The sequence below is a fragment of the Sinohyriopsis cumingii genome, chromosome 16, assembly GCF_028554795.1.
Source record: "Sinohyriopsis cumingii isolate HCF-2022 chromosome 16, ASM2855479v2, whole genome shotgun sequence".
NCBI classification, from domain to species: domain Eukaryota; kingdom Metazoa; phylum Mollusca; class Bivalvia; order Unionida; family Unionidae; genus Sinohyriopsis; species Sinohyriopsis cumingii.
This window is the reverse complement of record NC_142976.1, coordinates 36,643,427-36,715,515: the sequence shown is the minus strand read 5'-3', so window position 1 is coordinate 36,715,515 and position 72,089 is coordinate 36,643,427. Positions and strand designations below refer to the sequence as shown.

The 72,089-nt window shown below is 35.6% G+C and overlaps 1 protein-coding gene across 1 annotated transcript; it reads right to left on the bottom strand.

Moving 5' to 3' along the window:
- Positions 1–11,692: 11,692 nt before the first annotated feature.
- On the bottom strand, positions 11,693–52,435 carry LOC149780213 (LIM/homeobox protein Lhx9-like). Its single transcript, XM_089936353.1, has 5 exons — positions 51,735–52,435; positions 43,666–43,871; positions 39,326–39,678; positions 23,472–23,686; positions 11,693–12,573 (listed from the first exon to the last, which is right to left on the bottom strand). Exons 1-5 carry the CDS (start codon positions 51,813–51,815, stop codon positions 12,280–12,282), a joined length of 1,149 nt encoding a protein of 382 aa, XP_089792479.1. The 5' UTR covers positions 51,816–52,435; the 3' UTR covers positions 11,693–12,279.
- Between the last annotated feature and the right edge of the window lie 19,654 nt (positions 52,436–72,089).

Here is a 72,089-nt window from a genome sequence, read left to right as displayed (position 1 = left end):
TGAGAGAAGTTACTGTTTCCAAATCAGCACTAATAACATCAACTGGATACTTTCTTTTACAAAATTACCGGGTGGGGGGTGGGGGGGGGGCGAGTGGCCGAGTGGTCTAAAGCACTCATCGTTACGGATCACTGCCATCTCATCTCTGGGTTCGAGTCTCGGATTCGCCAACGTAGGTATGTGAGAAAGCTTTTCAGTAGCTTCTTGTGGGTCGGTGGTTCTTTCCTGAGTTTTTCCGGGTTCATTTAACATGGACACTAGTTTTTAGGTCGATAAATTTGTTTTTAGCATGGACACCAGTTGTTATGTCGATAAATTTAACGTATACACTAGTTCTATTATGTCAATACATTTAACATGGGCACTAGTTGTTTGGTCGATACATTCGTTTTTAACAGAGGCATTGTTTGTTAGGTTGATATATTCGTTTTTAACGTGTACACTAGTTGCTATGTCGAAACATTAATTTTTACCATAGACTATGTTTATATGCCTAATCATTAATTTTTAACATACACACTAGTTGTTAGGTCGACACATTCGTTTTTAATATAGACAATAGTTGCTATGTCTAAACATTAATTTTTAACATAGACACTACTTGCTATGTCTAAACATTTATTTGTACCATAGACTATGTTTATATGCCTAAACATTCATTTTTAACATAGACACTAGCTGATATGTCGTTATATTAATTTTTAACATAGACACTAGTTGCTATGTTGTTACATTCATTTTTAACATAGACACTAGTTGTTATGTCTTTACATTTATTTAAACGACATTTTCGTCCAAAAATAATGCTTTATTTTTCGACACGTTGATCATAAATCTAACTGAAGGGTGACATTTATTTAAACAGTCCATTTAATCGTGAAGATCTTCATTGGAACGATTTCAAATCATAATGTCATCCAGAACTCTTTGCCATGCATTTGGTTTCCAATGGCATTTAATCAAGAAGTCGTTTTCTAACTTTCTCATAAATAACTACGCTTAAGTAGGAGCCACCAGTCTACCCGCGACAGTATCTACATTCTGAATATAGTTTATATCACCAATTTGAAATGGTTACTTTCAAGCACCAGTTTTATGAAATCAGACATGTTTTCAATGGATAATCAAGGCGTATTTCTATCTTTATTAAGGAAGTACTTGCAAGCTTAAATGCTTTCTGTCTGTGAAATATTTACGTAAAGAGATGTTACATCAAGTGTAACGAGGAAAGATTTGTTGCAAGCTTAAATGCTTTCTGTCTGTGGAATATTTACGTAAAGAGATGTTGCATCAAGTGTAACGAGGAAAGATTTGTTGCAAGCTTAAATGCTTTCTGTCTGTGGAATATTTACGTAAAGAGATGTTGCATCAAGTGTTACATCAAGTGTAACGAGGAAACATTTGTTGCAAGCTTAAATGCTTTCTGTCTGTGGAATATTTACGTAAAGAAATGTTGCATCAAGTGTAACGAGGAAAGATTTGTTGCAAGCTTAAATGCTTTCTGTCTGTGGAATATTTACGTAAAGAGATGTTGCATCAAGTGTTCAACCTAGTATGGACCAATGGACTAATGGCCAAATTAAACCAATTTGGAATAACTGGACGCTTGTTCAACTGGATTGGCGATTTCCTCACAGGCAGGAAAATTACCACAAGAATAGGCAACACCCATTCGGAAGAATTTTCACTTGAAAATGGAACACCGCAAGGCAGTGTAATAAGTCCGTTACTATTTAACCTAATGGTAAACGACCTTGACCTCAATGTAGCCTCCATAAAAATAAACTTGTCACAATTTGCAGATGATAGTGGCATATGGAGGAATGGAAATCCTGCCAATAACACAGTAGTTAAAGAAATCCAGCAGAGCCTAGACAACATAGGGAGATGGGCGGACAAATGGGGTTTCAAAATATCTCATGAAAAAACTGTGGCAATCATATTCACCCCCAAACGAAATAACAACCTAGTCTATCCAAACTTCTATATACAAAATTAATTAATCAAATACGTAACAGTAGTAAAATTCCTAGGAATGTTCTTTGACAACCACCTCACATGGAAACAGCACATTGAACAACTCACCCAGAATTGTAACAAAGATCTCAATTTACTCAGGAACATCACAGGGACTGACTGGGGATCCAACCAGGAAACCCTCCTCACGATATATAAAAGCCTAATTAGATCAAAACTGGATTACGGTTGCCAAGCATATAACTCGGCTAAGCAGCCTGTACTACAAAAACTTGACACTATCCAGAGAAAAGCCTTGCTATTATCCACAGGAACACTCCCCTCAACATCATTAGAAGAACTACAAACACTAACAGGAGAACTACCCTTAAAATTACGTAGGCAAGAACTGCTCCTCCGATACTCCATTCGATTAGATACCCACCCAGACAACCATCCCACCAAAATAGCTATAAATAAGTGTAAAGTTGTCTTCAAACCCAAAATCATACCTATCACACCAAGTGGCAAAGTAATCCTTGAACTAAGAGAAAAGATACCTTTACTAAAAAAAAAACAGGTAACAAACAATACAGACCAGAACAAATCACCATGGTTACAAAAACCACCAAGGATTAACATTGAAGCTACCAAATTAGGTAATAAAGAAGGACAAGAAAACTTACTAAAACCTGCACTGGTAAACGAAATCAAACAAAAATACCCGGACTATGTTAAAATATATACCGATGGATCAAAAACAAACAACCCACCAAGAACAGCATCAGCAATAGTCATCCCTGAATTCAATATACAAACGGGATCCAGATTACCTGACTATTGCTCCATTTACACCACTGAATTCTGGGCTATACTTGAATCACTACAATGGATCAAAGACAACCAAATACCTAAAGCAGTCATTATAAGCGATTCCCTAAGTGTTATCAAATCGATCCAAAATCGCAATACACACTCTAGGGAACAATTCCTCGACAGAGCATGCCAATTAATCGACGATATCACCACAGCACATCAATTAGTCGAGCTCATGTGGATACCGTCGCACATTGGAATATCTGGCAACGAAACAGCAGACAAAGTTGCAAAAACCAAACTAGGAGATCAAAACTCTATCAAGCTTAACTATAGCTCCACAGAAGCAATAAGCTTCGCACAAACATATATAGACCAAACATGGCAAGATTTTTGGAACTCCTCCACAAAAGGTAAAAAGCACCATGAAACTTCAAAAAAAGTAGATAGGAACATACAGCTACCTAAGGGTACCTATTTAGAACAGAAAACCACAAACAGGATAATAACTGGAAAAACTAAACTAGCAAGCAGTTTTGGAAGGTTTATAGGACCCAAACCAGCAACCATTAACTGCTTTAACTGCCACACCACCGAGGATCTACACCACGTATTCAATATATGCCCAAAATATCAACCCGCTCGGAAAATATTTATCAAAAACCAAAAAGAGATTGGATCACCACACACATACCCAGAGTTACTTATGGACTCTAATAAAAATAAACAATCAGCATATAAAAATATAAATCAATTTATAGACTTAGGAACAAAATATAATTACTATCCCCACAAAACCAAAAGACCCAGTAACTAACTAACTAGCTAAATAAATTTCGAAGCCACCACATAAAAAACCATAACATATCATTCAATTTTATAAAAGTATTAATAAATAATTCACTTACGAAGCACCTATAAAAAACTAAGGAAACCGCAAAATCGGATGTCCTAGATGTCCTTAATGAACCGAGTAATCAGCTAGGATTCCTGTCCTAGATGTCCTTAACGAACCGTGTAATCGGCTAGGACTCCGGTCTCTTGCTAAATAAAGTATAAATAACATTCAGTCTCTAAAAACATAAATTAATAAATAACTTAAAGAGGTAATATCTAAAAACGTAGGAAACACACCCTAAACACCTCGACTAGTAATCCCATAATAACCTTGAAAATCTCTCTTCATACATGATATCTACTAAGAACCTCTATATACAGCATAGAACATCCCCCCTCCTTTTAGAACATTTTGAAGAAGACAAAAAAAAGAAAAAGAAAAAACCCACCAGGCAAATGCAACAAGAAACCAGCGATGTAAAGCAAGCAGGACCGTTCCCGAGCTCTCCTTCCCACTAATGACAGCCAGCCATTCAACTGTAGGGACCTTTATGGACCCACAGATTGAGGCCAAACTATCAAGGTTCCTTGAATCCATAAAAGCCTGGGAGAGGTGGCACCATCCCCTTCCCCAGGAACAACTAGCAGGCTGCGGTGCAGTCAGAAAAAAGTGGCACATGCACGATTGTGCGAACGCTACTATAATTAAACTCAACAACAACAAAGTGTTACATCAAGTGTAACGAGGAAAGATTAGTCCGACAACTTCGGACGCGATTTTAATTTAAATAAAGTAAGCACAGAAGCAAATTAAATATTAAATTAAGTAAACACAGATGTATGACAAAATACTCCTGTTTGAATCAACTATACAATCTTTAGCGATATGATAAGCAATATACAATGTTATTACATTACCCCCGCGGTGCCCCGAGTGGCTGAGTGGTCTAAACCGCTAACCGTTACGGATCACTGCCATCTCACCTCTGTCTGCGCGAGTTCGAGTCTCGGATTCGGCTAATGTGGTTATGTGAGAAAGCTTGCCAGTAGCTTATCGTGTGTCGGTGTTTTTTTCAGGGTTTTCTTGGGTTCTTCCTCCACCATTTATACTGGCCGCCATGTATAGCCTTCTTGTGCTGAAAAATGGCGTTACACCCTACAACAACAACAACATTACCCCCTTGAGAGATGGCTTTCATTGCAAGAGAATGTTACGTGTTATATAATATTACTTTATGTTGCATGGTCATTCTTCGTTTCGCATGGTCATTCTTCATGTCGCATGGTCATTTCGCGTGTTGCATGGTCATTCTTCATGTCGCATGGTCATTCTTCGTATAGCATGGTCAATCTTCATGTCGCATGGTCATTCTTCATGTCGCATGGTCATTTCTCGTGTCGCATGGTCATTCTTCGTATAGCATGGTCATTCTTCATGTCGCATGGTCATTCTTCGTACAGCATGGTCAATCTTTATGTTGCATGGTCATTCTTCGTTTCGCATGGTCAATCTTCATGTCGCATGGTCATTCTTCGTATAGCATGGTCATTTCTCGTGTCGCATGGTCATTCTGCATGTCGTTTGGTCATGTTGCATGGTCATTCTTCATGTCGCATGATCATTCTTCGTGTCGTATGATAATTCTTCATAACGCTTGGTCATTATTCATGTCGCATGGTCATTCTTCGTGTCGGTTGGTCATTTTTCATTTCGCATAGTCATGTTGCACGGTCATTCTTCTTGTGGCTTTGCCATTCTTCATGTCGAATATTCATTACGTCGTTTACTTTTACGTTGTACATTTCTAAAGGAAATTAAACAGCAATTTAATTTTGATTTCTCTAAATCACATAATAAGATAATTATATATCATTATTTCCATGGCTGTCAGGTTTTATGAACCAGGAAAGATATGATAATGATCTCCGTTCTTTGTCAGTCAATATGAAGTTTACTGAGTGTTCCTCTTACATTTTCACCTTGTCATCGAGGGATATAAATTGTTTGTTTTATTTTACTCAACTTGTTGGTTTCACCTTCTTTCTATTATGTAGATTAAAATAATATAGTTATAACAATTAGAGATAAGATGGTATAATAAGAGGCTCTAATTAGCAACAGTAATTTAAAGGAAATATAGATTTGATACTTCAACTTTATTAATCTTTTCCAGATCTCTTAATCTTTTCCAGATCTCTACACCTATAGCACGTTTATTTCATATTTATATTTTATTTCATATTTATATTTTATTTCATATTTTTTATATTTTATTTCATATTTATATTTTATTTCAAAGTTAAAGATTGAAAGCGAGTATGAGTGTGATTAGAGATGTAGTAATCATTTACATGCTAACAAATCAGCTTCTAGAAAATCATTACAGAATAACTTAAGGCTTTTTTCAACATAGGAAACATACAAGTTAGAGAAATATTTCTTTAGGATGTCTTCTGTGAAATGTGCATGCTTATTAGATTAGAGTGCTAATGGTTATCTGTAGGAAAGTTTGTATTTTAATTTGTTTAGTGAAAGGTAGCAATTAAATACGTAGCCAAAAGGTTTGCTTGTTTGCTCTACCTGCTCATTAGCCCATGTAGCCAAAACCACCAAAACAACCCAACAGCTACCATAAAATATAAAACTAGCTTTAAAAACAGGATGTTGTTATCCAAACTTCGGCCTGAATCATTTAGAGGTCTCGAAACTTGGACTGGCTAACTCACAATCAGAAACCATTTTGTCAGACATTTTGTCAGACGCTAAAGTCAGCGCCAAATCCTAAGAATGTCTTTATTGGACTCTAACAACTGGAAACTAATACAATATTAATGCACAAATCAGTTCGAGTTTCGCAAAGTTGTTATATACCATCATAAATCATACGTCAGTGCATTGTGGATATACATTCTTTCCTTCCTTAAAAATCACACAGATCTAGAAGTACATACTTCACATTCCAAACATCGTGCAGATCTAGAAGTACATACTGCACATTCCAAAAATCGTACAGATCTAGAAGTACATACTTCACATTCCAAACATCGTACAGATCTAGAAGCACATCGTTCACATTCCAAAAATCGTACAAGTACATACTTCACATTCCAAAAATCGTACAGATCTACAAGTACATACTTCACATTCCAAAAATCGTACAGATCTACTAGTACATACTTCACATTCCAAAAATCGTACAGATCTACAAGTACATACTTCACACTCCAAAACTCGTACTGATCTACAAGATCATACTTCACATTCCAAGAATCGTACTGATCTACCAGTAGATGCTTCACATTCCAAAAATCGTACAGATCTACAAGTACATACTTCACATTCCAAAAATCGTACAGATCTACTTCACATTCCAAAAATCGTACAGATCTACAAGTACATACTTCACATTCTAAAAATGTCAGGCTAAAACATCCCTTATCCGTATGAAATTACAAATTATCGTTAACGTGATTTACGTCTTGCTTTTTTGCAGGATACAGTCTATTTTATTTTTAATTTGACAAGAACCACAAGACAGGTAACGGTACAGTGAAAAACAATTATATCACTGGAGAAATAAATATAACCGTCATGTAAGAACCACAAGATAGGTAACGGTACAGTGAAAAACAATTATATCATTGGAAAATTAAATATAAGCGTAATGTAAGATGACAGTTTAAACACTGTAAACGTGAAAAAGGGAGAAATGTAATTGTATATATATAAAATTCTTTGTATCCTAAGTCCAATATAATTCAATAGTTCTGACGTAAATAATAACCCAAGATCTGTCGTGCGGTGCAGGCAACTGGAAATGTGACATTAATTGGCATAACACATAAAACACAGAAACATTCTATTGCAAAAAAAATATTAAATTACTAATTCCATATAGATAGTTTAAAACTATCTGGCGTTCCGGTCAAACAATGGTATGCATATCATTACAATCTGACCATCAAACAATGGTATGCATAGCATTACAATCGGACTATCAAACAATGGTATGCATAGCATTACAATCGGACTATCAAACAATGGTATGCATAGCATTACAATCGGACTATCAAACAATGGTATGCATAGCATTACAATCGGACTATCAAACAATGGTATGCATAGCATTACAATCGGACTATCAAACAATGGTATGCATAGCATTACAATCGGACCATACAAACAATGGTATGCATAGCATTACAATCGGACCATACAAACAATGGTATGCATAGCATTACAATCGGACTATCAAACAATGGTATGCATATCATTACAATCGGACCATCAAACAATGGTATGCATATCATTACAATCGGACTATCAAACAATGGTATGCATAGCATTACAATCGGACAATCAGCATATGATTTCGCAATCCTGGGATTTTCGAAATTGCGCAGTATTCAGATTTAATAGTGATGTTTAAGATAGATATTTCTCAGTTTGGGCTTTTACCTTGGACACTGGAAAAGCCTTTGTTTGTGACCAGTTTGGAGTTGTATTTTATTTTTTATTCAAATTATTTGGTATCTTAAAGATTAATTCTTTTTCCTGGAAATATTTTAGTGCTAATACAGAATTTTTGGACAAAGACAATTCTTTAAATTTTATTCGGAAATTCAAACACCGGAACATTATTGTCTGTGGAATAACAAAGAACTGTAGACGCTACAGCACCATAAAGGCTACAGCATACGTCATCGCCTTCCATTTTGTAATTTTAGTCGGAACTCGAACTTGAATCCATTTGAATATTTCATTATTAAGACTTCTAAATTTTAATTCGGGGATTATTCTTGGATTATGTTTGGATTTGATTCTTAAAACCGTAAGTTCTTAATTTTTCATTACTTTTTACAGCGTTTTTCCGGGGAAGTAAATTATTTGTCACATTTTTCAAAGCTTGTTGTTTTCACTCGTTCTTTTGTTACTGTTTATGTATGTATGTATGTATGTATGTATGTATGTATGTGTGAGGCCGTTTCAAACTCGTTTCCAAACAAAAACATAAAAGAGGGTTGGGGATATGATATAACAATTTTTTCACACTGACCTTTTGCAAATGATAAATGATGGTATTCTATTAAAGCTGAATCTATCTTCATGCCGTTCTCCGAATGAAAACAATTTGAATTTTATGTTTTAATGGAACTGTCACTATGATTATTTTACTCTGCAACATCAAAAACTGTCTACGGTCGACCCAACCGATTTACATAAACCTTTGGAGAAAAGGAACATTTTATTGTTGCAGATAATATATATGTACTTACGTGATTTAGTGTATGTGTATACATGTATGGCAATACTTTTGTTACGCTCAGATAAGTAAAAATCTATATCGTGTCAAGCATTTGTTTCCTCAGTATTCCATGTATTTGTATCATAAATGTACATGTATTAGTTTTGCTGTGCTTCGTGGTCATGGAATTGATTATTGGATTCTTGTTTTAAATGATATTTTCTGGTGACGACGACGATGATAATGATTATGACGCTGCATTTGTATATGTTGTTCTCTTAAGCGCATGCTTCATTTACTTCCAAAAGCTTTGTTAGTACGTCAGTTAATATTTACCAAACAAATTATATTGTTATACACAGAACTTATCTATTTCTTTCACGTGTGGAATTATCCACCATTTCCAATTCCACCTCCATCTTTTGTTCTCACTCTTCTTTATCTGACCTGTCCTTTCTATTATGCATTTCCCACTTTTGTCATGTGTTCAGTTCTACAGACCTTGCGGCTGGGATTCATAGCGGAGATGAAGTTAGTTAAATGCTTTTATGAACACGCTTCAAATCCATTTCCAATTATAATACTGTATGGCAATAAAATATTTTTAAACCATACTAAAGTAAACTTAAATCTTGAACGAATCGTCGAGTATTTCTGAAATTTTCTATGTCACGTACATTTTAACCGCATTATTATTGCGTTATCATTTCTTTCTCTTGTATTATTTTTCTTTTTTTTTCTTTTTCTTTTTTAATTTGATTCTTGGCATGTTTGATTTTTCTCCTTATATTTTTTTAATTCATTTATCCATTAAATGTAAAGTTTCCAACATTTGCTTATACTAAAATAATGTTTGCATCTAGACACGTTATTTTATATTAAAACTTAGTTTTTGTTACCACGTGCAGTACATAACATAGGTTGACTGTCATATGAAGCTTTTTCTTTCTTTCTTTCCTTCTTTCTTTCTTTCTTTCTTTCTTTCTTCCATCCATTGATTATCTATAGCAGTATGTTAATATTAATTTGTTTCAACTCTTGTATTAATTTTTTTCTTTCAATTTACTCTTGCACGTTGATTGTAAACTCCAATATGTAAGAGCCGGTTAGAAAATTCACACCAGATGCAGGTGCCTCCAAAAGTAGTTTTGGATAAAGTACTACAATTTATAATAGTTGGGATATCGAGAACGGTCTCCTATCAAGTTTACTTCTGCAGTCCATCTATTTCGGGCATTAGGATGTTGTGTCTCATGAAATGTGCAATTTTTCACTTTCCTGGAAATGAGTGCACGCGGTGTTACCCATAATTAGATCGGACAGGGGGAATTCTAACCGCCATTACCATGCGCACTCTGACGTAACAATGCACGCATGCCTGATAGCGCGGTATCCACACACACAATATAACTGTCCATGGTTTCACTTCCGTTGATTGGAGCAATACATCGCAAGCTGCCAGACATATGATCAGCGTCGGTGAAAGCTGTTTGGAAGGAAACCAGAACCTGGTATCGATTTATAGCTAAATGGGGGGGGGGGTCGAGAAAATAATTAATTTTTAACTTCTGTATTTGAAACGTAACATTCGCACTTTATATTTGAAAGACATGAGCGGTCATTGAATTGGACATCTCAAGATAAAAATATCCCATCGGAGGGGAGAGATTATATTTATTTTAATGTATCATTGACATTATTAAACGGGTTGTACGTTTGGAAATAAACCAGTGGTATGTGGTACTTTTATGTAGCCAAATAAGTTAAACCAATCGATAGGGAAGAAACTGTTATTAATACCCTTCATTAGCCACCAAGCGACCAGTACCCTAATTTATCAATTAGGTTTTTAGCCTCGCGGAAACGACCTTCCAGCCATTTAAAAAAAATTATTTTATGTTTGTGTCTGGTGCTAAATACTCAAGAGCTGACCACAAGGATACTCATTTGAATAATTAAATGGAACAACTGCTATGTTGCAGCTCTTCGGAGTTTCCCATTATCCTAGGCCTAGTATGTCCGCCTCCCCAATCATAGTATTACTATCCCTTTGGAGTTTTCCATTTCCCTGATCCTAGTATTTACTAACTCTTTGGAGCTTCCCATCTCATAGTCCTAGTATGTACTAACTCTTTAGAGTTTCCCATTCCTCTGGTTCTAGTATGTACTAACTCTTTGGAGTTCCCATTCCCCTGGTTCTAGTATGTACTATTTAGAATTTCCCATTCCCCTGGTCCTATTATGTACTATTTAGAATTTCCCATTCCCCAGGTCCTAGTATGTACTAACTCTTTGGAGTTTCCCATTCCCCTGGTCCTATTATGTACTATTTAGAATTTTCCATTCCCCTGGTCCTAGTATGTACTATTTAGAATTTCCCATTCCCCTGGTCCTATTATGTACTATTTAGAATTTCCCATTCCCCTGGTCCTAGTATGTACTAACTCTTTGGAGTTCCCATTTCCCTGGTCCTTGTATGTACTAACTCTAAAGCTGGCAATATTAGGCACTTGAGAAGAAACACCTGTATAAAACAGTATTTAAAAAACAGGCAACAAACTTCATTTTGAACATTTTAATATAAATTGACTGAAATTGAATTTGACGATTTCCGTAAATTTCTGTCGGGATATCGAATATTTAGATACGGAAATGGCCATGTTTTAAATATTATGTGCAGTATTATTTATTTTGCTCGCTGACAGCAGACCGGTTTCCAGAAGATAAGCGCGTAATTACTCGGTCTATTTCTTCCTCTTTTTAGAAGCTCTACCTTAGAGAATATTGCATATATTCATTAAAATATGGCACTTGTACAAACTAACGCAAATCAGATATTGTAGATTATTATTTACGTTTATTATCGTACGATCATCGAAAAGACGACAACCATAACATCACAAAAATGACCACAAGCAATGGCTATTACAACAATTGCACATTCATGACACAAAGGTTTACGTATGATTCTGTAATAGAGAGCAACCGGTAAGGTGAACAACCTGTTTCCGATCTATGTCTTGTGTGGATTTTCTATATGGCAATAACTGCGTTTAAACGATGGATTGCGTTGATACATGATTTGCCAGGGCCACTGGATGAACAGCGCTATTGTCTAGTAATGTTCTTCAAGCTATTCGAAGGTTCCATTTTTCACGATGTTTAGTCTGATTCCCTGACCTTGATCGGACAGACTCGCTTTGAATCTCGTCTGCTGGTACTGATGACAGGGTTTTAATTACTCAACAGTTGCTTTTAGATCACTCTGTAAAACGACACAGAAGAAGCAGAGATGTTCCGTATGTCGGCGGTAGTGCGGGAGAGAAATTATCTATATAAAATAATCATATCTGTTTCATGATCAGTTTAATGTATTGGTTGTGAAATCTCCGAGAAACACTCAGGTGGGCCTTTTAACCTTAATTCAGTTGAGGGAATTCAACGTGCTCGAGAAGAGATCAGAAATCCGAGTTCCTGTGCCGGGCTCGTATTCCGCCATACCGTTTTGAATGTCCGATAACGAGGGCGTAGAGCTCATGTTAGAATGTTCCGATGAACTGTTGTTACTGATGTCAACGAATGTTTTGGAATCGTTTGATTTTTCTCCGTCCAGGCGTGTGACACCCTCTGTCTGTGCGTCCGCGCCTGACTCTGATTTTTCCCCATCGTGCTTCATAACCTGGCGTCTGTGCTTTGCCCTTGCGTTCTGAAACCAAACCTGAAATGGAGAAATGTCACAATATTAAGTAATTACCTTTGATCATCGCTACGTCAGCAACCATCCAGTGGTATAACATCATTATACATATATATTTAACCGTCCAGGATTCCTCAAAATGTTTCCTCATTGTGCAACGTTCAGCAGATCTATGACCAATTATTACAGATGCCACTTTTGTTTTTTTATTTTTGCAATATGTATTTTGTGCAGGGCCTCAATAATTGCATCTTAAAAGATAAATAGTACGATTAACCAATACACGTTTTGAAAATCAGAATGCTTTTGGTTTGTTGTCGGTCGCTATTTTCTTCTTTTCTGCCTTCTTGATATTAAAGCGTGATTTTGACTTCGACTTCACTCATATTTTATTGTCAGACAACATGGTATTGGGCATCAATTATTGGAACTCTTTTATTACAGTTTCCTAGTGGTTCTAATAAATTATGGATGCAACAGTATTACGAAAAGGTTATTCGTTGTCTTCAAAACGGAAACATCTCTTAATCGCGTAAATGAAGCATTTTATTTTTCATGCTATGATCCTGCCTAATGAATGACTATACGTAATATACATCGTTGAATCTGCACGAAATTCAAACACTACCTCACCAGGTACATAGAAGCGGCACGCGTTGCCATAAACGTTCAATTGCCTAAAAGGACGTTATAAATATGTTTACTTATTTTCTAAAAGAGTTGTAAGGATCTTTTTGCATTTTGAATATTTGTATGATGCCCTCTTCCCTCAAAAACATATTTTAAGTAAATTATCGTTCAAAATATGCATTTGTGAAGAAATAGCCGTTTGTGCTGAGTTAGACAACCATCAATGAACTAGTGCGTAATAGAAATAGATATGCAGTCCAAGCAGAGATAACTACACCTACGGGTAGGATATCACGTGATGTATATAAAACCTAAGGATATCACGTACTGTATACAAAACATTAGGATATCACGTACTGTATATAAAAACTAAGGATATGACGTACTGCATATAAAATCTTAGGATATCACGTGCTGCATATCGAACCTAAGTATTTTATATTGCCACATAACCCGTGTAAATTCGCGTTAATGTTTCAGTGTAGTACAACAATTTCATGAATTTTTTTGAAAACTGTTTACGTTATGAGAAGTTGAATTTGTATATCAAATATCATGGCAGTCTGATAGATGACATACATTAGGCATGAATGTCTGACAAGATGCTGTGAGTCTGATAGATTGGATATATGAGGTATGAATGTCCAAAAAGATGCTGTCAGTGTGATATATGACAATATGACAGACATTGGGCATGAATGTCCGACAAAAAAACGTCAGTCTGATAGATGACACATATTAGGCATGAATATCCGACAAGATGCTATCAGTCTGATAGATGACAAATATTAGGTATGAATGTCCGACAAGATGATGTCAGTCTGATAGATGACACACATTAGGCATGAATGTCCGACAATATGCTATCAGTCTGACAGATGACAGACATTAGGTATGAATGTCTGACAAGATGCTATCAGTCTGATAGATGACGTATATTAGGTATGAATGTCTGACAAGATGATGTCAGTCTGATATATGACAGACATTAGGCATGAATGTATGACAAGATGCTATCAGTCTGATAGATGACAGATATTAGGTATGAATTTACGACAAGATGATGTCAATCTGATAGATGATATACATTAGGCACGAATGTCCGAAAAGATAATGTCAGTCTGACAGATGACAGACATTAGGCATGATTGTCCGAAAAGATGTCAGTCTGATAGATGACAGATAGTAGGCATGAATGTTCGACAAAATGTTGTCAGTCTGATGGATGACAGATATTAGGCATGAATGTCAGAAAAGATGCTGTCAGTCTGATAGATGACAGACATTAGGCATGAATGTCCGACAAACATATATAAATCACATCATGCTCGACCTTTGTCAGCGATATTATTGGTCTGCCTTCCTTATGTATCGAGGCGCGTTGCGGCTTTGGTGACATAAGACGATACAATATGTCCAATGGCTCACTGACAAATGTAAAAATCCAGCTTGGCGTTTACTTTGCATTTGTCTTTTCTATATATGGGTCAGGGAAGTTGTCATAAGGATCCCAGTGGGTCATCTGTACGTATTTTACTAAATACATTGTTATGTATATTTGATTTAATTTATATCTGATTTAATCTAATTGTTTGTTTGTTAGTTTTTTATATTCCATTACTTGCTATTGTAATGTAATTTAATTTTATTTACTGGAATAGAATTCAGTTCTGACTGGTATTTTTTTTTAAATGTTTGATGTAAACAACTTTACAGAGACATTGTATTTAATGCTAACCTAGATCCTGACCTTGATTCAGAAATCAGTGGGAGTTGTTGTAAAGAAGCTTTTTTATTTTTTTTATTCTTTCTCAGAGTAAGATTCATAAAGTTAAATCGAGGCCATACTTGGAATAAGTGACAACAAAAAAAAAAACCATGTAGCAATTGTTAAAAACTCTGGTTTTTCCAGAGGATTGATCCAAATTCGGGCATCTGTTTTGCGTTGCAGCTAGATTTATGATTAATGTTTTTGAGAAATAATAGTTATTCTTAAAATAACACTTGAGAAGTTAAAGTGGTTTATGTTGTGACCCGTTTTGGGGCTAAATATTTTATTTTTCTTCAAATTACTTTGGATTCCAAGAGATTATTTTCCCTGGGAATAATTGTGCTCTAAATTAATTCTTGGACATGGACAGTTATCGAAATTTACACAGAATTCAAACACTGGAATATTATTTTCTGTGATATAACAAAGAACTGTTGACTTACGGGTACGAAGCTGACCACAACATACGTCATCACCTTCAATTTTGGATTTCATCGGGATTAGAACTCAGTTTCATTAGGACTTTTTATTACTTGGACTTCTATTTTTTAATTCTTGGATTATTTTTGGATTTTATTCGAGAACCGTAAGTAGTTTTTCTCATTTATACCTTGTTTTTCTAAGGAAATAAATTATTTGTTAAATTTTAAAAAGCTTGCTGTCTTCACTTTTTTGTTACGTTTTGTAAAAGCCTAAACACGTAACTAAGAAAACTGGGCGCTCGTCCTCGGGATATATGAATTTTGGCTAAAATATTTCAGAAAACATTGTTTTTTTAAATTTAAATTCCCCTAGTTCTTGAAATTGTTAAAATCCTAAGTATTATTTTACATTTTAGAAATCTTTAGTGAAATCAACAAGCTTTTTTACAATATCACCAAAAGTGGAAATATTTCTTTAAAATCATACCTAGGAACAATGAGACTTTGAAAAAAAAGATGAATTGATTCAACTTGCCAGAAAATATGATCTTTCTGAGGCAAAAGCTTCCTTAACGAAGCAAGAAATAAACAATATCTTGGTCAAGTATTTGGTAGAAACGAATGTTTTGGCTAAAAGTGCTTTGGTTTCGATCAGTAAGTGTGTATTAGACTCTGACATGAAAGGAATTAAAATTAAAATACAAGAGGGAATTAGAGTTAAGGCAGCTGGAACTTCAGAAAGATAAAGAAGAAAAACAATGCAGTTACAGAAAGAAGAAAAACAAATGCAGTTACAGAAAGAAGAGAAACATACGCTGTTACAAGCGGAGAAAGAGGAGAGAGAGACAAATGTAGTTACAAAAAGAACAAATGAAGTAACAGGAGAGAGAAACAAATGCAGTTGCAGTTACAATTAGAGAGAGAGAGAGAGAGTTGTTGTTGTAGTTGTTGTTGTTGTAGTTGTTGTTGTTGTAGGGTTTAACGCCATTTTTCAGCACACGATAGGCTATACATGGCGGCCAGTATTAATGGTGGAGGAAGAACCCGGGAAAACCCCAGTATGAACCACCGACCCCCGAGAAGCTACTGGCAAGCTTTCTCACATACTCACATTGGCTGAATCCGAGACTCGAACCTACGCAGACAGAGGTGAGATGGCAGTGATCCATAACGGAGAGCGCTTTAGACCACTCGGCCACTCGGGGCCCCCCGAGAGAGAGAGAGAGAGAGAGAGAGAGAGAGAGAGAGAGATGCAAATGCAAATAGTAATAGGAATAGAGGGAATATTAATTTAGAATAAGAGAAATAGAACTGGCAAGTGAAATTCACGTTCCCACTTTACATACAAATTCAAGTTTTGATGTTACTAAAAATATCAGGTTAGGGCTTCCTTTTAGAGAAAAAGATGTAGACAAATATTTTTCTTATTTTGAAAAGGTTGCTGAAAATTTGAAATGACCAAGGGAGCATTGGACTCAATTATTACAGTATGCTCTTTTTGGCAAACCCCGAGATATATATGCATCCCTGTAGGCTTATCGGCACAAATTCAGGAACCATGAAAACGAAGATGGACAAACTCATGTCGAATTTGCAAGAGAAAAAGATAAGTTATTTGACAGATGGTGCTTAGCCAAGAAAGTTGATAAAGATTATGAAAGTCTTAGACAACTTGTATTACTTGAAGAGTTCAAGAACTGTGTCCATACTAACATAAAAAAACTTATCTTGATGAGCATAAGGTTGAAACCTTGGAAACTGCTGCTCGTGCTGCTGACGAGTATTCCTTCGCTCATAAAGCTTCTTTTATAAATACGTCTTCCACTCACCAGTCTTCAGGCAGAAAAGTATTTCAGCCTTATACAAGCCCGTATAAATCTCAATCTGGCACAACTTTTAAAAATCAAGCTTCTGATAAGCTTGTTCAAAAATTCGTGTCTCTTCCTACGTGTACCTATTGCAAGAAAAAAGGACACGTTATTTCGGATTGCTACAAACGGAAAAATAAGCTTTAGAATCAAGAGAGACCTATTCCAAATGCTCTTATTTCTAAGAGCTCAATGTCACAGTCATGTATTGTCTGATTTCATTATGGAGAATTATGAACCACTCATGTGGAAGAGTTCTACATCACTCTATGGTGATTTGGTTAATCCCATCCCAATTAAAATTTGAAGGGATACATGAGCTTCTCTGAGTCTGTTATTATCAGGTACGTTGTCTTTTTTTTTTTAGAAGTCTTCTTCTAGTGAGAGTGTTCTTATTCAGGGAGTAGAGTGCGGCTTTGTTAATGTTCCTCTCCATTGTGTAAAGTTGTCATCGGACTTAGTCTCCTAGCTGGAGATAAGGTTGTGGTTAAACCACTTGTAACTGACAAGCCTTGTTTGGATCAGAAAGCCGATTCTATTGAAAAAGAATTCCCTGATTTATACCCAGTTTGTGCAGCTACTAGAGCTATGGCAAAGAAAGCTTTGAGAATGATGTTAATCAGGAAAGTATTCCCTTAGCTGACACGTGCATTGGTCAGGCTTTTGATGCGGTTCCTTTCACTCCTTGTTTGGATCAATCAGAAGGTGTTGATCACAGTGATCTTCTTTTAAGTACTCATTCTCTTTATTCAAGCCAGGGTGATAAACGACAATCACTTGTCGTCGAACAGAAAAGTGATCCTGACATCACCTGTTTGTTTCAAAGGGCCATTAGTGAAATTGAAGCCACTGAAGTACCTGTTATTTCATTAATAATGGAATTCCTACGAGACAATGGAGACCTCCTGAGGTACCTGCTGGTGACGAGTGGTCAGTGAACTGTCAAATTGTAGTTCCAAAATCTTACAGACAGGAAATACTCAGTCTGGCCCATGAAACTCCTTTGGCTGGTCATTTAGGGATTAATAAGACTTATCACACGATCTTGAATCACTTCTAGTGGCCAGAAATAATCAAAAGTGATGTTTGTAAATACTGCAGATCTTGTCATACTTGTCAAATGGTAGGAAAACCCAATCAGAAGATACCTAAGGCTCATCTGCAACCTATTCTTGCATTGACGAACCATTTAGCAGAAAAATGGTAGATTGTGTTGGTCCCTTACCTAAAACTAAGTCAGGTAATCAATACTTGTTGACCATAATGTGAGCGTCAACAAGGTTCCCAGAGGCAATTCCTTTTAGGAATATTAAATCTAAAACAACAGTAAAAGCTTTAATAAAGTTTTTATATATACTCAATTTGGCCTTCCCAAATCTGTCCAGTCTGATCAAGGGTAAAATTTTATGTCTGGAATTTTCCAGCTATTATGCTCGAATCTGGCATTCAGCAATTTAAGTCAAAAGTGAAATTACTGTTCGACAGAACTGCAATGGAGAGAAATTTTGAGTCTGGCAATATAGGTCTGTCTCTCTTGCTCATTCTTCCAAGTTTTCTTCAGTTTAGGTATTACGGCCCTTATAAAGTTAAGAAGAAAATGAATGAGTTAAATTATAATAATAGTACTCCTGGGATCTAAATAAATGAAAGGAGTAGGAGTATATTGAGAGAGATAGCAAGGTTAATCATGCAATTAATTTAGTCCCACTCAGTGAAGATTTAAGTGAAGGAATACCATCGGACTCTACTGATTTTGGAATGACAAATCTTCAGAATTTAGAAATTATGGATAATCTGGACAAGAAACTTTCACTTTGCAACAACAAGAAAGAAATGAACTTAAACAGTTATTATTTGAATATGAGCACTTATTTCCAGATATTCCTTCAAGAACAAACAAAATTTTCCATGACGTTGAAATTGTACATTCCACACCTGTGAAACAACATCCATAGAGGGTAAACCCTCTCAAACAGGAATACTTAAATAAAGAAAGTCAGTACTCGCTGGAAAATGATTTCATAGAGCCCAGCAAAAGTGATTGGAATTCACTATGTTTACTTGTCCCGGAACCAGATAAACTTCCATATGTGCACTGATTATAGGAAGGTGAACATTGTTACTAGAACAGATTGATTTCCGTTACCAAGAATCGATGACTGCATTCATAAAATCGGAAATGCCAAGTATGTCACCAAATTTGACCTTCTGAAAGGATTTTGCCAAATTCCACTGACGCAATGAGCAAATGAAATTTCGGCATTCGTGACTCCAGATGGACTTTATCAATATAAAGTGATGCCGTTTGGGATGAAAGGATCGCCAAGTACGTTTCAACGTCTAATGAATATGATTACCTCTGGTCTAGATAATTGTGATGCTTACATCGATGATGTCATCATCTACAACGACACCTGTAAAGAACATTTAGCAAGAATTCGGAAATTCTTTGACCGACTCGCTGATGCAAGTTTGACAGTTAATTTGTCCAAATGTGAGTTCTGCCGTGTAACATTTCTAGGACATATCGTGGGACATGGACAAGTTAAACATATAGATGCTAAGGTCAAGGCTATCTCTGATTCCCCTGTGCCTCTCAGTAAAAAAGCAACTGATGCGATTTTTAGGTATGGCTGGATACTATCGGAAATTTTGTTCCAGTTTTTCCATTATTGCTGAACCTTTGACAAATTTATTGAGCACAGCAAGAAAAACAAGTTTCTTTGGACTGAAAAATGTCAGGAGGCTTTTGATAAGTGAAAAACCATGTTTGAAAGTGCACCAGTTCTTAAACTCCAAATTTCAGTCAATTATACAAACTATCTGTTAATACAAGTGATGTTGGGGTTGGAGCAATATTAATTCAAGAAGACAGAAAATGGTGTTGATCATCCAGTGTGTTATTCTTTCTAAGAAATAAAATAAGCACCAAAGAAATTATTCAACAGTCGAGAACGAATACTTGGCTTTGATATTGTCATTACAACATTATAAAGTTTACATTTTCAGTCCTTCTTCGATTATTGTCTTTAGTGATCACAACCCCCTTACTTTCATCGGCAAAATGAAAAATAAAAATCATAGACTTCTAATTTGGAGTTTGTTGTCACATCAATATAATATTGACATCAGGCACATTAATGGAAAAGGTAATTTAATAACAGATGCGCTTTCCCGTGTATAGAACTATTATTTATGTACACTTTGTATAATTCGTAAGTGTTCTTCTTATGTTATTTTTAAAAAAAAGCTTGTATATAATGAATGTATTTTAAAAAGAAAGCTTTATTATAAAAAATCTTTCTTCTTCTTTATGGGGTAAATGTTATGTCTATTTGATTTAATTTATATTCGATTTAATTTACATTTGCATTTGATTTAATTTAATTGTTTGTTTGTTAGTTTTATTTTTTTATTCCAGTACTTGCTATTGTAATGTAACTTTATTTATAAGAATAGAGTCCAGTTCTGGCTGATTTTTTAAAAATATTTTTGTGACGTAAACAACTTTATAGACACATTGCATCTAATGCTGACCTAGTTCCTGACCTTGATTCAGAAATCAATGAGAGTTGTAGTAAACAAGTTTCTTTTATTTATTTTTTATTTTTTCTCAGAGTAAGATTCAAAAGTGAAATCGAGGCCATACTTGCAGTACGTGACAAACAATGGATTGTTTTGGGATTTCATTCGTAGAACCGTAAGTTCTTTTTTCATTTTACCCTGCTTTTCTAGAGAAATAATTTTTTTGTTAAATTTTGCAAATCTTGTTGTCTTCACTTTTTTCTTGTTACGTTTTGTAAGAGCATAAACACGTAACAACATACTGTGTATTGCCGTGAGACGCTCAGTGATTCATCTCTGTGTTTTGTATATATAAACAATTTGCTCATGTCCACTCTTTGGTACAATTCTGCTTCTGTTTTTAATTTCATTCCGCTTTCAAGAGGATCGTTAGAGATCATGTGTAGCTTTAGGTTCTTACGCGTTTTGCTACCATATTTTACCCATTACGGATGTGAACATTGTTAATACTTTTACACGATGAATGCCCAAAACATTGAGAAATAAGCATTTACATTTACGTTCATGAAATCTATATCAATAACGTATCATGTAAAATAAAACTGAAAATTATTTTTAGCCTATGGAAACCTCTGGAAACTTCTCTGCATCATAGCGCTTAAATAAACGGAAATAAACCTCATTTAATTCTGTACACATACCGGAAAAAGAATTCCTCAAATATCTTGAAAAAAAAAAACAATTTTATTTTGTGCAGACTATTTTGATACAATTTCATCTTAAAATTGGGGGCATGTTTTCTTTTAATTCCATCATACAATTATTTCGCTTGCACTATGTCGCCACCAAGGATCGGCAGCTCTTAGCTAGCGAAAATGTACAGCATTAAGAAAATACACTTTTGCAAACAACACCGCAGAAAATGAACTAATTAGTCCTGCTGTTTGTGAGACTCACGCGTGCTTAGATTTTATCAGCATTGTTTGAAAATCGTTGCAACAAAAATATTATCTTGAAAAGTATCACTTTCGTTATTTTAATAACAGTTTTTCTGAGAACTCTACAGCTGCATTTATGTATACTTCCATACATTAATCAATCACTCCTTCCAGTATTCAATATTCAAATAATCTGAGTATGCTTATACAGCATGGCATTTCAAATCAATACCCAATCACTCATTCCAACACTCAAAGACTTGTATTTCAAATCAGTACTCCATCACTCATTCCAATACTCAAAAACACGTTGTGTGATTATACAATATTGTATTTAACAAAAATCAGTATTCCATCACTTCTTCCAATGCTCAAAGAACTTTGTATGGTTATGCAATAATGTATTTCAAATCAGTACCCCATCATTCGCTCCAATACTCAGAGAAACTTTGCATGGTTATGCAATAATGTATTTCAAATCAGTACCCCATCATTCGCTCCAGTTCTCAGAGAAACTTTGTATGGTTATGCAATAATGTATTTCATATCAGTACCCCATCACTCGTTCCAATACTCAGAGAAACTTTGTATGGTTATACAATAATATATTTAAAATCAGTACCCCATCATTCGCTCCAATACTCAGAGAAACTTTGTATGGTTATACAATAATATATTTAAAATCGGAACCTGAACTCCTTCCAGTGTTGTAAAAATGTAATTTTCTATTAGTGCTCCATCATTCCTTCCTGTACTCAAATAAACTTTGTATGATTATAGTGTTGCATTTCAAGTCAGTTCCCCATATCTCCCTTAAATGCTGAAAGAGTATGGTATTTTTCCTATCAGTACCCCATTACTCGTTCCAATACTCAAATAAACTTTGTATGGTTATACAGTATGGCATTTCAAATCAGTACACCATAACTCGTTCCAATACTCATAGAAACTTTGTATGGTTCTACAGTATGGTATTTCCATTCATTACCTCATCATCCCGTCCAATACTCAAATATACGTTGCGTGGTTCTACATTATTGAAATTCCATTCAGTACCTCATCACCCCTTCCAATACTTAAAGAAACGTTGTATGGTTCTACAGTATGGTATTTCCATTCAGTACCCCATAACCCAGTGCTGTCCAACCCGCGGCCCGCGGGCTGATTTTAAATGGCCAGCCAGAGCTAGCGCAGCTACATAGTCGTTGCTTTTCAGTTTCCTGCTGGGGCCTCGGCTTCAAGAAAAACCTTTTTCAGTGGCCCATAGCGTCAAAAAGGTTGGACAGCACTGCCGTAACTCCTTCCAATACTTAAAGAAACGTTGTATGGTTTTACAGCATGGCATTTCCATTCAGTACCTCATCACCCCGTGCATTACTCAAAAGAAACGTTCTCTGGTTCTACAGTATTGTATTTCCATACAGTACGTCATCACCCCGTGCAATACTCAAAAGAAACGTTGCATGGTTCTATAACATGGCATTTCCATTCAATACCTCATCACCCCGTGGAATACTCGAAGAAACTTAGTATGGGTTATACAGTATGGTATAAGACTTACGTTTCAGTTCGTTTGAACTTGGACAGTTATAGTCCAACTTTCATGATCATTTGTCTTTTCTGATTAAAAATATGCTAATTAATGTAAGAATCGTTCTTCTAAAATCCGAAAGGTCATGTCAATTGAACTCTCTCTCTCTCTCTCTCTCTCTCTCTCTCATCATTTACATCTCATGTACAGCATCAGAATTTGTGTCCGTCCTACCTGCAAAACTCTCTTAGAAAGCCCCGTTTTCTGTGCAAGTTGCTTGAGATCCTTGGCGTCAGGGTTATGGTTCAGAGTAAAGTAGGACTTCATCGTCCGTAACTGATGGTGCTTGAAGGATGTCCGCACGCGCTTTTGGCGAGCCTGAGAAGCCGTAAGATACCCTTCCTGGGAGAGCATGTTACACTGAGCCATCTGGTCGTCTGTCATAAAACCTGAATAATAAAAAAGTATTATTATTATTATTATTATTATTGGAAAATATATTTCTTACCGATTTCACAACCGATTCTCATTTTCGCCTGCAGATCTTGGTCATACTTGCGACCAGAACAATGAGCGTTTTTATCTAGGTAACAGTTTCCGACATCATACTCATTTGGGATACTATTTTTCCCAATATTTGTAAGTGCTTGGTGCACGTAGAGTTGAAAGCATGATTCAAACACGGTTACCTTCGCGTGTTGTTGATTAATCACGGTCAATTTACATTTACAGCAAGTTACATCAGACAAACGCAAATTATTGAAGTCAGTCGATAGTGAGTGAATATCTATCACAGGTATAGCATCGTTTTGTTTAGTAAAACTGGCAATGTCTCTTCTCAGTGTCTAGGTCAAGCAATCATTCTTCACTATTGGTAAATGGACTCGGGTCACAATTGTCATTTCCGGTTCAGTACCCAAGAATGTTGTCCCTGTCAATATTTAGAGCATGTTTCCTCTCAATTTTGGTGGTGATACAAGAGTTAAATTCACATGTATTATGTATTATTTGAATATGAGCATTATTATATGGTTGTGTGTGTGCATTTCGGTGACAGTACGCAGACAGTAATGAGGCAGTAATGCTAATCCGGAAGTGAAATATATGACACGTTTCTGCACTAATGCTCAAAGGCCAGTAGACCTTATGGAAAATAACGTTCTTCTGTAAAGTAATAATAATAATAATAGTAATAATAATAATAATTAGCAACGGGGAGATTTGTTGAAATCTACACTCGTGTACTCTACGGTAGACCTAAAGGAAAATAAAGTTCTTCTTTGAAATAATAATAATAATAATAATAATAATAATAATAATAATAATAATTATAATAATGTTGGGAAATAAGGGATTTATTGATATATACACTCACGTACTCTACAGTAGACATAATGGAAAAAAGTTTTTCTGTGCAATAATAATAATAATAATAATAATAATAATAAATAATAAAATGGGAAAAGGCGGGATTTATTGAAATCTTTATTCATGTACTCTAATATTATATTGTATAACCTTTATCTTGGAATAATAATCATGGTTGCCAATAAAAATCGCACTTGCTAAGGGAATCAGGAAATTTAAACTAATAATAAGTAGGTAGTAAAAAGGGAACAGTGAGTACACGTTCTTTAATATCTCATACCTATGGGGTTACTGAATATGTATTGAAAACATATCTGTGTTGATGTATTAAAGCTTGTCGGCCTGCCAAGACAATGAACCTATGCGAATATTCTTCAATATAAGTTCAGTAACGCATTAACCGTATATTTAGAACTATGTAGTGATATCCATAATTATTTTGTACATCTGCCATTGAACTATAAACATAAATTATACGTTATAACTCCAGTAAAATCATGTTTCCATTTTCACTCGGATGAATTCTAACAACCCCGCACATCGTAAATTGGAAATGAACGAATCTCACCAATCGCTCCCCGGGAACCCTCTCGCTTCAATTTTGAACACTTGCCAGCACAGTTTCAGTTTTGCAAGGACCCATATATATATATATATATATATATATATATATATATATATATATATATATATATATATATATATATATATATATATATATATATATATATATATATATATATATATATATGTATATATGTATGTATATATATATATATATATATATATATATATATATATATATATATATATATGCCATGTTTTGTTTTCGCCTATTTTTCTGAGGAATTCTCAGAAACTAACGAACAGTATACAAAATGTAAACACTTCTACCATAATTTTGAGCATTGTTATTGATAATGCAAAATTATTATTTTTTATTTCGTCAGATTTTAATGTAAATATTATTTCAGCTGACTGCTCCAAGCAAGGCTGTCCCCGGATGTAAAATGGCCTGTACAGGCAATGCCATTTTGTCTCATCGTCAACATTGACAGAGTTTCGGTGAACCTCTTTCGTTGCTGTTGCTAATAACGTCACATAAGAGCGGAGAAGTAAATGGATATCTCGCACTGGCATGTAAAATTTTCATCACGTCGAAAACACGCGTGGTCTTTCTCGTTTACTCACCGAAGCATGATAATTTCTGTAAGGTGTACTGTGCATATTATTGGTTCACTTGCTTTATAGCAAAGTTGGATACAAAATCACCTCCAAACTACTAAATCAGGAGCACTGTCATTTTCAAGTGGAAGTTCAACCATTACAGTGATTTTCAAGTGGAAGTTCAACCATTCCAATACTTTTCAAGTGGAAGCTTTACCATTTCATTAAATCGTCGTCGCTGGTACTGAATTGGTTACTAAGATCGGCACTGCAATTACAGCTGCTCCCCCCCCCCCCCACAACACATTGAATTGAAACGTTGATCTAAATATTTTTTTTAAAATGTCAATTTTGATTACCCTTCCATGATAGTCTCTGAGCCTCATAGTTAGGTAGGTGCATAAACTTAGCTATAGTACAACATGTCCTTTTTCGTGAAAGTATTGAATAGTTACAGTATGAGATTAATCTGTTTTGGTTTAAAGTAAAAAAAAATATGGTTATAAAGTACAGCATGTGAAGTTGGCCATGACATCAGACAATATCTACTAAAACGCAAGAAAACGATGAAGTCAATCGCACAAAATCAAACCAATAGGAAATTACCAAATATTCGTAATAAAAGGCAGGGAGGAGGATAAAATGAGTGTAATATGTCACTAGCACTAATAGATAGATAGGTAGGTAGATAGATAGATAGATAGATAGATAGGTAGATAGATAGGTGGATAGATAGATAGATAGGTAGATAGATAGATAGGTAGGTAGATAGATAGATAGATAGATAGATAGATAGATAGATAGATAGATAGATAGATATAGATAGATAGATAGTAGATAGATGGATGGATGGATATATGGATGGATAGACCGTCATATTAGACAAAAACATAACAAAAAGTACGTTGAATAATTTATCAGCTGCAAATAAAAGATGCGGCTATTTGAAAAACGTTGTTGATCAAAGACTGGATTGTTTTAGGCTACATGCAATTCATTCTTTTTAGTATTTTGGACAAGAATGCAAACTTTAAATATAGTTCACATACCATTCTTTCCAAATGCCTACACCCTCATTTAAGTTATGGTGTCAATATCAGACATCCAAATGTGTTCAACTGAAGTAGTTGTCAAAAATATTTGGTTTCCTTTTATGCGAAGAGCAAACAGTTCTCTCGCCTCGGCGTCGTCGGTGGTCTTTAATGGTACAATATTGAGAAAGCTCCTTTTATTTGTAGATAATATTTGAGTGATTTCCTCCTTGCGGCTTCGTTGTTCACACCTGTGTAACATTACATGTAAAGGTGAAATTTTAGTCCACAGATGTACCTGAATGCAAACATATACATCCATTTACAGTAAGATCCCACCTGTTAAAACTGTATTGTATTTAATCCCATTTACTTAAGAAACATTTAATTTGTATGGACATTTATGTAATTGAAATTAATTCGTCTGTAAATAGACATGGACAATACTGTAATTACTGGTAACGGATAGTGCAATTGTACACCTGTCCCCTGTTGAAACCAAACGGACTTTTAACAACCATATATCAACAAATTATTTTTTTTTCTGTAATGAAATGACACTTTTTTAGACTGCCTTATTTCACTAAAGTAAATTCGAATAAGCTGTTCTCTTTTTATCAAGTCCAAACTTCCTTCAGATAGCACGGTACCTTAGAAAAACTTCTGAAATTTGCTATAATACCCGCCCAAGTGATTTGTAACGCGTTAAAAATAATAAAATGTTACAGATATAAGACATTTTTGTGTGAAAATTTGAACAGAATTAGCAGTACCTTTTTAGTTATTTCATATAAGATTTACTAAGATTTACTAAATGTTGAGTCATTTGGATGGACCATTTCACGCGATGTGCCCTACGTTACATATCATGATGTAAGGAATCATACCAAACGTCAGCTGATATCTATCCCAATGGTCTATAATTAAGGAGATAAGGCGACATTAACTTAGGTTGAATGACATGCCATCTTGATGTGTAGAAGCATAGTAAATCACAATCTCATGATTCCAGTAAAAAAAATCGGTACGCACCTGTTTGATCATAAAATTTAGATTTACTACTTTGCTTATATTTCATATCTTTCTGCAAGTATCCAACTTACTGCCAAGTTGGGCTTGATATACTTAACAAATTTACTGCCAAGGTGGGCTAGATATACTGGACAAACTTACTGGAAAGTTGGGTTTGATACTGGACAAACTTAACTGCCAAGTTTGGCTTGATATACCAGACAAACATACTGCCAAGTTCGGCTTGATATACCGGACAAACATGCTGCCAAGTTTGGCTTGGTATACACAAACTTAATGCCAATCTAGGATGGATATACCGGACAAACCTAATGCCAAGTTGGGATTGATATACCGGACAAACCTACTACCAAGATGGACTAGATATACTGGACTAACTTACTTCCAAGCTGGGCTTGATATACTGGACAAATTTAATTGTGCTTGATATACTGGATAAATTTAATCGTGCTTGATATACTGGACAAATTTAATTGTACTTGATATACTGGATAAATTTAATTGTACTTGATATACTGGACAAATTTAATTTTACTTGATATACTGGATAAATTTAATTGTACTTGATCTACTGGATAAATTTAATTGTACTTGATATACTGGATAAATTTAATTGCTAAGTTGGGCTTGATACCGGACAAACGGTTACGCTTTGAAACGGCTTCAGATTGAAAAATACGTTTGTCGAGTTTCTCGGCTAAGAGTTAATGAAAATTATATATTATTATATTTGTTTTTCTCGGGGAAAATTATTTTGGGTTACACTGAAAGTTATGTTTGAAATCGTCAAACAGAAAATATTGTTTATGTAAATTGGCTATTTCTTATCAGGAATGCATTGCATATATTTATCATACAAACTCATTAGAATCTATTTCAATTCCAACGGGGTACAAAAAATAGTTGCATGTTTATATTGTATAAAACAAAATTGTGTATCTCATATGAGTCAGTTCGTCTCATTGTAATGTATATAACTGTCTTTAGAGCAATTACGTGAAATTCTAAAACCCAGACACGTGTCGCGTGATTTCCAATATCCGTAGCGTATGAGAAACATGAGAGTGAATATTTAATGTGGTTTAAAACACAAGAAACAGTTCTGTAAAGATCCAAGATACTCTCCTATTGAAGTATACTTGGAGGGGGGGGGCGATTTGCTTTTGTTATTGTTGCTTTTATTGTCTTGAATATACCTCCTTTATATAGGAACCTCGAATGTATGCCAATAACTACCATTGGGACCACCTCGGCAATTTACGAGACTAGGATTGACAGAGAATATGTGAATGCATAGATTGTGGCTTTGTCTCCTTCAGACATATAACTTCATGTGGCAGAAAGTAATTCAGATTTAGTTTTTAATGGCGAATTACACATAATGTGTCGTTATCGACTTGACGGAAAAGGCCACAGATGTTCTGAATGAACTTCTGTCAGTTCTTTCGCTGACAACTGCGTCACACTTCTTGTGCTCATGAGAGAGCAGATAACTTGCATATTAAATATTTGTAAAAGTACGGAATCTCAATACTTTTGGCACATTTGCAACGCGCCCATTATGGTTTCCTGCTCCCTGCTACGCGCTCAGTTACAAGACTGACTAATCGGGATAAACAGATAGTGCCTGTTAGGGGCCATCCATTTAGTATGTACGCAAAAATCTGGCAAAGCTTGACCCCTCCATGTACACGTGCGTACTTTTTTTACACACACACCCACCTGCAAACGTACGCTTGACGCTCCCCCCTCCCGAATTTTATATAACGGCCTATATTTAATCCATGCAGAAACTACAAAGGATTAATAATATTATCGTGTTTAATAAAACAGATAGTCCACTGACGTTGAATGTCTGGCTGCATCAAAGAAATAAGCTGCATAATTTTAAACAGTTTGTCAAGTGCCCGCTAAAATTTAAACGCTGACTGAACCCAGTCGAACAGTTTACGTATTAGACAAATTATTATCGAGGTTTCACACCACCCACCCAACCCGTTTTCTATGTGTACGTACATTATCAGTAGACCTCCCCCATACGCATGCGTATACATTTGGGTTAACCCCCTCCCCCTCCATGCGTACGTACTAAATGGATGGCCACTTACCGGCCTATGAATTGACTTGCCTGTTTAGGTCAGATACCAACCATGGTCTTTCCTACGGTCAACCCAAATGTATAAATAACCGTGGAGGTCCAAATAAATTTCTGTTTGTTTTGCTGAGAACTTTCTTGCGAACGAAATGGATGATTTTGCTTTAAATTACTATGCGGACAAATCTATCTGAGGCGTATATGTATGTTTCAAAATTAAACGAAGTTGTCCAAATAGTTATATACACACTATTGCAGTATTCAAAACTAAACTTTCTAATACTGGGGTAAAGTCGCTGATTATTTCGTAGATCTGTCAGTATACTTAATCACAAAATTGAAACATTTTCTTTTCTTCTTCTTTTTTTAAAGAAAATCCTTTCGGCCGATCACAAAAGCTATGCATAATTAATGGTGTTGCTTCTGCGCGAAAATCTTGCTTATCGTGAGACTACGGCACTACCTAATCGAGTACATAAAAAGGGCACGCGTTGCCGGCTTTGGCACGGACACCTACTTCCACCCTAAAGTAAGTACATTTGTCAATCCATCATCGCATGCCACAGACGATAATCCGTTATCACCCGTGGGTACCTGTACGGAGATTTCCTCGTTTCTCATGAATATTAATAAACCCGCTTAACCTATCTGTGCGAGTACATTTATTTTCTCTATATTTTGACCCATCGTGACCTTTTACACTGTTTGAATGAGACAATCAAATTTTCTTTTCCAAGCACAGTTACTCATCGATTGACAAAACAGGCACTCTCATTTATGTGTGGGAGATTGTTATGTGGTATTATTGATAGTTTTCTTGATATGTATCCGTCAAAAAACGAATAAATATAAATCAGCACAGGCAGCCACGGATGACAAAAGAGCGTGGCGGACTATCGCCCGTGGCTTGCAACGTTGACATTTGTCATTTATGCACAAATGCTGCTGATAGACTTTACTGTATATATATATATATATATATATATATATATATATATATATATATATATATATATATATATATATATATATATATATATTGCATTCTTCAGAAAAAAGAAAAAGGAAAGGAAAAATAGAAAGAAATGAGTGACACCTACCAGTAAGATGCAATTACAGAACTTGTTAAGACGCTCGTTCAGCGTAAATTTATCAAAGTCACGAGAGAGTCTAGCTGAATGAGACTTGGGAACTTAGTAATATTTCATGTGTACCTGGGTAATCTTTCATGTGTAGTGCAGTGTAAAGCTGTCTAATTTGATTTTCTTTTGATGTGATCTTTTGTGCCGTCTAATGTGATATTTGTGCTGTCTAATGTGATATTCTGTGACGTCCAAAGTAACATTTTGTTTTCGTGACATTCTATGTCGTTTAATGTGATAATGTTGCCGATCATAAGGTTGTAATCAAACCAGGTCAGAGTAAATGACTCAAAAGTTATAGAATTCTTTAAATTGGAAGGAAAGTTGACTTCTAACTGCATATATACGATCATTCATTTCAGTTGGAAGAAAAGTCGACTTAAAACTGTATATATAGGATCATTCAGCGTTGCTTCTTGTTTGCATTACATGCCCGTGGAGTGAAATATCGGCTCTTGAGCGAATTGGAGATACATTCGATCACAAAAGGACAACATTGGTAAACGATTGTCAATATTTGACAAATCCCAAAGGTTCATTGCACGCTCGACCAGCTAAGAAAAAGGTGTAGAGCTACCGTCTTTTTTTATTTTGACAGGTCTGTGATTTCGCGTTGTGATAGATGTTTCATTTCGTTAGTTTCTTAAATACGTTTAGTTGGACAGTAAAATATTAGCGTACAAGTTGCATACCTTCGGCTTGCTCGTCAGACCTCGCATAAGAGGTACGAAGATGAAGACGATAGTAGTGCCAGGATGGTCTTTCTGATGATAAGCTGACACTTCATTTTGTCAGATATTGAACTAGATGATAATTGAACTATATAATATATGTAGGTATTATCAAATATCATTTTATGTAACATGTGTAGGTGTTATAAAATATCACTTTATATTATATCAGTTATGTCGGTGTTATCAAGTATCACTATACTATAATATATATATATATATATATATATATATATATATATATATATATATATATATATATATATATATATATATATATATATATATAGAGAGAGAGAGAGAGAGAGAGAGAGAGAGAGAGAGAGAGAGAGAGAGAGAGAGAGGTATTATCAAATATCATTTTATGTAACATATTTAGGTGTTATAAAATATCACTTCATATAATATATCTTGGTGTCATCAAATAACAGTTCATATAATATATGTAGGTGTTAGAAAATATCACTTTATACTTGAACAATGATTGAAACTTCACGCAAAATCTTTAGGAGGTCAACATTTACGTCGTCTTATTATGAGTTGCCTGTGAAACATGGCACACTGTTGTATGTTAAATTTCATCACAAAGATGTGAAACATGGCACACTGTTGTATGTTAAATTTCATCACAAAGATGTGAAACATGGCACACTGTTGTATGTTAAATTTCATCACAAAGATGTGAAACATGGCACACTGTTGTATGTTAAATTTCATTACAAAGATGTGAAACATGGCACACTGTTGTCTGTTAAATTTCACTACAAAGATGTGAAACATGGCACACTGTTGTCTGTTAAATTTCACTACAAAGATGTGAAACATGGCACACTGTTGTATGTTAAATTTCACTACAAAGATGTAAAATATGACCCATTTTGTCTGTTAAATTTCATTACAAAGATGTAAAACATGGAACACTGTTGTATGTTAAATTTCACTACAAAGATGTGAAATATGACCCATTTTGTCTGTTACATTTCATTACAAAGATGTAAAACATGGCACACTGTTGTATGTTAAATTTCATTACAAAGATGTGAAACATGGAACACTGTTGTATGTTAAATTTCACCACAAAGATGCGAAATATGACCCATTTTGTCTGGTAAATTTCACTACAAAGATGTGAAACATGGAACCGTGTTGTATGTTAAATTTCACCTCAAAGATACAAGTACTGAGTACAGCATTAACATTTATAGCTGAACGCCGAATTGTATTTTCAAAATTCATAAATTTAAGGTAAGTATTATTTAATTTTGTAAAATTTTCATAGAATCTGCAGTCATGGAAATTACATGATATTGAACTGGTATAGGTGACATTGAATTGGTATGGTCGATATTGAACTGGTATGTTTGATATAGAATAAGTATGGTTGATATTGAACTGGTACGGATGATATTGAATTGCTATGAGTGACTTTGAACTAGTATGGGTGATACTGAACTAGTATAGGTGATATTGAACATATGGGTGATAGTGAATTGGTATGGGTGATACAAGACCAGTATGGATGATATTGAATTGGTATGGGTGGTATTGAATTGATGTGACTTATACTGAATTGGTATGGGTGATAATGAACTGGTATCGAATTGGTAGCGATGATATAAAACTGGTATGGGTGATATTGAATTGTCGTGGAAGATATTGAATGTGTGTGGGTGGTATTACATTTGTATGGGTAATATTGAATTGTCGTGGACGATATTGAATTTGTATGGGTGATATTGAATTGGTATGGGTGATATGAAGTTGGTATGGGTGACATTGAATTGGTATGAGTGGCATTCAATTCGTATGCGTGAAATTAAATTTGTATGGGTGATACTATATTTGCATGGGTAATATTAAATTTGTATGGGTAATATTCAAGTTTTATGGGTAATATTCAAGTTTTATGTGTGATATTCAATTCGTATGGGCGAGATTCATTTTATGCGTCACATTCAATTGCTATGGTTATATTAACTTTGTATGGTGATATTCAATTCGTATGGGTGATATTAGCAAAAGCTCTTTTTCAGTAGACAGAAAGCATATGAGCGAAATGATTGTTGCTATATATATATATATATATATATATATATATATATATATATATATATATATATATATATATATATATATATATAGGCGTGTGTGTGTGTGTGTGTGTGTGTGTGTGTGTGTTCGTTTGTTAATTTTTTGGGGGGACTGAAAGTTAACGTCTTATTTCCACATTATATATGCGTGTATTTCGCTTCTACAGTCTTTGACATTTAATGTATTTCTTTCGAAAAACTTCTTTCTTGTTTATATTTGTACTCATTAGTAATAAGCGAAGAATAGTAACAACATCAGCAGCATTACTAGTAGTAATGGTTGTGGTGGTAGCAACAGCAACAACACTAACACTAACATTATAAGTAGTTGTGGTGATGGTAGTGGTAGTAGTAGCAACAGCTGTATTGTAATAATAATGGTTTATGTAATAAAAAAAAATGATGGTGTTGAACTACTAATATGTATTAAGAAATTACAAATTTGATTTTCACCACATTTTACTGACAAGAAACTCCAGCCGTGCTTCCTTGGGCTATGAAGCCCCAGTGTCATAGACTGGTTTAACGCTTCAAATATAACAGAGTATGTTTGATTAAATAAGTACAGTGTCACATTCCCCAAAGAAGTGACTCGATAAAATTGTATTATCTTTGATTTCTGAAGAGTAAATTATTTTTGCATGGATTGAGCGGATCGGCTTCACAAATGCCTACCCCCCTCTGGTAACATTTTCTACCCACATCTTCCGAAGTCTGTATTTTGAATAAAACTTCAAAGTTTTCTTCAGTGTTCCCCCGAGCTAGTTGCGGCATTAATGAAGCATACGACAAAAATGCGTCGGCAGTGTTTCTCCTCTTGTTTCAGGACATTGTGTACAAAAATTCCCTACAACGACAAATCTAATTCTTCCACACCACATCATTGCGAGCTTGCAAGAATCAGGCTTGCGTTCGCATTTCTTTCCATTCTTTAACGTGTTCTTTTCTTTTAATCACATTGTCATCATTCTTTCTCCCTTTTTCATTCTTTCATTCTTTTTCGTCTTTCCAGATGAATGGACCACTGTTAAATTAACAGAACCTTCTGATGTGTGTTTTTCTAAACATTTTTATTACTTACTTAAAATAAGAGAGACTAAACTAAACACGCGCTTCGTGACAGCGTTTGGAACTTCCATGTAAACTTTGATTTAAGGCAGAAGCCATGCCGGCTTTACACTTTATTCCACACGATATTACTCTCTTATGAATTTCTGGCAATATCTCTCAAAAACTAAACATGATGTTGTCTTGTGTTAGCTTATTCAATGAAAATCAAAGGTTCCGTGTTGCGCATGTGCATCATAAGTTTCTAGGAATTTGATACAGTTTGCTAAACAATATCCACGCTCATTAATTACCGACAGCGACGTTCTGAACGTTCGAACATTATAATTCCGATTGCTGCCATTCTTGTGTCTCTAATAAAACCTAAATGTATATTAGCAGCTATTCAGATTCGCGAATGACCCTTTTTGTATCCGTGTGCACGAACTCTATGCAAATTTAAGTCGTATCTACAAATATAGAAAGTGACTGTCATTGTTAAGAACACACGTTTGTAAGACATTTAAAAAGCAATTGTTCCATCTACCTATAATTCAACAATTTTAACGAATGTCATAGTTTCACAAAGATTTCAGGAGACCCTTCTTGTTTTCTGATATTCTTGTCATCAATGAAACACATACTTTCTCATTCTTCAAAATTAAATACATTATCGTTTACAAACATGGTGGATGTACTGTTTCATGCTCAGTCTAGTATCGGTGTCATACGTTCGATTTTGTTTGGAATTAAAAGTAAATAATTACAAAATTGTTTGTGTGTGTGTTCTTTTAGAAATAATGTATCAAATTGGCACCGACCTTGACCTCTATCTGTTTGCAGATTTTTTAAAATTATTTTTGCATTTTATTTTTTAGCAACACTGTACAAAGGAAAAACTAAATTGCGTTATTGTTTATTACTTTAGTGTTAACATTGTGGTTGTTCCTTTTGGTGTCAGATGCATTGTTCATAAATTACTTTTTAATGTGCGGTGCATGATTAATCCTAGCATATGAAAAGTATATCAAACCAATAATACAGAAGCATCTTTGTGAAGCGATACATGCAGACAACGTTACTATAGTGATAATACCCAAACAGTTCTACAGCATAAGAAGTGGAGACACAAAAGCCCCTGAAATTTAACGTTTCCCAAAGAAACGTTTTAGGCATATATCCCCGGATGTTCTTTAAAGAAGAGAAAGATGTCTCACCACTAGGTGGTGATAACATTATAAAATGCCCAGCTTACTAAAATGTTCATCTTGAATCTTTAATATACTTTTCAGCATTTAGTACTTATAGGAAACCAAATGGCATTTATACTAAATGTCACACGACTGGATTTAGGGTGTCAATGATAAATGCAAAATACTCCAATGAATCATGTATGTAGCTACGCGATATTACTGGTATGTCGGGCTACCGTGGTATTTTTCACCATTGGTACGCACCACTGTACTTTTTTCACTGTACCAGTATATCGAGTTACCGTGGTATTTTTCACCGTTGGTACGCACCACTGTACTTTTTTCACTGTACCGGTATATCGGGTTACTGTGGTATTTTTCACCGTTGGTGGGGGGCCCCGAGTGGCCGAGTGGTCTAAAGCGCTCTCCGTTACGGATCACTGCCATGTCACCTCTGCCTGCGTGGGTTCGAGTCTCGGATTCAGCCAATGTCGGTATGTGAGAAAGCTTGCCAGTAGCTTTTCGTGGGTCGGTGGTTCTTTCCGGGGTTTTCCGGGGTTCTTCCTCCACCATTAATACTGGTCGCCAGGAATAGCCTATTGTGTGCTGAAAATCGGCGTTAAACACTACAACAACAACAAAATTAACGGTTGGTACGCACCACTGTACGTTTTTCACTGTACCGGTATGTCGGGTTACCGTGGTATTTTTCACCGTTGGTACGCACCACTGTACTTTTTTCACTGTACCGGTATGTCGGGTTACCGTGGTATTTTTCACCGTTGTTACGCACCACGGATGTTTTTTCACTGTACCAATAGTCGATAAGGTCCATCAGTTAGGTATGTACCGTAATTCCCGAGGAATCTTGGTACGTCTTTAATAATATCAACAGCATATTTTCGTTATTCATGACAAAAAATATTTTCCATTTTCGAACAAGATTGATGTACCTGCCACAACTTAATGGTGAATATTACAAATATAATTATATGTATGATCATTTGATCGCAAGCTAAGTATATTCCTTTGTAAGACTGCAAATAATCCTACGATTTTCAGAAGCGCACTCTTTTCCAGTCTAAACTTTATGTAATTACTGAAGTCCATGTATGTATGTATGTATGTATGTATGTATGTATGTATGTATGTATGTTTTCTGTGTGTGTGTGTGTGTGTGTGTGTGTGCATAATACGTTAAAAAATTGTTTTTTAAAAAATATAATGTACCGGTTACATTGTGTTTTACATCATAATGCACACCCGTTTTGTCACAAGTCTGTATGTGCTCAAAGACGTATAGTAGCCACTCTCTATTTATGCATTACTTTGGTCTCCAGTGTCGCCTGCGTGTGGCCTGAGATTTAACACTAAATAAAGGTTCTGTTATGTTCTTTTCTACAGACCGGTCGCGGATTACTGAGCGAGTTGAATGCAAAAGTAAGTGGTCGTGAATGGTAGGTAAAACTGAAGTGGTCAAGACAGTCTAATAGGCTTAAGAGGGACAAAAGGCAGATTTCAGATCCCCTAGGATACCATGTCATGACAAAATGATGTGTTTTGTCCTAAAATAAAGCTGTCCAAAAGAAAGCTTATGTTAGACTTTTTCTTAGATGAATGTCTACATTAACTACACGCGCGTTTCGAAGACGGGTGATGCAGACTCGATGATTGTACAGGACAGACAATTGCTCTGTGTAATGTCTTCGTAAGGACTCGCGGTACTAATTCAGTTCCCCTAGTAAACCAGTGCAAACACCATGATATTAAAAATTCAATAGCTTCGAATTTCTTAATGGTCATGATCAAACATTTGTTTCGGTATAGACATATCCTTGATAACAGCTTCTTTGTAAAGAAAACCATGTGAGCCGCGGCATTTACTGGATCTACATGTCTTTGAAACATGTGTTTTCAAATCCGCACCAAAGAGGTGATAATTTCAGCAATGAGTTCCAAACTCAAGTCTGTAAAAGGACTGAAATTCAATCAATAAAACATTGTCTCTATTTTTTAATTTACAACAAGGATAAACTCTCAAAAGACTCTTTTCGTTAAAATGTACCTTTCATTATTAACCAATCTTGGCCAGCCAAACTTGCATTTGCTCTATTTTATGTTCATCCATTTCTAGGCTGGTTCACAGTCTTCCGTATCATTAGTACCACGCATCATTCAGCCGCATGGCTGTTTGAAGAACTGGTATACGATTCTGTTATGTTTATCAGTTTCAAAATCTATATATAAAAATCAAACCAGTAGGCAAACGTTCATTTTGCATACTTGTCAGAAATGAACAAACATGCCGAAGATTTTAAAACAATACTATTTTAGTTGAGGAAACATGCTGTGGATTCTAAGTAATTTTCAGATATATTCTTAGTAATTTTCAAATTATTTTCTCAGCAAAGTGATTAAAATAAAGGTAGCAAATCCCTAGCACATAACCTCTTTCTTTGTTTCCGACTATATCATAAGATACAGCTAGTCAAGTTTAAAAGGTGTCTTACATGCGACTATGTCGATCTGAAATAATGTTGTGTTCTTCACGGTCGGTTGATGGATGAAATGCCAAAACAAAGTTGATAAATGTATGTGTTATTAACGGTGATTCGTTTCGCAAATCTTCTTATATGAAGATATTTATCACGGCATTAACATGTTCTTGGCATCAAGGAAAATTCAGATCGGCGTAAATATACCATGTGATTATTGCTACGCTAGTTTGGATCTGTGACAACAAATAACGAGCTTCTGATGTTTTCCTCTTGTTCCGTTTCAGTTATACCTGGTTTTGTATACATACATACATACATACATACACACACACACACACATACATACATACATACATACATACATACATACATACATACATACATACATACATATACATACATCCATGCATGCATGCATACATACATACATACATACATACATACATACATACATACATACATACATACATACAGATACATATGGACAGACATACAGAGACAGACACACAGAGACAGACTCACCTACTGATTGATTGGTTGTTCGAGTTTATTAACTCATTGGTTGTTTGATTGACTGATAAAGGGACATAATGTCTAATCGGTCAAAAATCGTCCTGTGAAGAATTATATGGAAAACATGTTAAAGAAGCAGTACCACCTGTCAATGGAGTTTTTGCAAACATTATCATCTTACCTAGGTGTTGTTGAGAACACATATTTCCATCAGACGCAGTAATTTTTCGTTTTCGCGGTCGTCCCTTTTGTGTACGTTTTACACCACTGTAAAAAGGAATGTCTCCTGCTGGAGGACCAATGATCCCGGAGGAAAGATTTTGCATACCATCTCCTTGAAAAAGGAGTTCATAGTCTGGTTTACAATATACTAAATTGTCCTTCATACCAAAATAGTCTCCTGTTGTCAAGGTTTTATTGCAAGCCCAGCACGTGAAACAGGACAAATGAAATACATAGTCTCTGGCGCGCATGACAAGTTCATTTGCTGAAATTCCCAGATTGCACTTTGCACAGGTCTTCACAGAAAAACGTCTGAAAAAATAAAATACACGTAAAAGAATTTAACAAATGTTTTGGAAAGAGTTAAGAATATACTGATTTTATTGGTGCGAGAGTGAAAATCAGTGAGGAGACAGTTCTTCAATATATTCAGTTCAGCTTGTAGCGTTGTAACTAAAATGGCAAAGAAAAAAAAAATTCAACATGGACTGGTCTCATGTGCTGCACTCTTGATGAATATATTTGCCACACTACATGATTTTATCGATGTGCCAAAGGTATGACTTTAATATATATAAAAAAAACAAACAAAGAGGAATGAATGATAAATTCCATGGTCCAAAGTTAGATTCAGAACGAAAGAATGACAACAAAAGCTTTCTTAAATAAAAACCAGTGCTTATAAAGGTGTTTAATCCTTGAAAACGGTAGTGTCAATTTTCAGTTTTTTCGTCGTCTTCAAATTTCAAAGTTTAGGTCTTGGTTGTACTCAGACTAGACAAGTTTTGTCGCAGCTAAATGTACTATATCGCGGAAGGACAGACGAACTGAATAGCAACCAAACTAGGACAACACTTACTGGCTTCTTTCACGACGCTTCGAGAGCAAAGATAACTACTGGAATCTTTAACAAAACAAGCATTAAGGAAAATTAAAAGAATCGATGATACAACTGAAACATTCTTACCATTAAAGTTATGATCATGCAATACATTTATCTGTTATTAAAAAATACAACTATATCTACAAAAAAATTCTTGAAAGAAACTATGCGGATGTCAGTACGATATGGTAAGTTCTTTGTAATTGCTTTCTTCAGCCGTGTGTGTGCATTTTGTTTCGTTTTTAATAAATAAAATTAATTTATGGCGTGGAAAAACAAAAATTTAAACTTCAAAGTTGTAAATCAAAATATCACTTATCACGCTCTTGCAAGATGATTTGAACAGATGCGCAGTGTAATATTATAGGACACACATGTATTACGTCTTACTCAAATTTATCCTTTTCCCCAGAAAAAATACATATCACATATAAATCATTGAAGGTGGAGAATAAACCTTTTCAAGACGATGAATCAAGGTATCTTTATGGTTTAAACAGCTCTCTTTCCATTTATATCTCTCAATATTCTTTAACGTTTCAAATTCCACTGCTCACTTTTTTCCACGTGTATTAGCAATGATGTGTATGTATAACGGATATAATAAAAATTAAGGTTTCTTTGGTATTGTTACGTTTGTTTGTCTTGTTTGTTCTGAATGGCACATCATTATATGCAATGTAAAATCGTACCAAGGCAATTTAAATAAAGTGGTTTTCCCACGGACTCAACACGGCGGTCATTTTTTAAAATTTGTTAGAAGTCTATCACCACACCAGTAATTGAATTATGGCATGTATTTCTATAACCATTGGATACTAAACTGAAATGCCGACTTAAATTCCAAATAAATTAATGTTCGATACTTATAGTCAAATTGAAATTTTAGAACTTCAATGGTTCTTGTAACTTTATTGTTCTTCCTGCATATTTTACTGCAATGAAATAAATTTACCTGGAACACCGTACCAGAATTTGAAATTCTCGGTGTTATTTTGTCTTTCATGTTCAAAAACAAAGTGTGAAGAATTCAGGGCATGTACATTATCTTAAGCGAGATGTATAAAAGCAAACTTGTAATTCAATGTGGCCAATTAGTCAAAAGAAGCACGTAAGTGTAGAACACATCAAAACATAATGATAAGTATCGATATACGAGATTTTTGCATTTCATATCTGAACACAAACACACGCAGATGTCTTCTTTTCTCAGTAAACATTGCATGGATTTAGAGCATGTACTCATATGCTAATATTCACTATAATAAGAGTGACATACATTTTTCTTTGTGGCGTAGGATAATTCATGTATGATATAATGACACCGATAATTATAAGCGCTCGGGGCCCATTTAATGTTCTCTCATATTTATGTGTGATACAGTTTGCCCATTCCATAAAGACATGAGGAATATTGTATATCCCAACCCATTGTCACTGTAGTCATGGGTGGATCCGGATGGGTGTAGTCACTGCGTCTCCCCTACCCCACATCGACATAAATTTTGCGCGAAACAACTTAAAAGGTTTCCTAGATTGAATTTTCTTTACAGTTAGATGGTTAAAATTAAGCCCTGGAAACGCTTAATATACAAGTTTCCTTAGGTTACCACTGGGCGTTTCGTCGCACAGACCCGTGGCCTTTTTGTTCATCGCCCACCCACCCTCCATCGGTACAAAACACTATGTTCTGGATCCCTTCCTGGTAGTCGACACCATTATTTGACGCAATGAACGTATATGTATAAATGTTCCTTGCGACTTGAGTATTTAAGGAACTAATTTGTTGGTCAAGCAAAAATAGTAATCCCTGTTTTCAACAAATTCTTTGTTATACACTTATCTTTCAGTGTTGTTTCTAATTATGTCAAAACGTTTAGAAAACTATGTATTTTTAATCTACTAACATTCTTATGACAAGCCATCTTTTTTCAGCACTATCTTCAAACTGAGAGATGAAAGAAAAACACTCCACGCGTCATAAGCATTGGATTAGTAAAGGAAAAACCCACCCTCGGAATAAAAATGTTTGAGTAGTAAATCGGCCTTGTTTGTGCCCACAAATTCAGACTCTTTGATGAGGTTTCCATATTCCACATTTCTTCTTGTGGTGAGATTTCCCTATCCCACATAACTTCATATGATGAGATTTCCATATCCCACTTTCCAATGAGATTTCTCTATCCCACATCTCTTCATATGATGAGATTTCCCTATCCCACATCACTTCATATGATGATTTTTTTCTAGCTCACATCAATGCATATTACATTATCAATGTAGTCATCCCAAACGTATTCGAAAGATTTTTTCATACCCGGTCATTGCGTTAGACGATTTTCATTAGCCTTTCTAGTGTGTATATATATTTTATACGCTTGCATTTAACTTGCCTGACATTAAAAAGAAAACGGAATATATATATATATATATATATATATATATATATATATATATATATATATATATATATATATATATATATATATATATATATATATATATATATATATATATATATATATATATAATATTGAGATCTAAGATATCCGTATGTTACAAATTTTCATGTTTATCTTGCAAATTATAATTAAAACATGATGTTGTTTCTTAAATATTGTTTTGTTACAATTACCACGACTGTAATCCAGTTTAATAATTATCTGAGACATGTTCATGTTACTTTCGATGAATATTTATGTCTTCTGTGTGTGTGTGTGTGTGTGTGTGTGTGTGTGTTTTGTGTGTGTCTTTAATACATGGAGACAAATCCTCATATAAATTGTCCTACTCATTAGCAAGGGGTTGGGGTGGGATGATACGGCTGATTTAATTAACCTCTGATATTAATAGACCCTTCTCAGTAAGATCATTAACACAAAAATTAATCCAATTTTACCTGGATGGTGGACAACTGGGCAATTGGTCCCATGTTAGTCTGCCATAATTTTTTAATTTCTACAAGACACATCGATACAAATGCAGCACATTACTTAAAAATAAATACAATAAATATACTGACAGAGAGTCTCTTTATTTTCTCTAGTTTTATATGTTAGGTGATAATCTCTTGTGATCTGACAATCTGTTTTATAGCTGTCAATAACAATATAAAAATTAAGACGTAGAATCTCTCAGCAGTCAACTAATATGACCACCTATGACATCATAAGGGATAGGTCTAATGTGAAATTACCAGATCATGTTTTAAAATGTATCTATCTATCTATTTATCTATCTGTCTGTCTATATATATATATATATATATATATATATATATATATATATATATATATATATATATATATATATATATATATATATATATATATATATATATATATATATATATATATATATATATATATGTATGTATGTGTGTGTGTGTGTGTGTAATTTAGTTATACAAATCTTACCTGTAATAGTCCTCTTTGCAGTAGATATTTTCATCACGTGCAAAGCACGTGAGCTCTGTGTCAAGACGAATATTGCAGTCACAACATTTTAAACAGTCTAAATGCCACACCCTATCCGCCGCCATTAAATAATATTTTTCCACTATTCTGATCCCGCATCCGGCGCAGAATCGGGGTTTCTCATCTCGGTTCATAACAGGCATGGTCTTAAGAAAATTAAAATAAAAAGAATTAATATTAAAATAATATGTTCCCTAAAAATGTCTTTACAGTTGTGGGTCATTGTAATTATTTTGGGTCCTTGTTTATATTGTACGAAATTCTGATTATTTATAGTTCATATAAGCTAATAGAACACCAGATCATGTTAGCATGGAATGAACAAAGAAATGACAAATCAAATTGGAAATGGTAGCTGTTTTGTGTCAATATTATACGAATTTCATCCTCTACTAGGACACAGACGCACGGCGTTTTTCTTTTGACTGTGACAATTGAATGACGTCGTCCTGAATTACCTCGCTATCATTCTGGAGTTTATCTTGCACGAATATTGAAACGATTAAGTTATACCAATATAAAAATAAACGAAAAAGAAAAAGAAAATAACTGAAATGAAATTGTTGTCGAGTGAGAGCACAAATGGCCACCTTGAATAGATGGCCAACAAAAAATAGCCGTACAATATTAAAGATTTCTTAAGAAATCGCAGATACTATTTCTTTTTATTTCAATATGATTCATTACCTTTACCAGTCTATTCATATCTGTTATATAGATGTTAATTATGCACGCCTTTAGTCGCTTCTATACGGAATTGATCTGTCAGATGTGTGCTGTTGTTTGGGGGTGGGGTGTTTAGATTTCAACGCTACCGGAAAGATGATGGTGGTGGTGGTAGTAGTTATAGTAGCGAAACGAAGATGAGGATAAGCAGCAAGCAGCAGAACTGGCATCGATAGAATAGATTATATCATTCAAAAAATAATGTTGTAATTGACTTCTATAAATCCAAGACGATAAGAAAATTGCACCGAGCCACCATGACGTCTGCCGGAACGGGTGTTAATCGGTGCTAAAGTGGTTAAGTAATTATATCCAATTTCCCCCAATGATGTTAACATTGGACTGCCGGAGGGATTAAAGGCGCTGGACCCCAGGGAACCAAGATTTGTGTGAACGTCTTGAAGTGTTGTGGAATGTGAGTAAGTCGGATGTTTCAAAAAGATAAACCTACTTGTATACAAAAAGGTGTGTATATGTCGTTGATTAAGTTTTCTTTCTTAGTTATGTGTGGAGCCGCATTGGCTCAGCGGCATGCGTGCCGACCTAGCGACCGAAATAGTGCGGGTTCGAATACTACAGCCGGATCAGCCCAGATCTCCAACTGTACCGTACTGTTATGCAAAGTACTTGACTCCAATTATACTAAATAACTTAATATAGATGTGACCTAGATACCAACACAAAACTAATGATCAGTCATGCATTAGCAATATCTCCAACGACTTATTTGTGTTTGTCAAGGGGACTCAGTTGTAAGTCTCGAAACAATCATTTTGGCACCAGTCACAAATGTGGAGAAACTTACCCCTTGTTAATCAAACTTTGAAAAATTATACGTAAATGCATGTGCATAATTCGATTGATTCAGTTTGTTTACAATCTACTTGATGATGATGATGATGATGATGATGATGATGATGATAATAATAATAATAATAATAATAAACTTTCTTTAACGAGGATAACACATTTGGTCATTTAATTATGTATTCCCTCTGAAACAACATTCTTTAAAACTCACACTTTCATATATACTTCAGTCTCTTCACTCGATCAGTAAATTAATCAATTTTAAAAAGAATTCAGAAATATAAGGGTGATATTATGATATTATCCGATTTTGTAATGACGAGAAAATCGAATGACAATAATAAGAGGGAAAATATTCATTTAGATTTCTTGCTACCAGTAGACCATGTAGGATATACCCATAAACCAGATATCTCTCGCTCTGTGTGTGTGTGTGTGTGTGTGTGTGTGTGTGTTGTATGAATGGTCATCAGAAATGTGCGAATATCAACATTTTCTGAATGCCATATACCTGTATGGAGAAACAATTCCAATTGTTGTTATGCTCTAATTGATTGCAAGATGCTGTTCAAGTGACAAATTTAAACTAATATCGATCACTTGTTCTAATTATTTGACCGCAGCACTTTGTTAAATTTTCAGCTTTGCCCTATTCTACACAAGGTCATGGAAGCCTACCAGAATCAATTTGAAAAATGTTACGAATTGTAAAATTGAAAAGCCCTTTGTAAGAGTTAAAATTTGATCTTACTTAGACACCAATCAATAACATCAAGTAGAAGGTCTGTATTTCTGATAAACAATTGATTAAAAAAGCCTTAACAAACCGTAATCTTGTGCATACCTCAGTTTCCAATTAATATTTCACAACCGTGTGCACACCTCAGTTTCCATTTAATATTTCATAATCGTGTGCATACCTGTTTCCAATTAATTTTCGTACTCGTGTGCATACTTCAGTTTCCAATTAAAATTTCATAATCGTAGTATGCATACATAAGTTTCCAATTAACATTTCATAACCGTGTGCATACCTCAGTTTCCAATTAAAATTTCATAATCGTGTGCATACCATAGTTTCCAATTAATGTTTCATGCCATGCTACGTACTCTCAAATAAATTTTGAATTCACCTAATTCAAATTCTAAGTGTTCTAAACAAATCTGATTATTATTAAACTTGATATATATATGGGGGTGTGCGTGGATGTGTGATAAAATAGATTCTCTGTCTCCACCTGGAAATACAAACATTTACTATACAATGATAATTATTATCCAGATAAAAGGCAGTAACATTTAAAATTTCCCTCATAGAAATTTTACATCTATAGAATATTTAGCGAAATTGCCATATTGTTTAAACAAGTTGATGAAGTTTCTAAATATCTTAAAATATTGTTATTTCATTTGGGCTCTTGAATGTAACTACGTGTGTACCTATCTTTCGATATATTTATTTATTTATCTTTCTATCAATTTATTTATCTGAGTGTGTGCTAATGTTAAAATTACAATGATACCACATTTGGTGCTTGCGGCGAAAAACAGTCAAAGCCACACATGGGTTTGGTTTTGTAAAAGTAGGAAAATATTTGTCAAAAGATTCTTTCGTTTTCCATCCTCAATACTTCTGGACATGTTATAAACATTCATTATTTCGTGTTTTATTCCAGTGGTTTGGGGACAGGCAGTAAAATATAACTGTTATAACCTCTGATGTAACGGATAAGCATGTCATCATTTGGAATATGCGAAATACATTACGCTGTACATTGATTGGTTGATTAAAAGAATAACGTAACACATATTTGAACATTATTATTATTATTATTATTATTATTATTATTGCATTAACCCGATACAACAGTCTCGTGATATTTAAAATACTATCTTCTCAGCGCACACATTTACCGGGACATAATGTTCAATGCATGTTGTAGCTTGCTGTCTTAGATGGCGTTGTTTTTAGCTACGCATCCTTTGTCTTTAACCCGGAGCTAGGTGAAATCTGTATGGTTTTCCGTACACATAACACATTCGTGCAAATCACTAATCTCTAATTCTTTTTGCTCAACTTGTACAATTTTGATCCAAACGCAAAATAGACATGTCGTAACTTTTTTTCACTTTTGTCGATTCCATTGACACTCAAACATGGAAATAGTTTTCATTATCTCCCAGATTTTGCGTTACGTGTTTATTTACTTCTCATTATATATATATATATATATATATATATATATATATATATATATATATATATATATATATATATATATATATATATATATATATATATATATATATATATATATATATATATATATATATATATATTCCCCTGCTTAAATTCAGAAAATTCCCCCCTTAACAAATAATATAGCATGCAATTTTGTTTCTTGGATGACGCTCACCCATCCGGCATGTCAGGAGCCGTGGGGACGGTATTCACGCCATTTGAGAGGTAGTAATTGATTTCGGTATGTATATTTTAATATTATATATTTACGTATAAAAACACTCAATAAATGATATACATTTGGTTTTAATCATGCAAATATTTTGTTTATATGTTGTTTTATTTTAAAGTTACTCATGGATCGAACATGTGATCAAAGGAAAAGCATATTTTTTTTCATACCAACGTTTCTATCTTCATTATTTTATAATTATATCTCTGAACTGATTCAAGCTCTTTCGAAGATAATTCAAGGGGAAAGGCTGGTTTTTATTTTGTATTACAACGAATTTTTTATTTATGTTTAGACACAATCTCCTTCCACGGCAGACAGTGAATAACTGCTTGCATTTTATTGTCGATATTTATCGTATGGTCGGCATATGCTAAACATTGTATGATTCTGGACATGAAATTAGATTATCTTAGTAAATGACGCATGCATCCAGGTTTTTACAACACGAATTCCATCAACATATGGTAATGCTCTCTCTCTCTCTCTCTCTCTCTCTCTCTCTCTCTCTTAGTGGGCATGAACCCGCCTGGAAAATTCCCTATGCATTTAAAATCAGACCACATTATTTTTCACTAGATTTCTATCTTTGAGTAAATCGTATGATAGTTTAATTTTCACTTTTGCCATCCATTTGAAATCTAATACTTAAATGTGGCCTGAACTTAATCGTAAGTCTAGAATCCAGTAATCTGATTGGCTGAAATTTAAGTCAGACTTAAATTGAGCCAGTCAGATCTCTTAATAATAGAATCCAGCAATCTGATTGGCTGAAATTTGTCTAAGTTAAATTCAACCAGTCAAATTTTTTAAAGTCTAAACTTCAAATCGAGGAAATGTTTGAGAAATTGGTCGCTTGTCTAGCTTGGTCTCTTGTGATTTGTGTTAGTACATGAAATAGACAAGTGTACAGATTTCGTACGTACTGTAGACTTTATTAAGATGCATTTTTAAAATTCTTTTACACATAAAATCCTGTAATTTTCTAATTTTTAATGACAATTTATGTCTATAAAAGATTAACATCGTATACATAGTTACATTAAAATTATGTGGTCTTCCGTGTTGTCAAGTGTTAAATGGCAATGAATAATAAATAATAACAATTATAGACTGGATACACACCCCACATCCACTCTCTTGCAATGTAAGTAGATGTAAATACTTATTCATATAGGTCCTAATGTCTAACAGTTCACTTCGTAATATATACGCAATCTTCTCCTTCTCCTTCTTCTACTACTATTACTAATACTACTAGTATGACTTTGGCAACAAAGGCCACTTTATTAAATATAATAATGTACTATTATGTAAAACATTCACATTACTAATCCCTGTACCGAGTTTTCCTCTCTCCATGACAAATCAAGGCAATAACGTTGTTTTCTTCCTAAAGTTCATAGCGGGATCAACACATTTTACACGGATTCAATGAAAATATTTAATTTCCACTCATTTTATATTAGTGGTTAAATATTGACCAAGAAGATGAATGGTTTGCTTGGCATAATCTTCCAATCTGCTAATGCCCGTCTCTCAGCCAGATATTTTCCATCTATATTGCTGGATGAATACAAAGTCTCCAATGTTCTTAATGTATTGGCGTTGAAAATTCTTTGTACAGAGGGATGTGGGTTTTGGGATGGATGTTGTATGCAATCCATATTGCAATGTACACATATGTCATTACATGATCTCATCTTTGTTGTCAAGTGTTAAATGGCAAAAAATAATAAATAAAAACAAATATCAACTGGATACGATCCCCCACTCTTATGCAATGATATGTGATTTTTTTTTGCAATTCTTATGCCGTAATTTTACCCATTGTGGCAATAAAATATTTAAGCAAAGTTGCTCTCAACAGAAAATGTCCATGTCCACTTCCTTGTTAATTTCTTATAGAATATTTATGATTTTTAAAAACTATTTGTCTATTATATTCTAAAAATAGCAGAGAGAGAGAGAGAGAGAGACTCCTTATAGGAAGAATTTATGGAATGTGAATGTTGAAACAATGGAAAAAATAAAATTATATGAAAAGCAGAAGGTGATGAAAACTTAATCTGTCATTTAGTGAGTGTCCTTACCTAGAAAATGTATTGTTGTATTTATTACTATTATTTTTATTATTATATTATTATTATTATTATTATTATTATTATTATTATTATTATTATTAAAACCAATTGGCAATGTCAATGATAAAATATGCAACATTGTTTTCATACAGCTAGTGCATCACCATGGCAATGTGATAGAACGTCAAATTCACAGCTTTACACAAGACCGACGATTTCCTTGTTATCTACTTTGCTTAGACCTTAGAAATCAAGTTAAAACTCTGTCACAGCAATTTAGACCTTAAAACTGTCACCGCAATTAAGACCTTAGAAATCAAGTTAAAACTCTGTCACCGCAATTTAGACCTTTGAAAACAAGTTAAAACTCTGTCACCGCAATTTAGACCTTTGAAAACAAGTTAAAACTCTGTCACCGCAATTTAGACCTTTGAAAACAAGTTAAAACTCTGTCACCGCAATTTAGACCTTAAAACTCAAGTTAAAACTGTCACCGCAATTAAGACCTTAGAAATCAAGTTAAAACTCTGTCACCGCAATTTAGACCTTTGAAAACAAGTTAAAACTCTGTCACCGCAATTTAGACCTTAGAAATCAAGTTAAAACTCTGCCACTGCAATGTAGGCCTCAGAAATCAATTTAAAACTGTTGTCACCGCAATTTATTACATAAAAAGAAATCATTGACATATCTGGGGAAAATGTTAATTGGAAAGACAAAGAATCGATTTCTGTACCTATTTCGTGAGAGTGCAGGACACTTTGTATTCTTTTTGCAAGTTAAAAAAATTGTCCCTTGAAATCATCGATTCAACAAAGAGAAGAAAAAGAAAACTAGAATATACATATATATTAATGCATTTTTACAACAAACCTACTTTCATTACATCGCATACTATCTGGTTTGAGGGAATCTGTTCTAGATGTCCACTTTAAATTCAATAAATCATATGTCCTTTAACATTTTCACACTGAAATTGCCATCAGTAAATGTTTTCTCTTTTGTCCTTTTCATTATCAAATAAACTTACAACATACCTAACTGCGTGACTTACTATATCGCACGGAAGAAAATGGAGGAGGATACCAACTTATAAACATGACTCACTGAGGCATCTGAAACAATTTCATCTTTCAATAAGGATGTAATTTATAATTTATATATTTTTACAAGCAATACATGTTCAGGTTGCTTAAATATATTTTGTATGAATATAAAATATTTTACTACCATTATACTTGTAAACCAGAATAAGTTACTTAACCTATAGTCACACAGATGCGGTCTATATTTTTTTCCGATCGGACTGTCAAAGGATCGGAACTAGATGCATAATTGGTCCATATTTGTGTCGGATCGGACCCAGACTATGTACATAAATTGGTCCAAAGTTGTATCGGATCGGCTTGCCATGGGATCGGGACTAGGTACATAATTGGTCCACAGTTGTGTCGGATCGATCGGACTATCAAGGGACCCGCGGACTAGGTACATATTTGGCGAGGCTTACGAATTGATGTTCTAGCATGCCTTACATTTTTTGTTTAGACACCAGCTCCAGCTTGGCAAAAGGAATGCGATACATAATTACAAAATCGTACAAAAACAGCTTGCATTATTTCTTTATCCTAGGATAGATGTAATACGTTAGTTTTTCACTCGACAACAAATCTAGATAGCATACAATGTAAAGCCGTCAACGGTAGTTTTTCACAGTTTTATCATTCTTTCCATCGCACATGTTTACCGGGGAAACAAATAGACAACAGCGTACCTCTCGCATGCAAGGTGCTTTACTAGAATTTGAAATAATTGGGTCATATAATGCATATATCATGTTTAGTATTCTAGAAGGAAAAAAAAAAAGAAAAGAGAAAATATCTACTTTAGAGACGGACATGGAATAATGACTCACCTGGCTTATATAGTCTCGATGCGAATAGAAGTTGTGTACTCGGTCACGATTTTGTTCATAAATCCTCATTTTCTCCACCATTGTATTTCCTAAAAATCACGACAAAACGGGTCTTCATCCGGGATTAATCAGGCGTGTCTGCGTTGCAACTATTCCAAAAGTCACTTTCTCCGGGCTTTAATTTCTCATACCGATTCTCCAACCAAGGTTTAAAGTTTGATTTACGATTGGAATCTATTTTGCACTTTCCAGTTTTTATCATGCCCACGGGAAAGAGATTCTCTGCTATGACATCAACAAATTCGAGTATAAATCCCAAAATAACTTTTGGCAAAGATGAAGATCCTACATACTTTCAGGATAGTCACATTCTTGCAAGAACTGTCAAATCATTTCCCCAAATCTAGCAACGCATACGGAGAGTTACATTAAATCTGAAATTCTTTTTGCATGAAATGGTGTGCGTCTTCCACTGTGGAAATAGAACGGTTCTTATTTGCTCACAGTCAATATTTTCCTCGGGTCCATTTCGCAAATGCTTCAGTCAAACAGTTCTTTTGGTCGCCTATTTACCCACGGTTAGCTTCGACAAATAGTCGAGTTCTTTCAATAGAAATGTATTTGTGGGTTTTGTGAGAAAGCAAGCTTTTCATCATTGCTTAAGAATAAATCCTTCGCCACGTTCGATTGTGTTGATAATGAAGGGGGAGGGGCCGTATTATTCACCGTAAAGACATAACTCCCTCTGCTTAGCTCCCCGCTTTGCTGACATGTTTCAACCGCTGAACCGACGCCTGATTGGTCGAAAGGGTCCAGCTTTGGAGAACATGGGATATAATTAAGGAGGTACAAAGATCACACACCAGCACCATTATTATGAGGAACCGAAAGGTTGTTTTGTTTTCTTGGTTTTGGATTTTTTGTGTGGAAATAACCAGTATTCAGCGTTTTGACGGATAGGCGGTCTTATTTTGACACTTTGTTGTGTGTTTCTCCGTCTGTATCTCATGCAGACAGTTTTGTTGAATTTGTTCTCCCTCTTTTGGCACAGTTTGTTCTTCTTACAAAATCGTTTTAAATAGCCTTATAGTTACATAATACCAACGTCGCATGATTTTCTGAGATATTATTTTTAAGTATATCATTTCTTATATAATTTCAAACACTTTAGTTGGACGTAACATATCATCATTGATATTGTACTCTAAAATGCATCAGAAAGATATTTAGTTTATATCCTTGTATGGTCACGCTTTTAGGAATACTGGAGACAAATCACACCGCACTATGCAGAATACATGTCTCTTGGACATGTCATGTGTCTTGGACGTGTCATGCATCTTGGACTAGTGTGCCTTAGATATATTGTGTGTCTTAGACATTGTTCTGTGTCTTGGACATATGGTGTGTTCTGGATATGTTGTGTGTCTTGGACATGTTAGATGTCTTGGACATGTTTGTCTTGACGCGTGATGTGTCTTGGACATATATGCCTCGAACATGTTGTGTTTCTTGGACAGGTTAGGTGTCTTGGACACGTTAGGTGTCTTGGATATAGTATCTCAAGCCTAAATTGAAATATAAAAAAGCATATTAAAATTAGGAAAGAAAACACTAAGGGAAATAACGACAAATACAACAAACGCATCAGAAATGACAACGAGTATAATAATAATAATAATAATAATAATGGAGACCCAAGATAGTTATAAATTTCTGTATGAATAATTATTTTTCGTACGTGCAGAAAAAGAAAATGTATAAAAAGAGCAACCAAAAGTATTGCAATGGAAATCTCGGGCACTTTGAAGATTCAACTTCAGTTTTCTTTATTTCTCAAAGCTTCATAAAATATCTCTTTCTGGTTGGTTGTGCACTGGTCTTTTAATGTCCCCCATCCAACATTATCTATTTTATCATTAACCTACAAAATTGAAATCGTTAGCAGACATATTATGTAACAAACAGGCCTCAATATTTAGAAGCGACAATAAAGATTAAAATAATTGCTCTGTTGTTTCTCTCTCTTTTATTTTCTTGTTTTACTTATGGCATTCTTCAGAAGAAAACAACAATGATTCATGCAAAAAGGTTCTTGAAATTAGTACAAAATAAGGACGTGTTGATCAGGACTGTATTTATCAATTTATTACAGATGATTTTTGGGGCTAGGATAATTGACAAATTATCAAGTAAAATGATAACAATCATTGAAATTTATTGTCCATCCCTCATTCAATAAAAAATTCAAATGTTGAACATTTGTGTGGCCATTTCAAATCCACAATCCACCTTCTCCAGCAAGAATATTTGAAACTCAGATTAAAACTAAGAAGGTTCTCCGCAGAACACAAATTGAATTGTACAAGTATCATCCAAAATCAAACACAAACCATATGAATTTATACTCTAACCAAAGATGCGATTTTAGTCAAGCATCCGACGGAAGGCAAATTAATTTGTGTAAAATGATGTTTTATCAGAGATTGTCTGCATAAATTAATCCTTTTTTCCAGATGCAGTCAGCATAACATGTTTATATATATTTGTACATAATTACCTTCGCACACATAACATGCTTGCATGTATTTGTACATAATTACATTCATACACATAACAGGCTTGCATGTATTTGTGCATAATTACATTCACACAAATAATATGCTTGCATGTATTTGTACATAATTACATTCACACACACAAATAACATGATTGCCTGTATTTGTACATAATTACATTCACACACACAAATAACATGATTGCCTGTATTTGTACATAATTACATTCACGCACACAAATAACATGATTGCATGTATTTGTACATAATTACATTCACACACACATAACATGCTTGCATGTGATTGCAGTTATTTAGATTCACACACACATAGCATGCTCGCATACGATTGCAATTATTTACATTCATACACACACATAACATGCTTCTATATATTTGTACATAATTACACACACATAACATGGTTGTATGTAATTGTACATAATTACATACACACGCATAACATATTTATATGTATTTGTGCATACTTACACACAGAGACGTATGTATGCATGTTTACGTGCAAAAATATATAAATACAGGTCTGGCTTTAATCGTGAAAAACAACATTTTACGAAACCCTTCATGTCCTAATATTTTTACGACATAAAACACATTTATATTTTTCTATCTCACCTGATATGAAACCAACACAGAAACATAATTTATAGAACATTTCTATTTCGCAAATTGTTTCAAGTCAATTCCTTTTCTGTTCTTGCAGTAAAGATGTCTTTTTATCAGATTTGTAAAGGAAATGCGGCTGAAACTGACCAAGGTTGTATATCATTTTATTTTTTTCTAGGGATGTGTACACCAAAGTATATTGTATTTTACATTGATATGGTTATTTTCGATGGATAATAATCACTGATCAAGTCGTTTTTGTTTCAGGCTTGTTGCATTAGGCAATTCAACTGTCCCATTTTTTACCGACCTTAAACGGATGAGTCAGACATTTTATGTTCAGTGTAGATAGCCTTTGAAATTTCGACAAACGGATTTTTCCTCAGTATAATATGGGGTCACCCTAAGGAGGCAAAGCGCTTAACCATTCGGTCACCAGAAACTATATTGGCCCTCTCTCTGAACACCTGTTCGAGTGTTTGAGAATATAGATATCATTGAGTAGGTTTATTTTTGCCAGGTGGAGATTTGGTTCAAAGAAACAAAATCAGCAAAGTTTCACTTCCCTGTATCTTGGGACCATATTGCCAACATTAAGATATTTTTAAAACAAACAAGTTCAGTAACGTAAATATTGTGTTTGGCTTGCTACATGCGGTATCCCTTTGAGATGTACTTTGTAGCCAGAGTGTGAGCTGTTGAAAGCAGGACTCTAGAGAGTAAGATCGGAGAGAAAATCTACAGTAAACATCTGGATGCTAGGGAATGACTGGTACTCGACACTTGTTGAAATGAGAAACTATTATTAGAATATCTTTATCGTATATTTGACTTACCTGATATTTAATCGATTTTCAGAAAAGGATACTTTTTTTTGCAGGTTCTACATGAATATAAAAAGCCAATTATGTTACTTTTATTGGTCTATTATATCATGAACTGACTATATTTTTTGTCCGGGTTTCACTCTAATTAGTCCATATTATATTATTCGTGTTTTAACAATACCTTCCCTATCACGTGATTGTTACAAATCATTCCCGATACGCATATAATTGCTCAAGAGAATAAATAGTTGAATATAATTAATTACCTCGCAACTCACGTCGTGACCACTCTGGATACAAGAAGTCATTGGAATAAAGGCTATATCGTGTATAGATAATCTAAATAGGATGGACACCAGGTCTATTCTCACACTGACCCGAAATGATTATCTGGCTTGAGAAAGGTTCATCTCTCTCTCTCTCTCTCTCTCTCTCTCCAAGCAGGAACTGGCATGAACTCTCTTATAAAAGTCATATGCCAATGGGATCATTGTTTCCTTTTTACCCACATTTTTATGAAATTAAATATAAACTCTGGCCGTGACATAGACTGCTCCGATGGCTTAATGGTTAAAGCGTCCGCCTCGGATGCGGGAGGTCATGGGTTCGAGCCGCCCGAGTCATACCTAAGACTTATAAAAATGGTGCTAACAGATGCCTCTCTTGGTGCTCAGGATTAAGAGGTTAGTGTTAGGACTGGTCGGCCTGGTGTCTGGATAATGTGGCTGGGTGGGACATCATGCTACATGTTTGCAGCATGATGCCTAGATATCACTATAACTACCACACTGCAGACATCGTAGCGATATGACTAAAAAATTGTTAAAGCTATGTTAAAAATATAAAAATCACACTGGCCGTGACACGACCGTTTGATATCTCTGATTTGTTGAGGGTGTTATTTAACACCCTTCATCAGTTCGAATTTGTACAATTTGTAATATGTCATTATATATTTATTTACGGCACCAACAACAATGTCTTTAAAATTACGTAGTTACAGTACCCTGGAACATCGTGTAAAAATATACCTTCCGTTATATACAGTTACATTTAGTTTTCTGTAATACGCATGCTTATATATATATATATATTTATATATATATATATATATATATATATATATATATATATATATATATATATATATATATATATATATATATATATATATAAGGAGGAAGGAAGGAAATAGTATACAATAATAAATACACGGTATGTCACGCAAAGGGAACTGCTAAATGACGTTACGTAACAAGTAATGTACAACTTGGTATTTCAGTACAATATTTCGCCTAAATCTTGTTTGATGTGACTGAAATCTTCCACAGAGCATTCAGGTACATATTGGTCATATTAACAAAATGTTTGTCTACCCTTATTTCAGTAGGTAAAAAGTTGAACAATACTTACTGAGATGGTCAGAACGTTTAAGTACACGTATTTCCGTTGGTAGAACATTTAACTACAAGTATTTCAGTAGGTAAAATGTTTAATTACACGTATTTTGGTGGGTATTTGATTGCTGAGTTCAAACAGCTTACATAGTAGTTCAAAACAGTTGAAAGACGTCATCCCAGTTAGTTACATACATTTCAGACGTTATCATTGCAACGTGATACGTTATTATTAATTTATTTATTTATTTATTTATTTATTTATTTATCAGACGGACAGGTGCCCGCATTCGTGAAATCGAAAACTCAACCTACTGAGTTGTGTCTTCTTTACAACTTTTTACATGAATTATTCTTCATGCACTGTATGGCTTGAATCACAGCAATGAATGGTATTAAAAATCGAAACGAAAAGTAGCGCACGATAAACGTAGAGTGAAATTTCCGATCATTTTAGCTATCAGGAAAAGTTTGTACTAGTTTCCATGAACGTGATACTTATTGCGTTTGTTGTTGAAAAGAGTACCGAGATATTCTGCTTGTTTATTGCTTTGCTGATAGTTACGTCAGATGCAAGCGGAGTAATACACAGGGCTGCCATTACTGTAACTTGTTTGTACACTTGTTATCGTCTGATTGACGCAACATCATTTGAAACTAGGAAATGCAACAACTTCAATATTCGTTCCAAACTTCTACCTAAACTTCATTCAAACTTCTTAAAGACAGCTGTAGTGCAAATAATAACGACTATACTTTGCATCGACTGGAAATACTCCCATCTTGTGATCCTTAAATTCGTTCAGCTGCGATGGTGTAGTCACTGTAGTGGATAACACGTCCGCCTTTTGTGAGAAAGAGTGGCTGTTTGAGTCGCATTCTCTCCATTGTATTTCTTCGGCGCAACGCTATTTTATTGCCCTGATTTTGTCGTGCAACACATTTATTTACACAATTCAAACGCCGTTTGCTCGTGAAATTAATTGTTCATAAGGAAGTCGAATGCCTATTTGTAGGTATTCCATTATGTACGTGTTGCCTCTATAAGCCATACTGTTTGCCAGCGCTGGAACTCGCACGCGTTAGGGGGATGGGAAACTCAAAAGAGTTGCAACATAACTTCTGTACCATTTGAACATTCAAATGAGTTTCCCTGTGGTCAGCTCATGAATATTTAGCACCGGACATAAAAATAAAAAAAATAGACGGAATGAGGTTAGTTATCTAGCTGCGATAATTTAGAGTAGTGATCGATGGAGTCTGATGAAGACGCTTCATTTGGTTCCTACACTCTTTGCTTTATGCTGAGATTAGTTCATTGACAGTGGTTTAGATAAAAGTTTGAATTAATTTGTCTTACATTAAAGTACTGCGTATTTTTAACAGTGTATTTCCGTTGAGGCCAACATGGAAGAAAGGCTTATTATCAAACAAATAGCTTCTTTACAAATTGCATATAAAAGTAGATTAAATAACAATAAATCGTGATCTCTCCACTCAGTTCTGATATTATTATTTTGTAATTGTATGATGGAAAGTAACAGAAATATTTTCAATAAAATGACCTCTTTCTTATGTCTACTCAATAATGACGCGTGAGTGCAAACTCCACATTTCGAAAGTTGAAAGCGAAATAATCTCTTACGTTAAATTCAGTAACAATGCTTATTTCAACATGTATGCATCATCACTGTTTGTCACGAAATAAATTCATTTGCACAAGTTTTCAATTACGAAAATCGTACGCGTAGGTGATTATGTGAAAAGGGGACCTTGTGGCATGATTAACATTGCAGATTATTCGTGTATTGTTTAAACACCCATACCTCCAGAACCAGATGCCCAGTTCATGTGAAATAATTTGTTTTGTCACTTTAAAAAAAAATTAAAAAAAGATTTTAAATTGGAATCAATGTTTTTTCCTGTTTAATTAATTGATTAATATTTTTACAATAAAATTTGGTGTGGTTATTCTTGCAGATGAATGTTTATCGAGCGGATAAGCATGTATAAATCAGCAACCCCAAAACAATTCTTGTATTTAGTAAATTCATAAACGTGTACTTACTTTTATGTAGAAAGTATGAATCTTAATAATGCCCGGATGACCGAATTCCGGAATGTTGCATATTCGGCCTAAATATTCTACACCCAGTCAGGTATTAGCTACGAAATGTACTTTTATCTCTGAACAGCAAGTGGTGGGCAAATTCTTGTCCATGATTCAACCTTTCATCTTCTCTTCATACCAAACAATACCAATTGTAGACAATCCCTGAAATCCTGTGACAAGAGACTCTTCAGGGTTCCACAATGGAGATAGAATTGTAACACGTACTCAGTGTACCTGTTCTTACCTCGGTGGTGGGGAATTCTTCAAAGGCACAGTGGCCATCAATTACATCAAAGACATCCAACTGTGCTTCTACAATCAAAAACCGAACTGTGTGAAAGAACGGTCATGTTGTACACAAAAAGAGGTATTAACACTGATTTAGAAATGAAATATCTTTATCGAAAATGGCTCTTAAACGGCCTGTTTCATGGTCAACTTAAAAAAAAACACAACATGTTTCGATTCCTCTATTGAGCAAAGAAGATTTCTTTTACAAAAAAGTGTTACAAAATAAGTGAAGTGCCTTTTTTGAACAGGAAGAGTAGCAACACAACTGCATGAAGGAGAAACAGAGACATACAATTTAAGTACAATATAATATGCCTCTAACTAGGGAGTGCTCCTACATTTTATCCCCGCTTTCTCCCTTATGTCTTGTACCTTTAATCTGTACCCTCAGGGCTTAAATAGCAGATTGGGTGAGTGGATATTTTTGGCGCAAAGACCAGTGTGGGTTGTATATCTGAAATCGCGTTTTCATGTCCAGTAAGTGAAGTATGTCATTTTTAGTGTGGGATCTCACCATTTTCACTGTATGACACATGGGCCACGTTAATTTTTTTTTTCTTCTTTTTTTTTCTATTTAATTTTTAAACTTAGTTTCACATCTACAGAGAAATCCAAATTACTCCCTAGGGTTCAGGTCTCTATTTTGAATGGTGTAGAAAAAGGTAGAAGTTTTAGCACGCACGCGCATATAAACAAAGCACATAAGCAGAGGCATGCTCACATTGTACGCCTCTTCAAAAAGCGATGTGATCAAAAATGAAGTTGAAATGTAAACGAACAAGGATGACACACAATAAGAATTCTTTATAAACATTCGTGATTATTTCTTTTTTTATTTCTCAGTCATTGAAACATAAGAGTCAACTAGCCGTTTCATAATATAAGAAATTATCTATTAAAAGATCAATGATTTAGTAATAAGAGCAGTGGTTCCTCACTATGAAGGTGTGCTGTATTAAAATGAGACCACTTTATAATGAGGTAGTCAATACCAAAACTACACTCATCCCAAAAATAGGAACAATAGCTTTACCCATGTTATATGAGGGACTTTTGTTAACATAGAGTATGTGGAATACAACTTGCTCATTAGATTTGATATCAACGTTACCAGGCTATTTATGTGTGTGTAGACATTTGAGTCGATATCAACGTTACCAGGCTATTTATGTGTGTGTAGACATTTGAGTCGATATCAACGTTACCAGGCTATTTATGTGTGTGTAGACATTAGAGTCGATATCAACGTTACCAGGTTATTTATGTGTGTGTAGACATTTGAGTCGATATCAACGTTACCAGGCTATTTAGGTGTGTGTGGACATTTGAGAAGGACACTGCATTAAGGGGAATTTTAAAATGATTCGAAACTGAGAAGAACCTTGTATTGTCTGAGTCATCTTAGTGAATAGTTTACAGAAGAGAACAAAACACTTGTTGATACAAGTAAATCTCATGACACACATAGGTGGCATATGAGAATACCACAACTGCTACAAAATTAAAAGGCGATGTCACTAACATATGGTGATTCAAATTACATCACGTGTTTTGATTTTTTTGATTTTTTTTTAAACGTAGCTTTAACAATTTTTCAGTCATATCGCTACGATGTGTGCAGTGTGGCAGTTTATAGTGATGTCTAGCACTGGGCATCATGTTACAGACATGTAGCAGGATGTCCCACCCAGTCACATTATCCTGACACCAGACCGACCAGTCCTGACACTAGCCTCTTAATGCTGAGCGCCAAGCGAGGCATCTGTTAGTACCATTTTTGTAAGTCTTTGGTATGACTCTGCCAGGGATCGAACCCACGAAATCCTGCATCCATGGCGGACGCTCTAACCACTGTGCCACCGGAGCGGACATCACGGGTCAACATTTACATTCAAAACAAGATTAAACATTGGGACGTAATGTGAGATCATTTGGGTACATACATGTAACATTGGGACGTAATGTGAGATCATTTGGGTACATACATGTAACATTGGGACGTAATGTGAGATCATTTGGCTTCATAATGTAACATTGGGACTTAGTGTGAAATCGTTTGGGTACAAACACGTAAAATTGGGACGTAATGTTTGATCATTTTGGTACATAAGCAGCAGGGGGGGGCGAATCCGACATTTTGTCCAATCGTTATTTTGCTTAATTATTACTTTCTGCACTCAGCGGATCCGGTGTAGTCAGCGCCTGGTAAAAAAAAAACGACGACGGTCCATCCTACACGACGGTGACGTCATTTAGTTTAATACACTTTTCTGCGCGCCGATCCCAGCGTCGTCAGCGTCCGGTAAACACAGCGACGACCGCGTCGATGTCATTTCCCCCCCCCCCCTGCTGCTAAGGGGCTATTTACAATGATCTTACAAACAGAGTGATTACTAACTCCTCCTCTTGTAGATCAATTAGGTTATTTGACTGATCGGTAAGTCTAAAATTAATTCTCGTTAAAAACCGATTATGGCATCGCATATAGACCGGATTAATCGGGCTCTCAACGATTAAGAATCCGGGAGGGGCTGTTGGCGAAAATGAATAAAGGATATACCCCTGTTGAGCTTGATTTGATTGCTTGGTATCTACCTGGTAACTCCCTTCGATAACATCACACACTAGATTGATTGCTATCACCGATGCGATATTTACGTTGTATGGAGCAATATGCCTACCACCATCTCCGTTATTGTGTCTGAGGATAATTGATGGACCGAGAAAATCATTAAGAGACTTTCTTAGTTCTGGCGCGTTGTATTCTGGAAACTTGAAATCGGGTAAATCGGCTTCTGTGATATTATACTCGGTTAGGAATTTTTGTTTATTATCATCGCTGTTATCGGATATTATTTTAACGATTCGTTCACTGATATATTCCATGTCTGATATAAGTTGATTTAACACCTCGACGTGTTTTCGTGCTTTTGTTTTCCGTAGTTGTTCTAGTTGCAATTGGTAATTACGATTAATCTCGCTAAAAGCATTAGCGATATCATTTAAATTAACTGTTAATATGACGATCGATTCAGGGGTTTTGTCATACCGAAAATACCACTGCATGGCATTCCTGTCTTGAAATATAAACCAACTGGGTAATAACGTGCTTTTCATAATAGACAAATTATCTCGATAACTGGTAATAATTTCATGATACGATTGCTCATTTGTGTGCAAATCCGCGGAGATTTCATTAGGTGGATTCTCAGGCCAACCTAGTATGGTTCTTATTGAACTGTTATAAATATCAACCATATACCCCGGTGTGCTTATTTCAATCGTCGACGATAACGTCGGTTCATGAACCGTAATAGCGATTTTTGATTCTTTTCCTGTGATCGATTTTATCCTGCGTTGAAATTCTTTATTGATTTGTTCTACTTGGTATGACCCAGTTGGTATTGTAACCTCATTCCAGTCTGGGGTCCCATCGGGTTTATTTGTCCATGCAAAAACCAGCGAGTTATTAGGTTGTTGTCCGTTAAATGCTTCCGCTCGGATATTAGGCCAACTGTGATATATTCGCAATTTTGCCAGCGCTATTTCCTTCACTGGAATCGGAGAAGGGAAGTTTACACTGAATTCTGGCTTCGTTGATGTTATCGATATCATATTTGTTTGTACCGGAGTGGTGTTCTCCGCGATCCGTTGAAGTAATTGCAACCCTTCGGGGTTCAGCGACATTATTATTATTTGTCGTTTCTAGTGTTTAATATTAACAACCTGCTTGTTTTCAGGAGAATGTTTTAAGCCCATTGAAGTGGTTTCAGCCACGTGGTTTCCAGCTTCCAGTTGAAAATCCTCGATTTTTGACATCGCGGAGTCATGCAACTGGACCATCGTGGAGAATTCAGCATCGGATATAAACGAATTATCTATCGCCAACGAGATCAACCCGGATAATTTCGAGTACGCGTCGGATACTATTTGATGTTTTACTGTATACTCGTTGAGTTTTTTCTGAGAACACGATGATATCTTTCTAGTGATTGCGTTGGCGACTCCAGCAATTGTTGTCGCCGCGGAGATAGCGATTGGAACAGCGATCGGGGCCATCATGGTCACCGTGGATAAAATAACACCGGTACCGGCTACTATACCCGACACCGAGTACACGACCGCGTCGATGGTGGTTATTTTTCGACGGTATTTTTTTATTTTTACACGGTATTGTTCGGAAAGCGTTTTCAAATTCGCGGAGAATTCTTTTACGGTATTGAATCGATATTGATGTGACGTCGGTGATACCTCTGATTCAATTACCTTGGTGGTCATTTTTATTTTAAAAGAGCTAGTGTTTTTAATTACTTAGATCCGCTACAAATTCCACATACCATGTAATGTTTGACAAGGTTAAATTTCTATCAACGGCTTCAATTGTAAACGGTTCAGTTGCGTCCTTGTCTATAATTGTTGATATTGTATTGTTAAACCCGAATGAACTCGACGATAATATATTAAACTTCATCATTGAAACCAGTGTCAATCGATAAATACCCTTGACGGTTGCGGTGATATTTATTATATTCTGTGTAGAAGTCCAGATAAATGTTCCATGCCGAATTGTGTATACCGAGTTGATGGTGTTTTCATGAGGGATTTTTATTTTTGTCATTTCCGGTAGTCTGTCTTCGATCAATTCAACGTTAATTTTGATTGTTTCTATTTCCCATTTATGCGCGTCTGTACTCCTTTCGTTCGTTACAACATCAGTTTTGATTATTTCTATTTCCCGTTTATGCGCGTCTACACTCCTTTTGTTCGCTTCAACATCAGTTTTGATTGTTCCTATTTCCTGTCCATACGCAGTGATATCATTTATAGTTATTGTAATTTCATCCGGTCTGGTATTTTTTTTACCAAAGAATTTATCAATGGTGTTATCAGCCCTGTTAAAATTTTTTCGTAACGTGTAAAATTGGCCCGACAGCGTTGTAAACTCCGAAATAGTACTTTTTATCCCCACAAGATTCGGTTCGGTTACCGTCCGGGTTACAAAAAAACTAGCAGTAGTGAGTTGTATATCGGTGACAGACTTTTGTATCCCCTCGAACTGATTTGCTTGCGCGTTAAATTTATCATACAAATTTTTTAACGAATCCGACACGGATATATAATTGTCGCCAAGTGTACTTATTTTTCCATTTATCGTCAAGATGGATTCACCTGATTTAAGTCGTCCGTCATCGGTATACAACACGATAGTGTTCTCGGCGGCATCACGCTGTCGTATTAAAACGTCATTCAGCGACACATTACTGGATTTCAGTTTACCCTGGCGGTCTTGAAATACAACTATTTCGCCCGGGTCAACACTGGTTAAATTTAACGTATCAGCGATTTCATCCTCGATTAGTTTTTTTATGTCATCGGTGGCGAGCGTTTCCGTGGATTTTTTCAGCGCCGAAACCGGTCGTCCCCAGATATCAATCATTATTATTGTAAAAAAAACAGTGTTTTTAATTAACCCGCCGAGCCTCTACGACCCCACTAGTGTATTCGTTTACAACCACATGAGGTGGTTTCCGCGATGATGAAATAGCCGCGAGTACGTTCAATACCTCACGGCCGCATATCGGTGGGTCACTTAATTGTTGTGTTGGCAGCGTGGAATAAAAAACCGGGGCTGAACACGCCCGGATATACCGCATGAACTCGTTTGGCGGGGCTAACCCGTATGAATCAAAATAGACGATCGCACGCGGATCAATTGCGTATGCAACCCAATGAGTCCCCGCTCCGGAGGATTTATCGAGGTTAATTATACCGGTTTCAATATTCCTTGGTTTTGTCGGTAATTGATCCCTCATAAAAACACCTCTGAAGTTTTTTATCGCTAACACGTTTGCGGCATCTATTAAATCAAAATTAGACATAGGAGTCATTAAACGGTTCCCGGTAGTCTTAGACCCTTCCCCGAGTACCATGAATACGGGGTTCCCGGTAGTCTTAGACCCTTTCCGGCTACTGGTCGTTTTTTTTTATAGCCTTTCCCGGTTGCCTTCTTCAATGCCATTCCCGCCGCGGTACCAACGGCCCCCAACGCCGCCGCCTTCGCCACTGCTGGGGCCGCCGCGGCAATCAACGCTGGAATCGCAGCTAACAGCGGAAATATCCCACCGGTCTTTTCCATGTTTTTAATCGCTGCGGCCGAGAAATCTATTTGAACACCCTTTTTATTCTTCATCGCATCATTGAAATGTTTTATTTGACGCGCCGTCAACGATATCTTATGATTACCACCTGCCATCTGTGACGGCTTTAACGTTATTGTGGTTCCGCATTGTTTAGCCGACTTTGATCGTAATTTCCTGACTTGACCATCGGTCAACTCTACACCGACAACACTATACGACATTTTTATTGTAAACGCGTTTATGTTTTCAATTACATGTTTTCCACTGGTGCATCAACGATTCTCATTCGTCCACCAACACCTTCCAACAGCATTGATTTATCGCTGAGAATGACAGCAACCGCTCTATAATTAACACCACCCGGGTCTATACGAGCTCGGAAGTGTATATCAACGACTGACTGTCTCGTTAAATCAAGATGTTCCAACGAAAAGTAATAAATCGGATACAGGTTTTTAAAATCAAGTTGTGATATTTGCAAACCGGTGTCGACGTTTTGATCACGACCCATATATGACAGCATCCGATGATACACGCGAGCAATATGGTTGTTGTCGTAATTAAGCTGTATATCCTCGGATGGTTCCTGTTGTCCGTTTATTCTCAGCGAAACCTCCCTGACTCCTAATCGATCAATTATCATATGGCTGCGTTCTTGGGAACCTAATCGTTCCCTATTCTGTAACGCAACAAATATATGACGCGGGGCTGAAACACCCTGTTTTGATGCCAGGTGCCATGTAAATGTATCGCCGACATTATCCTCTTTAGCATCAGTTGTTACCGCTAGCCAACTCAACAACGATTTTCCCCCCTGTTCCATAAATGATAACAATCGTGCTTCCGTATAATCATCTGAGTATCTCGCTAGCCCGATTATCGTTGTTGCAACATCAACATCGTTTTCTATTGATTCAATTTCTCGTCCGTCAATAAGATATCTGGCGCTCTCAAATAACGCCATGATACCGTTGTTGACGAAGCCAACTCGAGTACGACCGTCATTTGGGTATGGTGCATTATCGGCAGCATTTGTTACAAGTTCTCCCTCAATTTCGATAAACGCTTCACACGGCAAAAAATATTTACTAGTATCTTGGACTTGAAGTTCAATTCGCGATCGTAGATTCGGTTGCATTGCATGATAAGAATAATATTGATAATCACGGACAGAATCATCCCTGCGCACTGGGGCGTCCATATCAAACGCGGGATCAGCGGTTTGCGCAAACATTTTATTATTTATCATGTTGATGTTTAATTCATCAACGTCGTTTTCGTCTTAGGCCACTTCCCGCTATCGCGTTCATGAGCGCGTTGGTTGTTGCATCGGTGGATGACTGAGCCGCCAACGACTCTAGTTTTTCTTCCACGGCGTTATTTATTACTTTACTGACATTTGCAGGCATCACTGTCGTTGATGGCATCACCGGTGGTTTCTGTTTTCTTTTTCTCACCAACGACATTAGTTTGTCCTTTGCTGCAGAAAACGCCCTTCCGGCGACATCTCCAATAGCGCTGATTCCCCTATCACGAATAACATCAATGGCCTTCATTCCTAATTGTTTGGCTAACGGCGCCACTTTTGGAGCCATTCTTGTAAATAACCCCGCAATGGTGCTACCGAGACCGTCTCCGTACCACGCGCGGTATACGGGCAATCGTGAGTTTACCACGTAGACGCTGACTGGTTTATCATGGTTGTAGTGTATAATCATCTTTATTATAAAAAACACCAGTGTTTTCCAATTAGTGGTTGATCACCCCCTTCCCCACCACCGAATCATAAATTTTGTCAAAAACATCGATTTTCTCTAAATGATTTCCTGGGGTTTTCATCGGCGGTAAAAATCCGGGTTTTTTGTCAATTTTTGTCAATTTTTGTCGTTTTTTGTCAGTTTTTGGTCGTTTTTGGTCGGTTTTTGCCGGTTTTTGGTAAAAAATATCGATTTTCTCTAAATGATTTCCTGGGGTTTTCACCCGTAAAAACTAACCAAAAACGACAAAAAAACGACCAAAACCAACCAAAAACGACAAAAAAACGACCAAAAACTGACAAAAAACGACAATTTTATAATTTTTTTAATCATCCACTAACTCGTCTATGAGAGTTCGATATACATTAATGTCCATGATACCACCGGCAAATAACCGCCTGCAAATATCAGCGGCCTCATTGATTATTTCCGGAGAGTTATTTCCGGCTCGTTTTCCTCCGATTAGTATTTCTAGCCGTGATATATCATTGAGAACACTACCAGGACAAGTAACGTCTTTACCAACAGAGTATCCTTTTCCGTGTTTTGGTCTTTCACTTTTTACTTTATTGTGGAATATTATATAATTATTATCACGCGGTGGTAATTCATTTTTATATTTACTTGCCAAATACACTATTCTTGTCCAGTCCTTTAACGACCTTATATTTTTCTCGTAGCCGCTATTGATATGCTCATCTCGTGTGTCCTTAGCAAAATTTGTAACAGTAAAATCAACTAATTCTTCGTAGCCGAGATTTCTAATTGTGTCTATTGTGCTCTTTTTAAGCACATTACGGGGTATATTCCCCTCTTTCTCTATTTCTTCCGGTATTTCTTCCGGTATTTCTTCTTCTGGTTCTCTTGCGGTGGCGCCTAGTTCTTCTTCATCGGCTATTGTAACATAAGGTTCTTGTGGGTCCATTATAGCGAGTGGTGGTGGCCTCCGTGTTGTAGCAACCGCTATTTTCGCAGGGAGTGTTTCCAGAGACTTTTTTGTTTGTTCGGTCTGAGCCGCTATCTTTTCAAGCGCACCGAGGACGGGCACAGTTGCCGCCGTAACATCTTTGGTCGCTTTAGTTACCGGAGCAAAGAGCTGTTCGCTTCCAACAGCAAAATCAGTTTGTAGTTGTTGCCGCGTTTGAAGTTGTTTTCGGACCCTGTCTCGTAACGGTATGAACTTTTTAAGCGCTACTAGCCGCTCTCTGGCTAGCCGAGTAGTAAGCGATTAGCCTACCATTATTGCAATTGCTCCGTAGTTTCTAATTTCCCGCCGAGTGTAGCGGGGATATGTCCCAGGGGCTCCAGGGAGTTTTCGTCTATAATCCTTCTAATGTTTTTAATTTTATTAGAGATTTCTCGACGTCGTTCAAAAGCCTGTCCGAGTTTTTTTCGTACTGTCTCAACGGCAGTAAATAGTCCAATAAATGCATTTACGTCATTGCCATACAAGTTTTCATTGATCGTATATTGTAATCGCTTTATAAAAGAATACTCGCGTGGCAAGGTATATTGACCTTTCTTTGATTGCTCGTTAATAATTTCATAATCGGACAATATTTTTTGGTTATCAAGCTTATCAGATAATTCAATTCCTTGATTTTTTAATTTTAAAATCTCGGTTAATATATTATTGATGTCTTCGATATTCATATTCTTATAAAACATCTTATTTCTAATATCAAAAAAAAATTATTTTACAAAATGAACCCCGCGTATCAATCCCGAGGTGTGTTAACATTCGCTGAAACATAAAACAGAATATTACAGTTGTTTGTAAAGACAATTTATTCCATCAGTTTTCTTCCGGAAGAAACAATTTATTAATTGTAATAGACTGTAGCGTTCACACTGTCGGTAACTTTGTCACTCGGTGATATACCATCACGAGTTATGTTACATATGAAAATCGAATTCTGCGCCCGGTCTTTTTTGAGATCGCTGAATTTTGTATTCCTTCTGCAACAAATTGTACTGCGGGCACACAAATATCAAAATATCTACTGGCTTCATTCATCGACTGAAAAGTTTTTTCTTCGTGCGTTATTGTATCAAATGACTTTACGGGTTTTGCTTTTTTTGAGTATTTACCGGTTCCGCCTTTTTTGGTATTCTGACTTTGCGAGATAGCTTGCAAGTTTATAAGAGAATTATCAGTCTTATTATTATTAATATGATCAATCACAACCCCATTCTCGATTAATCCGTTAAATACTTCAAATACAATCCTGTGAACATAATAGCTTTTTCCTCCCGCAGTAAACATCAAATACCCGCGATTATTTACGGTACCAACCGGCTTCTTCAGTCTACAATTTCTAACAACGCCGTCGCGAGATGCCTCGTAATTAACGAGCACGGGATGCGGCTGAAATTCTTGGTTCATTTGTATAATAATACTACTTGTCTAATTCATTATTTGGTTTAATTATAAACCTTGCAATGTAGTCCTGAGGAGTTTTGATGACTGAGTCAGCGGTGGGGTCAATGACGGCGTTTTTTATTCGCTTGTCATAATAGCGTTTTAACTCTCTGTATCGCTTTCCGCCACAATTGATACACAACTGCGATTTTCCTCTTACATCAACGTGGCAAACCAAGCACGGTAGGGGGCCAAGAGAACCATTACGAACGCTTTGTAAATGATACCCGCAGAATTCACCTCTGCATGATTTATTGCACGGGGTTGTCGACCCAATCATCAACCATTTGCAGTGATTCATTATACTATATTCTTTTATTTAAATACTTGTTTTAATTATATGGAGGAGTTCGAGAGATTAGCAGCAATTAAGCCCTGGAAAAATATTAAGTTCAATCTCGATAGAGCCTTCAAGGACGCACCAAAAGCGTCAATAAACGATAGAACCCTGTTAAATAAAATACGCGATTGTATCAATGAATTCAAGCGTGATGGTGCATCTCATAGTTGGTCAACATTTCGAATTGATGGTGTTGTTGATGCTACCATGAACGACAAACGCGCGGCAACGATAATATCACAACTTGGCTCCAGCAAGTATTTCTTCAGAGTAAAATTTATTGTCCGGGTGGAATCAGGTAATTGGATCATACGTGATAAATTTGAACCGGTTCTCAGCGACAAGAAAACAGTCACTGTTAGCCGCGACTCCAAGCCAGGGCTGTTAACCGGAGTTGACAGACCATACTATGAACGAGCGTATCCTGAAACAGCAGTTGTCTATGGAATATACCCGTTAAATAAGAAACCTGATATCGGAAAACTAGCGCCGATGAAACAGTCAACGGGGATAAATTGTGTAGCAGAACGAGTAATAGAGCATTTTACAAATGCGTGTCGAGGAAATAAACTGACCGATTTACGACGTAGCAAAATAAACCAATGGGAGGAGACAGTGCGCGAGCGAGGAGCAACCATCAGCGACATAGCGAAATTAGAAACGTCGCTGAGATTTCCAATAACCGTTACAACAATAACCGGTGAAGTATTATACGAATCAAAGTATAAATCAAATGGAGCCCCAATCAAAATTATTGATCATAACGAACACGCGTGGACGCCCGCGGTCACAATATTTCCACGGGATAGAACAGTAAAGTATATCCCCGGGGAATTCCTGGGAGAGGATGGTTTTCTCGCGGAGAGGAAACTATTTGATGCTATTGCCTGCTTGTGTAAAAATGACCCTGTATCAGTGTGGTTACTTCGCAGCGCTGAAAACGATGTGGATACCTTTGATCAGTTTGTAAGACCAAACGGTGAATTATATCGCACTGAAGCATTTCACAACAAGATGAAAAAAACCGCCATGGAATTTGAAGAGCATGATGAACAACTGCTAACAAATTGTTTTACGATTCCATCGGTTGCGGCTCATGTTGCAGCAAGGAAAAATGCGTGGAGACCAACGCGCAAGGAATTTCTACCGGATGTACAATCCAGTTGTTTGGAATATTATCACGGTGGACTATGGAACACTGAATACAACCGCGACGCTATGATCTCGGTTGATATGGTTGCCTGTTATCCAGCGAGTTTTCTCGGGTATGGATCCGCCGCTGAGTACTTCAAACGATTTGGACACCCCAGACATGAAATGACTCGTGTTGCTATTAATGGACCACTGCCTGATTTTGATTTAACCGGATTCGCTCGCATAGTATCATTTGAATTCGCGGCAGGACTTCATCGCTGTTGTTATATTTGGATCGGTAGACACATGGCTGAAAAGAAGTGGCTGCCAATAGCGCTGCTACGATATATGATTGATTGTAGCATGCTTGTATCGTTGATTGTCAGTGACGCGATTATATCATACCGGGCGCAGACTGAAGTCTGGTTACCAGAACCAGAGCGTCTAGATAGCATAATTGACGAGTCCAGAAAACACATTGATGCCGACGAGGAATATATCATCGAATGGTCCAAAAAGATATTCAACCAACGAAACTGCGAGGCAAAAGATCTCGGTAGAAGAATAATTGGTAAGTTCACACAAGGTGGAAAAAACTGCGACTACAAACGATATTGCTCACGGCTGATTATAGATGACGCAGAATATGATTTCGTAATCAAGGACGCAGTGGCAAAAAATAGATACGTGAACTGCAAAACAGCTTTCTTGTCCAATGGAACAAAGTTGGGTACAGTTGTTACCTACAGC

What these genes read in the sequence shown, in the direction of transcription:
- LOC149780213 (XM_089936353.1), bottom strand. Translation starts at nt 51,815, where the DNA reads ATGGTGGAGAAAATGAGGATTTATGAACAAAATCGTGACCGAGTACAC. An exon ending in ATCGAGACTATATAAGCCAG is followed by an intron (nt 43,872 to 51,734) that starts GTGAGTCATTAT and finishes AATTTTCTTAAG; the next exon opens with ACCATGCCTGTTATGAACCG. An exon ending in TGCAAAGAGGACTATTACAG is followed by an intron (nt 39,679 to 43,665) that starts GTAAGATTTGTA and finishes TTATTTTTTCAG; the next exon opens with ACGTTTTTCTGTGAAGACCT.